General features: G+C 36.0%; 2 protein-coding genes and 3 pseudogenes across 2 annotated transcripts; all 5 read left to right on the top strand.

Moving 5' to 3' along the window:
* The first annotated feature begins 5,341 nt into the window (after positions 1-5,341).
* On the top strand, positions 5,342-6,286 carry Or8g20 (olfactory receptor family 8 subfamily G member 20). The gene has a single exon (NM_001000463.1). The coding sequence runs from the start codon at positions 5,342-5,344 to the stop codon at positions 6,284-6,286; it is 945 nt and encodes a 314-aa protein (NP_001000463.1).
* Positions 6,287-30,724: 24,438 nt separating this feature from the next.
* Or8g35 (olfactory receptor family 8 subfamily G member 35) lies at positions 30,725-31,669 on the top strand. Its single transcript, NM_001000462.1, has one exon. The coding sequence runs from the start codon at positions 30,725-30,727 to the stop codon at positions 31,667-31,669; it is 945 nt and encodes a 314-aa protein (NP_001000462.1).
* On the top strand, positions 40,662-41,504 carry Or8ak2-ps1 (olfactory receptor family 8 subfamily AK member 2, pseudogene 1; annotated as a pseudogene).
* On the top strand, positions 54,372-55,377 carry Or8g28c-ps1 (olfactory receptor family 8 subfamily G member 28C, pseudogene 1; annotated as a pseudogene).
* On the top strand, positions 65,247-65,546 carry Olr1298-ps (olfactory receptor pseudogene 1298; annotated as a pseudogene).

Here is a 72,089-nt window from a genome sequence, read left to right as displayed (position 1 = left end):
TCTTGATATGTGGATCCATTTCTTTGGTTCTTTTTATCATCTATACCTGATACGATAGTAAATTTGAAGGCAGGTTGGTCATAAGAAGCATACCTTACTATGGCTGATATCCAACTTAATTTTGATTCAGAAAGGAAAAGTGTGCATAATATTACACTCCTTACAACCCCTTTTCTGCAGTTTCTATTATGAAAAGTTTACTGCAAGTAATTAATAACAGTTATAAAATTAGACCTTCTCTTCTATGCTACAGATTTTTTTTTCTTTTTTCTTTTTTTTTTTTTTTATTATTAACTTGAGTATTTCTTATATACATTTCGAGTGTTACTCCCTTTCCCAATTTCCGGGCAAACATCCCCCTCCCCCCTCCCCTTTCTTATCGGTGTTCCCCTCCCGACCCTCCCCCCATTGTCCCCCTCCCCCCAACAGTCTAGTTCACTGGGGGTTCAGTCTTAGCAGGACGCAGGGCTTCCCCTTCCACTGGTGCTCTTACTAGGATATTCATTGCTACCTATGAGGTCAGAGTCCAGGGTCAGTCCATGTATAGTCTTTAGGTAGTGGCTTAGTCCCTGGAAGCTCTGGTTGCTTGGTATTGTTGTGCATATGGGGTCTCGAGCCCCTTCAAGCTCTTCCAGTTCTTTCTCTGATTCCTTCAACGGGGGTCCTATTCTCAGTTCAGTGGTTTGCTGCTGGTATTCGCCTCTGTATTTGCTGTATTCTGGCTGTGTCTCTCAGGAGCGATCTACATCCGGCTCCTGTCGGTCTGCACTTCTTTGCTTCATCCATCTTGTCTAATTGGATGGCTGTATATGCATGGGCCACATGTGGGGCAGACTCTGAATGGGTGTTCCTTCAGTCTCTGTTTTAATCTTTGCCTCTCTCTTCCCTGCCAAGGGTATTCTTGTTCCCCTTTTAAAGAAGGAGTGAACCATTCACATTTTGATCATCTGTCTTGAGTTTCATTTGTTCTAGGCATTTAGGGTAATTCAAGCATTTGGGCTAATAGCCACTTATCAGTGAGTGCATACCATGTATGTCTTTCTGTGTTTGGGTTAGCTCACTCAGGATGATATTTTCCAGTTCCAGCCATTTGCCTACGAATTTCATAAAGTCGTTGTTTTTGATAGCTGAGTAATATTCCATTGTGTAGATGTACCACATTTTCTGTATCCATTCCTCTGTTGAAGGGCATCTGGGTTCTTTCCAGCTTCTGGCTATTATAAATAAGGCTGCGATGAACATAGTGGAGCACGTGCCTCTTTTATATGTTGGGGCATCTTTTGGGTATATGCCCAAGAGAGGTATAGCTGGATCCTCAGGCAGTTCAATGTCCAATTTTCTGAGGATCCTCCAGACTGATTTCCAGAATGGTTGTACCAGTTTGCAATCCCACCAACAATGGAGGAGTGTTCCTCTTTCTCCACATCCTCGCCAGCATCTGTTGTCCCCTGAGTTTTTGATCTTTATGCTACAGATTTTATAGCCCCAATAAAGTAGCTTTGGTTAGGGATCTAATTTGACAACAGCTATGCTTTAGAATAACATATTTGGTATTTTTAGTTTATCCTGATAATCATTGGGGTATCATAAGGTGTTTTTCAAGCAAAACGAAATTTCAGAGAGCCTACTATATTAAATCTATATACATAGGAATATGTTACTAGTAAAAATATCTTTATGAATAATAAAATATAAAATAATTAATATTACATTTTTGTGTTGAATACAGCTAATGCCATTCAATTTTTTTGGGTTGTGATTTTCCTCAAATTTTTCTCATTGCATATTATTACTGTAGTTATTGGTATATTTATGTACTTAATGAAAACCCATCGACATGTGATAATATTAAATTCAATTATGTTTTATTGCTTTATCCTCCCAGCTTTATTTTGTCAGTAAATTTTATCACATATTTAGAGCCTACTTTTAAATACTATATACAAATATGGTAGATTTAGGTTGTGAGATTTTTAAAGCAGAATGAATATCACTTTACAGTTTACTGTTGCAGTGTCTAAGGTCTTTATCATTACCTTAATATTTCAGCAATATTTTAAGAGATGGGGGAGGGTAAGGGAGGCAGAAGAAGAAGAAGAAGAAGAAGAAGAAGAAGAAGAAGAAGAAGAAGAAGAAGAAGAAGAAAGAGAGAGAGAGAGAGAGAGAGAGAGAGAGGAGAGCGAATTGGAAGAAAAAGGAGGGGAGGAGGGGAGGAGGAGGAGGAGGAGGAGGAGGAGGAGGAGGAGGAGAAGAAGAAGAAGAAGAAGAAGAAGAAGAAGAAGAAGAAGAAGAAGAAGAAGAAGAAGAAGAAGAAGAAGAAGAAAAAGAAGAAGAAGAGGAAGAAGAGGAAGAGGAAGAGGAAGAGGAAGAAGAAGAGGAAGAAGAAGAAGAAGAAGAAGAAGAAGAAGAAGAAGAAGAAGAAGAAGAAGAAGAAGAAGAAGAAGAAGAAGAAGAAGAAGAAGAAGGGAATCGCATTAGACTGATTTTACTTAATCTTAACCTAATGGCTCCCAAATGCACAATTATTTTGATGTTTTATATTTGTACAGTATTGTTCTAAGTATTGTAGTAATTTTAGTTCTCTACATGCTACTGAAATTATTTCTTTTCATGAGGTTTGACACAGGTTAGAAGCCCTATATTAAATATATTTTGAGAGATGAGGAGTCTATACAATAAAACATAACTTCCAAGTATAATGTGTGAGGATGTAATGGCACTGGTTTAACATAGCAGAGTACAGAATGTGGAAAGGAGATATACTATTAAAAGTCAGCGAGCCTAAAAATAGAATAGAAGCAAATTATTTACAGCTTTGCAGTTGGTTTTGAGAAAACCCGGAAATTAAACTGGAGCTGTTCTGTGGAGATTCAGTTCTCTCATGGTGATAATGCCAAGAATGTAAATAGAAACTATAGTAATTTCTGCTTTACTTCATCAACGTTTACATGCTTGCATTGGTAAACTGTTATTTATGTTGTAGTCATCTTAGGGACTTTCATGAATAACAGTGGTGGAAATACATAAATTAATACACATTTCATGTTCATATGTGTTTTAGATCTGATTGAGTAGTAACCATATGCATTCCTCTTTTAGCAACTAAGGCACTAACTGGGCAGAGAAGATGACTCAGATGCTAAATGCACCTCCTGCACAATCCTCATAACCTGAGTTCTATACTCAAAAAATTACATGGTAGAAGGATAAAATAAGCTCTCCAAGATATTCTCTGGCTTTCACATGTGTGCTACAGCATATAACTGTGCACGCCCACACACACATCATAAAAACAAATAATTATAATAAAATTACTGTATTTTAAAAAGACGCTAAAGCACCCACCAATAGTGTATGTACATGGTTAATATATAGGTACTCAGGGAGAAAGCTTTGTTTTAAGCATGATATAGATTTTCCAGGTTCCATTATTTGTAACCTTTAAGATATATATTTTTTAACATTAGATTATGTTTATTTTTTGTTGTAGATTCTGAAATGAGCCAAAGCAGACAAAAGTTGCTTTAATTTTTCAATGCTATGCCTTGATGTCTAAAATATTATGACTTTATATGTGAAATTTACTAACTGGATTATTATAAAAACTATCCATAAGTCTGTGGGATTTGATTTCTTTAACAAAACATGACATTGTTGGAACAGCCATAAACTAATTTTTTATGTCCAGTATCCCATAATACACTCCCTCCTCTTTACATGTCTCTATCCCAAATTTATGACTTTTTCCTTTTTTATCCATTTATTTTAAATAGGTTATCTGTATGACTATATATTTAAACTATCTTTTGGAATATGGAGTTTTATTAGTAAGTATACAATTCAAGACAATATCTGTTTCATTCTAGAAACTATTAACAGTCCATATCTCACAGTGGGGAAAGGAAGTGTTAGATCCTCTGTACATATCAAATCTATAATTATGTTCATGCCAGTTTTTTATGGGTCATTGCTCCTCCACCGCTGCTGCGAATCATGATTTCATTGAGTACGTCTTTCTAAGAAGAGAATTGTTCACAAATATTCTGATTTTTGACTCTTAGATTATTTCTGGCCTGTCTTGTTTTATAATTAGAATCATTGTATATTTTGCCTCTTTAAAAAATTTGTGTGTGAGATTTTAAGACATTTTCAGTATTTTCAAATGTCAATAATTTATTCCATGTCATATTCAAGAATTTCTATCTTGCTCTATCTACTTAAATCTGTGAGCTTTCTTAAGATTTAAGTTGTTATCTATGAAAGACGTAAATGTTTCCATTTTATAAACTTTTTGAATGTTTGACCGTTTAATGACTAAGCTGTAATCCAGTTTGGAATTTACTGTGTGTACACAGTGATAAATTTGTTTACAGTTCAGTAAGATAGGAGATAATTATATTTTTCCTTCAATTTAGGTGTTTTTGCATTGCATCCTTCTTAGGTCCCAACATATAAATGGGAAAAGTAATAACTGATCTGAGTCTGTTTCTCTATTTGCAATGCATAGAAATAGCCAATTTTTCATTTGACTGGATGTCAATATGAACTAACTACACAAAAATCATATTGCAGCAATTGGATGCCAGTAATGCTTATTTACTTACATAGCAAGTAACAAAAGGTATCTTACACTATTCAGGGGTGTTATTAGTAAGCGATAGTACTGAATATGAACACTTTGTCTTCTTGTCCTCACTCACCATTTAACCACTAATGATCCTGTTTGTATTAAGAACTGGTTCTCAAACCAAAACCACGTCCTCGTAGCACCACGTGTCTAGTACTCAATTCTAGTAGCACCACGTGTTTAGAATCAAATGCAATGGTGACTCTAGATTCAATTAATTTTCACATTTGGAAATTTCAAGAATTAATGTTTTTTTTAAGAATTAGAAAAAATGAAACTGAAAAAAGAGCTTTGTAGAACCACTGGAAAATTATATTTTTGGATAGTCATTCACTGTTTTTATGGAGAGCTTGCTTCCTCAAGGCTGCATGCCACTTATCCTCACTGATATCCACTCTAAGTGTCACCTTAGAGACATTGCTTTGAACATACAAATTTTTAAGAACCTGAACTTACTGATAGTATTTTATATTAAATGCATTCTTTAATTTTTAAGGATATGTTTAAAATTAATATTAAAAATTAGTTATCCACTTAAAATAATTACAGAAAGAACAAAGGTGTTCTAAGGAGAGAAATAATTTATTTGGGGACCTTGTGTACATGGAAAAGAAAACTAAAGTCACTTTAACAGCCTTATGTTTTTTGTTTTGTTTTTGTTTGTTTTGTTGCTGTCATCGTTGTTGCTGTTGTTTTTACTCCTTCAGGTTCTGAATGGAGGATATGGCAGCAGGAAACCATTGCACAGTTACTGAGTTCTTCTTGGCTGGGCTCTCAGAAAAGCCAGGACTCCAGCTGCCCCTCTTTCTCCTCTTCATTGGAATCTATCTGATCACTGTAGCAGGGAACCTGGGCATGATCTTACTGATTGGACTCAGTTCGCACCTGCACACACCCATGTACTATTTCCTCAGCAGTCTGTCCTTCATTGACTTCTGTCAGTCCACAGTTGTTACCCCTAAAATGCTGGTGAACTTTGTGACAGAGAAGAACATCATCTCCTACCCTGGATGCATGACTCAGCTCTACTTCTTCCTCATTTTTGCAATTGCAGAATGTTACATTTTAGCTGCAATGGCATATGACCGCTATGTTGCCATCTGTAACCCCTTGCTTTACAATGTAACCATGTCCTATCAAATTTACATCTCCCTAATTTCAGGAGTGTACATTATTGGTGTGATCTGTGCATCAGCTCACACAGGTTTAATGGTTAGAATTCGATTCTGCAAATTAGATGTGATCAACCACTATTTCTGCGATCTTCTTCCCCTCTTGAAGCTTGCATGTTCTAGTACTTATATCAATGAAATGCTTATTCTATTTTTTGGGACACTGAACATCTTTGTACCAATTTTAACCATTATTACTTCCTATATCTTCATCATAGCCAGCATCCTCCGCATTCGCTCCACTGAGGGCAGATCCAAAGCCTTCAGCACTTGCAGTTCCCACATCTTGGCTGTTGCTGTCTTCTTTGGCTCTTTAGCATTCATGTACCTTCAGCCCTCATCAGTCAGCTCCATGGACCAAGGGAAAGTGTCTTCTGTGTTTTATACCATTGTTGTACCCATGCTGAACCCCTTGATCTATAGCCTGAGGAATAAGGATGTCAGTATTGCATTGAAGAAAATACTTGAAAGAAAAACATTTATGTAGTTAGAATTAATGTGAGGACTATTTGTTAGAGCAAGATTCCCCATAAACACTTAGTTTGAATTGATATTATTCATTTTAATCTAATTGTCAATTTTTTACACATGTTCTAGGACACTTTCACAATTTTTATTATTATAAATTTCAAATTTAATTTTCTATACGCATATTATCCCATATTGTTTCACAGTCAACAATGTTAACAAATAGTAAAGATGACATGTTTCTATATACCCATGTTCAATAACCCATCATATTGTGTACATGTATTTATATATTTTCATATTGTATAAACATTCATTTAAAAATAAATTTAACTGCAAAAAATGATACTTTTTGAATTATTTTATTTCATTTTTTGAGGATCTCATATTGAAGTTCCATAATTACACAATTCGTTCCATCTCTCTTCAACTATTTTCATGTTCCCTCTGCTTTTTTTCTCAAATTAACTCCATCTCTGTCACTCTGTCTTGGTCTGTCTGTCTGTCTGTCTGTCTTTCTCTCCCTTACTCTACAGAGTAGGGGACCTATCCATATCAGATCTGTTCTTACCAATATTTAATTGCTTAGAGCTTTTTATCTAAGAGTGGGATCCCCTGAAATTTCCCCAGTCCACATTGGTATGCAAACAATTATCTATCATTTTTGGTTCTTCTTTTTGGAACTACATTTTTGACATTTCATGATGCTACTTTCCTGGCATTCATAGATGACACAATATCACTGCTGACTTCCTTGCTCTAAGAACATTCTTTTTTTTTTTTAAGATTTATTTATTTATATGAGTACACTGTAGCTTTCATCAGACACACCAGAAGAGGGCATCAGATCTCATTACAGATGGTTGTGAGCCACCATGTGGTTGCTGGGAATTGAACTCAGGACCTCTGGGAGAGCAGTCAGTTCTCTTAACCACTGAGCCATTTCTCCAGCCCCTCTAAGAACATTCTTATATCTTCATCCAAAACATTCCCTGAGCCTGAGGTGCACTGGTTGTATTGTAGATGGAAAAAGTGTGGGTCTTCATCCCACCATCGGTTGTATCAGTTGTTGTTGTTGTTGTTGTTGTTGTGTGTGTGTGTGTGTGTGTGTGTGTGTGTATGTGTGCACGCGCACGAGTGTGATTTTAGGTAAACATAAAATAATACGCTTCCCTATGTTTTTTTTCAAATGTACTTACTCATATGAATTCCCCCTCTGTACTGTACATCTCTTTCCTCACAGATATCCTTCCCTTGTCTCCAATGAAAGCACCTCCAGTTTTCCTATTTCCCCCTTCATCACACCTGCTATCCCGCTCTATAAAGTTGATGCTCAACTCCATCATCAATTTTTATTGTTCTGATTTCTGGAGTAACTGTAGATTATATTTACACCCAAAGATTTGGATTTAGGTATCTCTAGTTAGGGAGTAGCTGTGGTATTTTTCTTCCTGGCTCTTAGTTGCCTGAGCAAATATTGGCAAATTTCATTTATTTACAGGAATATGTCAAGATTTTATTTTTCCTTTCATCTAAATAAAATACAAGGTGTACTAGAAAGATGTTGTCACTCTTAGTTAATCAGCTGAGGATCATTTAGGTCATTTCCACTTATTAGTTACTGTGAATATTGTGCAATGAACACGGGTGAAAAAGAATATGCAGTACAGAATGTCAAGACCTTTTTAGGTATAGGCTAAGAAGTAGTATTGCAGGGTCATATGGGAGATAATTTATTTATTTAAAATTCATCATCCTACTTTTAAAGAGGCTGCACCAATTTGCAATCCCATCAGCAGTGGACTGGGTCACATTGCTCAGGATGATATTATCTAGTTCCATCCCTTTGCCTCAGAATTTCATAAAGTCATTGTTTTTGATAGCTCAGTAGTATTCCTTTGTGTAGATGTACCACATTTTCTGTATCCATTCCTCCATTTAATGACATTTGGGTTCTTTCCAGCTTCTGGCTTTTATAAATAAGGCTGATATGAACATAGTGGAGCATGTGTCCTTGCTATATGTTGGGGCATCTTTTGGGTATAAGCTGGGTCCTCAGGTAGTTCAATGTCCAATTTTCTGAGGAACCTCCAGACTGATTTCTCGAATGGTTGTACCAGTCTGCAATCCCAACAACAATGGAAGAGTGATCCTCTTTCTCCACATCCTCTCTAACATCTGCTGTCACCTGAGTTTTTTGTCTTAGCCATTTTGACTGGTGTGAGGCAGAATCTCAGGGTCGTTTTTATTTGTATTTCCTTGAAGACTAGGGATGTTGAAGGTTTCTTTAAGTGTTTCTTGGTCATGCAAGATTCCTCAGTTGAGAATTCGTTATTTAACTCTGTACCTGATATTTTAATAGGATTATTTAGTTTTCTGGAGTCTAACTTCTTGTGTTCCTGGTATATATTAGATATTAGCTCTCTATTGGATGTTGGATTGGTAAAAAATCTTTTTCCAATCTGTTAGTTGCTGTTAGTCCTATTGACAATGTCCTTTGCCTTACAGAAGCTGTGCAAGTTTTTTTTTTTTTTTGTTTTTTTTTTTTTTTTGTGTGTGTGTGTGTGTGTGAAAAAGCATGCTTTTATTTTGGGTCCAACATAAACAGTTCATAGTCAGATTTTAATTGTTTTCATACAAGTTAGTATATTAAGCTATTTTCTTTTTTTCTTCATCTTTACGAATTTGGGTATTTCTTATTTACATTGTTATTCCCTTTCCCGGTTTCTGGGTCAACAACCCCCTAACCCCTCCCCCTCCCCCTGTCTCTTGGTGTTCTCCTCCCGATCCTCCCCCAATTACTGCCCTCCCCCCAACAATCACGTTCACTGGGGGTTCAGTCTTGGCAGGACCAAGGGCTTCCCCTTCCACTGGTGCCCTTACTAGACTATTGATTGCTACCTATGAGGTTGGAGCCCTGGGTCAGTCCATGTATCTTCTTTGGGTAGTGGCTTAGTCCCTGGAAGCTCTGGTTGGTTGGCATTGTTGTTCATATGGGGACTCAAGCCCCTTCAAGCTCTTTCAGTCCTTTCTAAGATTCCATCAACGGGGTCCCATTCTCAGTTCAGTGCTTTAACGGTGGCCTTCGCCTATGTATTTGCTGTATTCTGGCTGTGTCTCTCAGGTTTCTGTCGGCCTGCACTACTTTGCTTCATCCATCTTATCTAGTTTGGTGGCTGTATATATATGGGCCACATGTGGGGCAGGCTCTGAATGGGTGTTCCTTCAGTCTCTATTCTAAACTTTGCCTCCCTATTCCCTCCCAATGGTTAAGTTGTTCCTCTTTTAAGATGGAGTGAAGCATTCTCATTTTGGTCATCCTTCTTGAGTTTCATGTGTTCTGTGCATCTAGGGTAATTCGAGCATTTGGGCTAATTCCACTTATCAATGAGTGCATACCATGTGTGTTTTTCTGTGATTGGGTTACCTCACTCAGGATGATATTTTCCAGTTCCAACCATTTGCCTATGAATTTCATAAAGTCATTGTCTTTGATAGCTGAGTAATATTCCATTGTGTAGATGTACCACATTTTCTGTATCCATTCCTCTGTTGAAGGGCATCTGGCTTATTTTCAGCTTCTGGCTATTATAAATAAGGCTGCTATGAACATAGTGGAGCATGTGTCTTTGTTATATGTTGGGGCATCTTGTGGGTATATGCCCAAGAGAGGTATAGCTGGGTGTTCAGGTAGTTCAATGTCCAATTTTCTGAGGAACCTCCAGACTGATTTCCAGAATGGGTGTACTAGTCTGCAATCCCACCAGCAATGGAGGAGTCTTCCTCTTTCTCCACATCCTCACCAGCATGTGCTGTCACCTGAGTTTTTGAACTTAGCCATTCTCACTGGTGTGAGGTGAAATCTCAGGGTTGTTTTGATTTGCATTTCCCTTATGACTAAAGATGTTGAACATTTCTTTAGGTGTTTCTCAGCCATTTGCATTTCTCAGCTGTGAATTCTTGTTTAGCTCTGAACCCCATTTTTAATAGGGTTATTTGTCTCCCTGTGGTCTAACTTCTGGAGTTCTTTATATATTTTGGATGTAAGCCCTCTATCAGTTGTAGGATTGGTAAAGATCTTTTCCCAATCTGTTGGTTGCTGTTTTGTCCTAACCACAGTGTCCTTTGCCTTACAGAAGCTTTGCAGTTTTATGAGATCCCATTTGTTGATTCTTGATCTTAGAGCATAAGCCATTGGTGTTTTGTTCAGGAAATTTTCTCCAGTGTCCATGTGTTTGAGATGCTTCCCCAGTTTTTCTTTTATTAGTTTCAGTGTATCTGGTTTGATGTGGAGGTCCTTGATCCACTTGGACTTAAGCTTTGTACAGGGTGATAAGCATGGATCTGTCTGCATTCTTCTACATGCTGACCTCCAATTAGACCAGCACCATTGACTGAAAATGCTATCTTTTTTCCATTGGATGGTTTTGGCTCCAATGGAAAAGGAGGCCTTTCTTCAGAGGCTTGAACTTCTCGTCATACAGATCTTTCATTTGCTTGGTTAAAGTCACACCGAGGTATTTTAAATTATTTAGGACTATTATGAAGTGTGTTGTTTCCCTAATTTCTTTCTCGACTTCTTTCTCTTTTGTGTAGAGGGTTTCATTTCTTTAATTTCTTTCCCATCCTGTTTATCCTTTGAGTAGAGGAAGGCTACTGATTTATTTGAGTTAATTTTATACCCAGCCACTTTGCTGAAGGTGTTTATCAGGTTTAGTAGTTCTCTGGTGGAACTTTTGGGGCCACTTAAATATACTATCATATCATCTGCAAACAGTGATATTTTGACTTCTTCTTTTCCAATCTGTATCCATTTCATCTCCTTCTGTTGTCTGATTGTTCTGGCTAGAACTTCAAGAACTCTATTGAATAAGTAGGGAGAGAGTGGGCAGCCTTGTCTAGTCCCTGATTTTAGTGGGATTGCTTCAAGTTTCTCTCCATTTAGTTTAATGTTAGCTACTGGTTTTCCATATATGGCTTTTACAATGTTAAGATACGGGCCTTGAATTCCCATTCTTTCCAGGACTTTTATCATGAAGGGGTGTTGAATTTTGTCAAATGCTTTCTCAGCATCTAATGAAATGATCATGTGTTTTTTATCTTTCAGTTTGTTTATATAGTAGATTACGTTGATGGTTTTCCATATATTAAACCATCCCTTCATCCCAGGAATGAAGCCTACTTAATCATGTTGGATGATTGTTCTGATGTGCTCTTGGATTCGGTTTGCAAGAATTTTATTGAGTATATTTGCGTCAATATGCATAAGGAAAATTGATCTGAGGTACTCTTTCTTTGTTGGGTCTTTGTGTGCTTTAGGTATAAGAGTAATGGTGGCTTCATAGAAGGAATTAGGTAGCACTCCATATGTTTCAATTTTGTGGAATCGTTTGGATAGTATTGGTATGAGGTCTTCTATGAAGATCTGATAGAATTCTGCACTGAACCCATCTGGACCTGGGCTCATTTTGGTTGGGAGACCTTTAATGACTGCCTCTATTTCGTTAGGAGTCATGGAGTTGTTTAAATGGTTTATCTATTCCTGATTTAACTTCAGTACCTGGTATCTGTCTAGGAAATGGTCCATTTCCTCCAGATTTCAAGTTTTGTTGAATATAGGCTTTTGTAGTAGGATCTAATGATTTTTTGAACTTCCTCTGATTTTGTAGTTATGTCTCCCTTTTCATTTCTGATTTTGCTAATTTGGACACACTTTCTGTGTCCTCTTGTTAGTCTGGCTAAGGGTTTATCTATTTTGTTTATCTAACTCACTTTTGGTTCTGTTGATTCTTTGTATAGTTGTTTTTGTTTCAACTTGGTTGATTTCAGCTCTGAGTTTGATTATTTCCTGCCTTCTACTCCTCCTTGGTGTATTTGCTTCTTTTTGTCCTAGAGGTTTTAGGTGTGCTGTCAAGCTGCTGATATATGCTCTCTCCTGTTTCTTTCTGCAGGCACTCAGAGCTATGAGTTTTCGTCTTAGAAGCTGTGCAATTTTAAGAAGTATCATTTGTCAATTCTTGATCTTAGAGCATAAGCCATTCATATTCTGTTCAGGAAAATTTCCCCAGTGCTCATGTGTTTGAGGCTCTTCCCCACTTATTCTTCTATTAATTTGAGTATATCTGGTATTATTTGGAGGTCCTTGAGCCGCTTCGACTTTAGCTTTGTACAAGGAGATAAGAATGGTTCAATTTGCATTCTTCTACATGCTGACCGACAGTTGCATAAGTACCATTTGTTGAAAATGTTGTTTTTTCCCACTGGAGGCTTTAGCTTCTTTGTGAATGATCAAGTCACTATAGATGTGTGGGTTCCTTTCTGGGTCTTCAATTCTATTCCATTGATATTTCTGCCTTCCTCTGTACAAATACTATGCAGTTTTTAAGCACGATTGCTCATAATACAACTTAAGGTCAGGGATGGTGATCTCCCTCAGAAGTTCTTTTATTGTTGATCATATTTTTCACTATTATGGATCTTTTGTTAATCTAAATGTTATTCCAACTTGTAGATTGCTTTTTCTAACTCTATGAAGAATTGAATTGGAATTTTGATGGGAATCACATTGAATCTGTAGATAGCTTTTGGCAAAATGCCTATTTTTACTGTATTCATACTGCCAATCCATGAGCATGGAAAATCTTTCCATCTTTCAAGATCTTCTTCAATTTCTTTCCTCAGAGACTTGAAGTTCTTGTCATAAAGACCTTTCACTTAATTGGTTAGAGTCACAGCACGGTATTTTATGTTATTTGTGACTATTGTGAAGGGTTTCATTTCTTTAATTTCTTTCTCATCCTGTTTATCCTTTGAGTAGAGGAAGGCTACTGATTTATTTGAGTTAATGTTATATCCAGCCACTTTGCTGAAGTTGTTTATCTGGTTTAGGAATTTTCTGATTGAATTTTTAATATACTTAAATATATTATCATATCATCTTCAAAGAGTGATATTTTAACTTCTTCCTTTCCAATTTGCATCCCGTTGACCTCCCTTTGTTATCTAATTGCTCTGGTTAAGACTTGAAATACTATATTGAACAGGTAGAGAGAGAATGGGCAGTTTTGTCTTGTCCCTGATTTTAGTGGAATTGCTTCAGGTTTCTCTCCATTTAGTTTGATGTTTACTACTGGTTTGCTGTATATTGCTTGTATTATGTTTAATTATGGGTGATCTTTCCAAGACTTTTATCATGAAGGGGTGTTGAATTTTGTCAAATTTGTTCTCAGCATCTAATGAGAAGATCATGTGGTTATTTTTCCTTGTGTTTGTTTCTATACTGGATTATGTTGATGGATTTCCTTATATTGAACTATTCTAGTATCCCTGGGATGAAGCCTACTTGATTGTGGTGAATGTTTTTTTTTGATGTGTCCTTGGATTCAGTTTGAAAGAATTTTATTGAGTGATTTTTGCATTCATATCCATAACGGAAATTGATCCAAAGTTCTCTTTCTTTGTTGGGTCTTTGTGTGGTTTCGGTATAAGTATAAGTTTGGCTTCATAGAAGGAATTGGGTCGTGTTCCTTTAGTTTTTATTTTGTGGAATAGTTTCGAGAGTATTGGGATTAGGTCTTCTATAAAGTTCTGAAAGAATTCTGTATTAAACCCATCGGGTCCTGGGCTTTTTTTGGTTGGGAGACTTTTAATGACTGCTTCTATATCTTTAGGAGTAATGGGACTCTTTAGATTGTTTATCTGATCCTGATTTAACTTTGGTACTTGGTTTCTGTCTAGAGAATTGTCCATTTCATTTACATTTTCCAGTTTTGTTGAGTATAGTAGGGTCTCATGACTTTTTTTTTGAATTTGCTCAGTTTCTGTTGTTATGTCTCCCTTTTCCCTCCTGGTTTTGTTAATTTGGATTCTGTCTCTGTGCCCCCTGGTGAGTCTAGCAAAGCATTTTTCTAAGTTGTTAAGTTTTTCAAAGAACCCGCTCCTTTGTCTATCTCTCTTTGTTTCTACTTCATTTATTTCAGCCTTGAGTTTGAATTATTTCCTGTTTTCTACTCTTCTTGGTTGCATTTGCTTCCCCCCACCTAGTACTTCCACATGTTCTGTCAAGCTGCTAGTGTAGGCTTTCTCCAGTTAATTTTGGAAGCACTCAGAGGTATGCGTTATCCTCTTAGCACTGCTTTCATTGTGCCCCATTAACTTTGGGTATGTTGTGCCTTCATTCTCAATAAATTCTAAAAAGTCTTTAATTTTTTCTCTACTTCTTCCTTGACCAAGTTATCACTGAGTAGAGTGTTGTTCAACTTTCATGGGTATGGTGGTTTTCTGTCGTTATTTTTATTGAAGACCAGGATTAGTTCATGGTGATCAGATAGGATGCATGGGATTATTTCAATTTTCTGGTATCTGTTGAGGCCTGTTTTGTGGCAGATTATATGGTCAGTTTTGGAGAAGGTACCATGAAGGGCTGAGAAGAAATTATATTATTTTGTTTTAAGATAAAATGTTCTAAAGGTATCTGTTAAGACCATTTGGCTAATAACTTCTGTTAGTTTCACTGTGTCTCTGTTTAGTTTCTGTTTCCATGATGACAGTGATGTGTTGAAGTCTTCCCTATTATTGTGTGAGGTTCAATATATGCTTTGAGCTTTAGGAAAGCTTGTTTAATGAATGTAGTTGCTCTTGCATTTGGAGCACAGATGTTCAGAATTGAGAGTTCATCTTGTTAGATTTTCCCTTTGATGACTATGAAGTGTCCTTCCTTACCTTTTGTGATAACTTTTGGTTTAAAATCAATTTTGTTGGACATCAGAATTGCTATTCCAACTTGTTTCTTGGGACCATTTACTTGGAAACATTTTTTCCCAGTCTTTTACTCTGAGGTAGTATCTATCTTTGTCACTGATGTATGTTTCCTGTACACAGAAAAATATTGCATCCCATTGAGGTAATCAGGCTGTTAGTCTATGTGTTTTTATTGGGGGAAATCAGAGTATTGGTTTTAAGAGATATTAACGAAAAGTGAATGTTGCTTACTTTTTTTTGTTAGATGTGGAATTATGTTTGTGCGGCTATCTTCATATGCATGTGCTGAAATTCGATTATTTTCTTGTTTTTTTGTTTCCCTTCCTTTGTTGGAGTTTTCCATTAATTATCCTTTGTAGGGGTGGATTTGTAGAAAGATGTTGTATAAATTTGGGTTTGTAATGGAATGTCTTGGTTTCTCCATCTATGGTAATTGAGAGTTTTGATTGATATAGTAGCCTGGGCTGACATTTGTGTTCTTTTAGAGTCTAAATGAAATCAGCCCAAGAGCTTCTGGCTTTAGAGTGAGAAGTCTGGTGTCATTTTGATAGGACTGCTTTTATATATTACTTGACCTTTTCTCCTTACTACTTTAAATATTCTTTCCTTGTTTCGTGCATTTGGTGATTATTATTTGACAGGAGGAATTTCTTTTCTGGTCCAGTATATCTGGAGTTCTGTAGGCTTCTTGTATGTTAATGGGCATCTCTTTCTTGAGGTTAGGGAAGGTCTCTTCTATAACTTTGCTTAAGATATTTACTGGGCCTTTAATTTGGGAATCCTTGCTCTGTATTATACCTACGATCTTTAGGTTTGATCTTCTCATTTTGTTCTGAAGTTCCTAGATGTTTTGGGTTAACAGCTTTTTTGCATTTTGTATTTTATTTTCTGTTGTGTCAAAGTTTTCAATGCTATCTTCCGTACCTGAAATTCTCTCTCAAATCTCAGCAGATTTGTTGATGATGCTCGCATCTATGACTCCTGACGTCTTTCCTAGATTTTCTACCTCCAGGGCTTCTATCCCCTTTGTGATTTCTTTATTATTTCTATTTTCATTATGGTTTTGTTCAATTTCTTCACCTTTTTTTGCTTTTGTTTTTTGTTTGTTTGTTTTTATAACTCTTTAAAGAGTTTTGGTGTTTCCTTTTTAAGGGTTTCTAGCTGTTCACCTGTATTGTCCTATATTTCTTTAAGGGAGTTATTTGTAGGTTGATGTCTATATGTAGGTGAGGGCTGGCACAAGTTAAGGTGAGGCCTATGCTTGGACAGTGAAAAAGTGGGGTGGGCACAGAGTTTTGGTAAGGGGAGAGAGAGGAGAAAGGAAGGAGAACAAAGATGCAAGCAGAGAAGGATGACCCTGATTTATGTAGCCTTAAATGGCCACAGATAGTTATGAATATTTCTTAAGGGATGGATTTTATAGGTCAATTTAGCTCATCTAGATGGGCAGTTTATATCATTATCAATTGACTCTGAGTTTGTGTGGACATTTTGTGGAATGTAAATTTACTGAGATAAATTATTTAGATAAATTTGATTGTTAAGTTACAAGCTTCTGGAGTTTTGATTTTGTCAGGCTGGTGTGGGTTGTGACAGTGACCACAGGGGGTGGTTTCAGGGAACTTCTGGGACCTCTGGAGTTTTGATTTTAATGGGTTGCAGGGAATGGGAGCAGAATCCCCAGTAAGAGAGCCAGGCATAGGCAGTCTCTGTATGAAACTGGTGTGGCACCAACCCATTTTGGCAACTAGATGAATGGAGAGGTGGCTGCTGGTCTCAGACAGTAACTGAGGGCTGCATGGGATAGAGATTGGGAGCTTAGTGGGTAAGATGCCCTGCTGACTGAGATGAAAATACTCTGCTAATGCCATATGGCTTGAGGATGCCAAGGGTTTGAGGCTATTTTTAATATTTACCATAGCAGGTGGCAAACCAATGTGTAAGGCAAGGATCCACTAAAAATGTAGGATTACCAACCTGAGAGTTAGAGTTGAGTTTTATTTTTTAAGTGAGAGAGCCATTATTAGTCATATAGTGGCTCAAATGTGGGAACCTTAAACAAAGGAAACACAGGCAGGAGTCTTGCAGGCTTTGTCTCTGCTCCCAGGATCTAGGTCCCTGCCTGTGAAAAGTGCAGGCTGCTCCTAGCAACAGAGAGCTAAGAAATGGAACATGCCTGCTTCATTAACAGATGTTGATTAGCATATGATTTATTTAAAAGGCTGGTTTATTTGCTTTTAGAATAGATTTATATACAGAGTATGTCTGAATCAAGTGAGGAATATAAGCTATGATTTAGAACTAAGGTAGAAAAAAAATAAAAGTCTGTAGCACCAGACAGAGTATATACAGATATATTATAGAAGTTGTTAATAAATAAAAGTCTGATGCTCCAGGTAGAGAGCTTAAGAGATAGATGGTATATTTTGGTCGACAGAATACTTTGATTCTCTCTAACAGGAATTTTGAGTTACTATCCTGGTTTGACAAACTGCCTACTTCTTATTGACAGGTAATAATAAAAGTGTGATTAAATTGTTTTTATGAATATACCTCAGTAATGCCATATGGTTCAATGATGTCAGCTAGCGAGGGTTTGTGGTTATTTTGGGTTGATTTCCTGGCATGGCACATTAGAGAAGCCTAAACAGGCTCATACAATATTGTTTAGTTTACTTAATTTATTTCAATTTTCAAAATGAGTGTTAATTCAATTTTTGTGATAGTATTATTTCTTTGGGAGAGAATACAAGATACAAGCTTTTCTGGTCGCCGACTAAAGGACATGATATTTTGGAAGAAAAGTTTTGTCTTTGTGTTTTTTAAAGGGGTGATTAGGCTCTGGATACATCCCAGAGTTACATGGATCAAATTTGATAAAGAGAGACCTCCTGAAGAATTAGATTCAAGAGAATATAACAAAAAAAAGAGTTCATCCTAACCAGTCTGTACACCCTACACAGTCTGATACAATTTATACAGATATTTGATGATACTAAAATTTTGTTTCAAGAGTTATATATTACAGAATGTACAGCTTTGGTGAGGCTCATCATCAGAATGCTGAACTGTCCTGCTTGGATTCCTGATCAGGAACTTTCAGCCAGGATCCTGTCAAGACAGGCAGCAAAGACTACAATAATCATTGGTGTGACCTTAAGAACAAACAACTCCCCCATTTTCCCTACCCCACAAAGATATCTCAACGCCCATGTACAGCTTGAAGAAGTTATTGAAGAGTCATTGCCCTGGTTGCCTAAACTTTGGGAGGCTGAAAGTGGTTATTCTAAGATTGTCTTTCTAGAGAATTAAAAAATGGTCATAATTTAACAAAAAGTAGTTAGCTCAAATTGATTATACAGCCGCAATCTCATTTGGTAGAAAACCTTATATTTATTACTAAGCTGAAGTTATATTTTTTTACATTATTACAGAAATTACTTGATGCAACTTTAAGAGTTTTATTAGTATAAATTTCTTATTGTTTTAAAATTGAGAATAATATTGCTACTTACATATAAGCATTGTGCCTATACAACACATGTAAGAATTCAAGAATACCCAGTCCTTTAACTGCTATTAAAAAACTATTCTGAAATGATTAAACATAGAAATGAAAGTCCACATAGCAAATTCATGGCTCTGAGTTTTCTGTTATTGTGTTTTCAGGATAATTTATTAAGAGTAGTTATCAGACACAATAGTCAAGATTATTTACATAGTTATATGGTTTTCAAAAACGTCAGAAATCCACAAAATGTGACATTTAATGCTCTTTATTCTTCTGTAGTTGAAACATATCTGCTCCTTTCAGGTCCTCTTTTGTGGATTCAAAGAAGAAATTTAGGGTCTCTTCCTCCAGGTGAGGTAACACATTGTGGCTAGTTAGCCACTGGGCAGAAATTACAGAATAGTCAACTGATAACCTCTCCCAAGTCAGACAAAATTCTTCAAATTTCTGTATTACAAGCGTCTGTCAGACGATACTGGGCCAGAAGGTTGAAGACTGATACTCTTATTTGTTACTGATGGGGGACTGTACCTGTAGACAGTTTTTTCTTCAACTTACCTCCATTTGGGAAGCCATGTTAGCCTTCCTATATTGGTCATTCTCAGATTTCTGATGGGCTTTAAGACTAGTTATAGTCTCATAGCCCACCCAGGCTATTTAACATTGAGAAAACATATTTAAGTAGATAGTTATCAGATAGTATACAAGCTAGCCAAGACATACTATATAGATTTTTAAGTCTTTCTTAAGTTAGGATAGATAGCAAGATATTATATTTTATTGAAAAAAGTGATGGACTTGGAGGTAGGTATATTTAATACTATATAAATTACAAAATAGTTGTGCACAGCTTACATTTGAGGAAAAATAGTTCTTTTTTTTTAAATTTGGACAGAAAGGGTGAAGTGTAAGTTAATGTCTATATACAGGTGAGGGCTGGTACAAGTTAAGGCAAGGCCTATGATTGGACAGTGAAAAAGCAGGGTGGGCACAGAGTTTTGGTAAAAGAAGAGTGAAGGAAAAGGAAGGAGAACCAAGATGGAGGCAGAGAAGGATGATCTCAATCCATGTAGCCTTAAATGGCCACAGGGAGTAATGAATATTTCTGAAGGGATGGGGTTTTATAGATCAATTTATCTTATCTAGGTAGTTGATTGATATCATTATCAGTTGGCTCTGAGTTTATTGTGTGGATATTTTGTGCAATGTAAATTTACTGAGATTAATTATTTAGATAAATCTGGTTATTAAGTTAAAAGCTTCTCAGGTTTTGATTTTGTTGGGTTGGTATGGGTGGTAACAGTGACCACAGTAGGTGGTTGCAGGGAGTGTGCCAGAGTTCATGATGGGGAGCTCCTGGGACCTCTAGCGTCTTGATTTTACTGGGTTGCAGGAAATATAAGTACAGTCCACAGCAAAAGAACTGCGAGTTAGGAGGTCTTTGTATGAAACTGGCATGGCAGCAACCTGCCTTGGGAATTAGATGTTTGGAGAGTTTGCTGCTGGGCTCAGATAGTAGCTGATGGCAGTCTGAGATATGGATTTGGAGCTTTGAGGTGAGAAGGTTTGGTGACTGTGATGAAAATACACTGCTAACGCCGTATGGCTCAACGATGCTAGCAAGCGAGCCTCTGAGGTTTTTTTTTTTTAATATTTATTACAACAGTTATTTATGTCCCTCTTAAAGTTCTCTCTCATTACCATGAGATGTGATTTTTAAATCTGATTCCTGCTTTTCCAGTGTGTTGTGGTATCCAGGACATGCTGTGGTGAGAGAACTGGGTTCTGATGATGCCAAGTAGCCTTGATTCTGTTGAGTATGTTCTTGTGCTTGCCTCTTGCCATTTGGTTATCTCTGGTGATAGTTGATCTTGATGACTCTGACTGGAGCTTGTCTGTGACTGTGAATCTGTGATCTTAGATGTATCAGCACTCCTGGGAAACCAGCTCTCTCGGGGAGGGATTTGGGTGTGGAGAGCTGTGATACACAAAGGTGTCAGGATACCCATGGCGATCTCTACCCTCTCAGAGGAGAAGGGGCAGTAATTGGGGAGAAGGACTCTGTAAGGGGTAGACTAGTGAGGGAGACAGCAAGTGGGATTTAAAGTGAATAAATAAATTAATTAATGGAAAAACTAAAATATGTACTGAGATTGTCTCTGAGTTCTTGTAAATGTGATATAGAGATCTAGTAGTTACTTATAACATTCAACTATGCAATGCAATAAATTATTTATTAAAATTAGATTACACTAGCTATTCTATTCTTTTATTTTGTTAGATAATTAAATATTGAATGGTACAAAAATGCTGTATGTACATTATGATTGCTAAAAGTTTTCATTTTTTTAAAACTTTAACTTGAATAAAGGAATCATACTCACTGAAAAAGTCCTTTAAAGTGTCTACTTTTTACCTATAAATAAAGATATTTTATTTGTAAAGATTATGTTTTCCTGTTATGTATTATGAAGAGAAAGTTGATGTAATAAAAGGAAAGGTTCACTCAAAGTAGCATAGTTTTTGCTTGTTTCTTGCAGAAAACCATTATATTTTGAGAAATTACTTAGAAATACCATAATATTTTGTCCATATACAGAGTCACACAGTAGGCATAAAGTCTGAGAAAGGCCATTGAAGAGTGTAAGTGTAATAAATTGTGATATATCTTTTGTCTTCCTTTTTGTAGTTTCAATTTTAAAACACACACACATATGCAGTTGTAACTGATATATTAAATGTTCTATTTTCTCAAATTTATTAATTTTTAGTGTACCTACAATATTCACCTGTCATCTGTTATTCTAGTTCTAGAAAATATTCGTCACCATCTCAAGAGAAGCTCTCAACCCCTTACCAGCAGTACACTAGAATTTTAATTTCCTTAACAACTTCTGGGTATGACTCATTAATGAAACCTACAGTGTTTGTCCACCTCTGTGTAATTGATTTTCTTTGGCATGCACAATGTCCTTTTAGGCAATAGCATGAGTCTGGCTTTCCTTACTCACTGTAGCATAAATTCCATTCCAGGGATATCTGAAATAGAGTTTTGTATGGACAGCTAGTAGTTTGTTTGTTTATTTGTTTGAATTTTTTGTAACTATTTCAAGTATTTGTGCTTTTATCATTCTTTACAAGGGGTGTGTGTGTGTGTGTGTGTGTGTGTGTGTGTGTGTGTGTGTGTTGTATGCATTCCAATATACCTTTTATTTTTGTGAACATGTACCTAGCATTGAATGCTTTATGGTGTATGATAAATCTCTTTCATATTGCACAGGATTGTCATGACACTTTACTCAGAATTACACTGATGTGAGGTGTCCTGCCATACCTGAACATCCACAACACTCATGGCTCAGAGAAAATTGAGAAAGAAGAGAAACAAAGATTGTAAGAGCCAGAGGACTAAGATATTGTTTATAAAATAATCTTTTCTATATTCAACAGGAAAAAAATCAGTGAATATTTAGAGAAATACATATACATCATAATTTTTGTACCATGTGCTATTTACTATTAACTAATATAACGTATGATTGAGATAGGTAAAGTAACCAGTTTTTAATAGTTCATTTGTTACATGATATATTTGCAGATTATGGATGAAAACAGAGAATAGCATCTTATAGTCATATGAATTAAAAAATTATCGAATTTTCATATGTAAGTTTTTAATGTTATTTTTAGTTCTGTATTGTAATTTTGTCTTCAGAATAATATTGTCTCAATAATTTGGGCAATACCAAATAAGAAATTGGTATGACATTTATTAGAAATACTGTTTTTAAATTCTGATAATGATTTACAAAGATATTGTTAGGCTGTCAAGATGGATCAATATTAAAGTGAATTTAATGTGTTAAACATATGGCTTCTATTGGTCTTCAGGAAAGAAAAATAAGGAATATATATAATCTCCTCTTCAGAATTCTATAGTATAGAAGGCATAGTAGACAAACAGTGTTGGTATTCATTAATATCCTGAAGACCACAGCTACAATGATGCTCTTCCTGACTGAGGGAATGGTATAATCAAGGTACTTGTAAGGTACTTCAGAGGATCACAAGAAAGAAAACTTTTTTTCTTTTGTGTCCCTCTTTGGCTCCTCTTTATTTCCTGGCAAGTCTACATTCTTTTTATCAAATAGATAGTTTCCTGAATGTCTTTTTCTTGTCATTCCTAATTAACTTCTTACTGTTGTTCTTGAAAGCAGGATGGAGAGATCACATCTTACTCCTCTTGGGATGGAATCCATTTCCTTAGTAAGACTCTGTAACTATTGATGGCATCTGCCTTAACTGGCATCCACCTTTCTTCCTAGTTTTTCCTTATTAGTCTTACTTGCCACTCTTTATGTTTTGTTTAAATTATCTAAGTAATTATAACTTCAGCAGGGAGAAAGCTGCTTTTATTCAATTCTTGGGTGGAGTTTACCTAGTAAAATCATTTTGCAATCTCATACTATCTAAGTTCATTTGATACATGTCAATGAGAGTTACAAAGTTCAAATCTTTAAGGTGTTTTACACTGATTTTTAAATTTTTTGAAGAAAATATTTTTAGAAAATTCCTTTTGTGTATATCCTTTAGGCTTCAGGAATATTATAGTGCTTCTAATGTACATTTATGATATTTTCAGTTTAAAAAGAACTATGAATCCTGCGACCAGAGTACCTTACACACTTGAGAACCACTGGGGAATATATACTAATTCTGATTGTTGTTTTCTCCAGAGATAATCCCTTGAGGGATAAGAGTCTATTGAGAAATAACTCCCACTATTCTTTTTTTTTTTTATAACCAATCTCTTTATTCTGTGCCCAGCATATAACACGTTTATATTAACCAACTGTAAAGAATAGCAAATGGTTTTGAGAACCAACTTTAAGGAATAGTGGCACAACAGATAATTCAGTGTAATCTGCCCCTCACATGTTCAAGGTCATTTTCTCTTCTAGATTAAAGGTGAAGCAACCAACATTGAGCTGTCTGTGAAGGAGAGGTATGTTCAGATACAAGTGCTTAGATCATAAAATCTTAGACTCTCCTACTTCTTTCTACCTTCCCTTGTTAATACAGTTAATACTTGTCTCAACTTAAAATTGTTTTGAGGAATTTCATACATGAATACTCTGTATTTACACCATTATAAACATTTCATCTCTCCTTCTCTATAACTTCCCTAAATCTCTCTCTCAATTTCTCTCAAATTATTGACTTCTTTTCTTAAATTATTGTTACATGAAAAGACAAGCATAATATATGTTACATATATATTATATTTGTGTGTTTACGTATATACTTAATATATGTATGTATCATGTATATTTATACACCCACAACAACATCATATGTTCATTCAGTGTTGCTCATATGTATATTTGTTTAGGAATAACCAGTTGGGTTTGGATAGCTGTCATTATTTGAATGAGAGTGGCCCCCATAGACTCATATATGAGAATACTTGGATACCAGTTGGCACACTATTTAGTAAGGATTGGAAGTTGTGACTTTTTGGGAAGAGGTGTGGCCTTGTTGGTGGAGATGTGTCAGTGGGGATGGACATAGGTCTTAGCTACTGCCCCCATGACATGCTAGCTTGGTTGTTAATCTGCCTGCCTGCTGCCACATTCCCTATCACAATGGAAATGGACTAAGCCTCTGTAACTGCACTCAAGCAGCCAACTAAATGCTTGCTCCCATAACTTGAATTGGCCATATGTTTCTTACAGCAATATGTCAGAAAATTGCCTGTCTCTCTTCTTCTGTGTGTGTAGTATTGCCATTTCCCCTATTGCTTTGTTGTCACGCCAATTGATTTCAGAAAGGAACTAGACTGACTATTTGATTTCCACAGCTACTCTAAGCATGCTCCCAGTTCTTACTATATAAAAATCACAAGAAACGCTTCTGTAAATACTAATTTAAATTCAGGGAGCATGAACGTTTTTCAGTCATTTTGTTTGTTAACTTAGGTTGTTGAATAATTTTTAATCCATATATTTAAGGCACGTTGTTAATTACTAAAATGTTACTTAATGTGGAACAAATAATATATAATTAAGAAATTGCTGACTCTACATATAGGAAATACAAAATGAACACAAAATATACCAGCTCCTCTTTGTATATATTATGACTTTTAGTTTAGTGTTTTTATAAGATTCCTAAGTGTGGTCCTGATTCTGGCTACTTCTCTTAGTTTTTTTTTGTCTATGCTGTTTTGTCTTGTCCAACATCAATGTTGTAGTTTTATCTTCTCTGTTTTATTTTGTTGTATTTCAAAACTGAATGAATGAAACCTAGTCAGTATACAGTATAATAAAGTTTAACTGAAATGTCTTTTTTTTTTTTTTGGATAGGAGCAGGAAAATAAGTTTTCTCAAATAGAGTGATGCGGAGTATATACATTATTCCAGGACAGGCCTCATGATCAGGAGTAATTGACCAACATATATTAACTTTACCAATTTTTGTGGCTTTGCTTTTATTTGGTTATAGTATTATAGTTTTATTGAAAGGTACGCTTTTCTTATCTTTTCTTGGGTTTGGGAAGACTTTGTAGTTGTATTGATTTTGTTGTTGTTGTTGTTGTTGTTGTTGTTATTCTTTGTCTATTCAGAAAGAACTTAAGTTGGATGGGTAAGGAGGAAGAGAGAATCTCAAAAGATTTGGGGGAGGAGAGCAATATACTCAAATATTTTAAAATATAAAATTGTTCAAAACAATATGGTGCTTGAGTTTTTAAATGGTACTTATTTGTAAGACTGCTTTTTACTGTATTGCTTTTTAGATTTTACAAAAATTATAATTCATTTTAAAAATTATTGAATAAAACACAAATCTTACTCTTACGAACAACAAAGGTTATGTTTAAGAAGATAAGGAGATGAGTAAAATTTAAAGAAAATTACAACTTATAATTGGGATACTTAATGTACTTTCCTGAGGTAGTCAGGTGATTATATACTTGGACCAAAAATAAATGACATTTTATTTCTTATGATCCTCTAAAACACCTTTGTTTATACCATCCCCTCAGTCAGGAAGAACATCAGAATGGCTGTGGTCTTCAGGAAATTTGTAAATACTGAACTTCTTTGCCTACCTATGACCTTCTAGACTGTAGAATTCTGAAGAGCAGATTATATGTATTCCTTATGTTTCTACATGCTTGAACTTTAAATTTATTTTAATATTGGCCCATTATGAATCATTATTAGAAATTAAAATACTATTTCTTATAAATGTCATACCAATTTCTTTCTTAGTATTATGCAAATTATTGATATAATGCTACTCTGAAGACAAAATTTTATGATACAGAACTAAAAAGTAACACATTAATAATTTACATGTGAAAATTAGATAACTTTTGAATTCATATAACTATGAGATGCTGTTCTCTATTTTCACCTATAATTTGTAACTATATTATAACAGATGCTTTATTAAAAACTGGCTACTTTAGCTATCTCTTTCATATTTTAGATTAGTTAATAGTAAATAGTATATGAACAAAATTATAAATGTATATTAGATTGTTCAGAATCTTCACTGATTTTTCCCCCTAAAATGGAGACTGCACTGATTGAAAAACCTAAAGGACACTTTACTGCGATAAATAAGACATAAAAGGAAAAAGACTGTACAGATCCACTTATATGAATTATCTGTAGAAATAAAAACTCAATGAGCTGCAAAATACAGTATTGGTTGTGAGACATTCAGAGAAAATATATAATACACATATTCAATGAATTTATACTTTCCAGTATTTCCAGTGAATCAGTTCTTCATCTTTATATCTTCATGAAAATATTCCAGGAAATATCATGCTTAAGTTTAAAATATAGGATTATGTAACTCAAACTATTTGGTGGTATATATTACATTAACTATTTGTACCAAAAAATCAGATAAGAGACACAAATCCCTATAAGCAAATTTTGGGAGGTGATCAATATTTTGGTTATATTTCTACTGGTGCTGAACATTTTCAAGGTCGAAAGAAATAAAAGTATATGTTAAATAAATGTGGATTTTAAATCTGAATTTTTTGGTAAGAAAAAAACAATTCCTTGTCAGTAAATATTTTTGTTATTTTGCTTATGATTCATTTCCTAATGACCAGCCTTGACTTGGAAAAGGGTACTGTGGAAGGAGTGCCTGAGAACAGGGAAATGAATGACTTGGAGTCAAACCATGGGTACAAGCTGATGACCTATGTTTAGCTAGAGGCAGTTTTCCAGATTGCTTTCTCTGTTTTGCTATTTTTGGAGCTCTCCAGACAGCGCTCTCTCTCTCTCTCTCTCTCTCTCTCTCTCTCTCTCTCTCTCTCTCTCTCTCTCTCTCTCTTTTCCTCTTTCTCTTTGTATTCCCCCCACCCCCCGCCCCTCTGTTTCCAGCTACAGACAAAATTCTCCAGTTCTTTCTTGCTATTCTAAAAACCCTTTCTGGATAGCTCATCCCTTGCAAATCAACAACCCAGTTGTTTTTATTTACATAATAATCCAGTCACTTACTTCCCATAAATCAATGACTTCCAGTCCTTGATCTTCCCATGAATCAACAACTCATTACTCCAACCTATTGATTCTTAGGAGATAGGAGGCACACACATTTTTTCCTTTTGTTTTTAATAAACATTTAAATATTTTTATTAAAACAAATGTACAATTATTCTTTAAATTAATGAGAATATTCCGTGTGTACATCACTCTATTAAAACAAATTATGGTTAAAGCAATGATTGATTATCTAAAAATCAAAGGTTTTGGTCAATAGAAAAATATAAAAATTGAAATTTAATTATATGTTTTAAATGTCCATTTAGTATAAGTATATTAGAAACAAATTAAGTTAAGGAAATAATATTGTAGAAAATCAAGAATATTATATTAACCTTTAAAAAATATATCCTTTCTATTACTTTTAACTTTCCTACAACCATACTACCTTTTTTCAAGAAAATTATATAGATATGTATATATATATATATACGCACACAAAATATGCAGATACTCTTTTTTAAAATTTCACTCTTCATATTTTTTCTCCATCTTTATCATTGCAAAAGAACTCACAGATCTGCCTGCCTTTGTTAACCACAGACTAAAAACTATCTGGGTGGCAACCTACACTGATATTACCACTTCTACAATGCCTGGGCTTGTACCTAAATTCTCTCAGTTACAGGATGACCTTGACCTTAGAATCTGTCTGCCTTTTTAAGCATAAACAAAAACTTATCTGTGTAGGATCTCTTGTGATCACCACTTCCTAAATCTCTTCATCTTTTTCTTAGTATCACTCAGACAAGTTGGATTAGAGTTCAACTGCTTTTCTTCTTTTAGATTTGTGAAGTCCTTCATATGGTTTATATTGTATTCTTATATTTTATGTAGTTGAGAAAATTATGTATTTTTGAACTCACGTTTTTAGAGTACTTCTCTACATCTTTAAGAGATGTCCTGAAATTCTCAGCATTTAACATTTTACCAAGACTTTAGCCACATCTTCACCCCTCATATTTGTGCTGTCTCTAATCATTAACACTAACCAGAATGACATTCCTTTAAGGAGGAACTTGAAAATATGTACATTATTATACAAACAAACATAATACCTATAGCAACCACTGACACTCATGGAGGGCCATGTCTTGTTAGCCCTGTATTAGGGGCAGGAACCATGTCATTCTGACCCAACCAAGGCCGTGCCTGACTCAGGATTCATTAATATTTAAGGGGTGACTGACAAAGGGAGCCTAAGAGAAATAATGCAAAGAAATTTTGAGGAGTGCTCCACCAAGAACAAAGGCATACAAACATTCAGATGACTCAAGGAGAGCTGAACAGTATAAAGATTGCTAGAAGTGGGATGCAGAGATAGTTAATGGCATGAAATTGGTTCACAAGTGTTCATGTACCATAATTGAGAAACAGAGAATACAGCTTCTTTTTAACTTTTTATTGGATATTTTATATATTTACATTTCAAATGTTATCCTCTTTTCCACTTTCCCATCTGGAAGCACCCTATCCCATCTCCCCTTCCCTTGCTTCTATGAGGGTGCTTCCCCTCCCACTCCCACCTCATCACCCTGTCATTCCCCTACACTGGGACCAAGGGTCTCTTCTCCCATTGATGCCAAATGATGCCATCCAATGCTACATATGTGACTGGAGCCATAGGTCTCGGCATGTGTACTCTGGTTGGTTTAGTCTCTGGGAGTTCTGGGACGTCTGGCTGGTTGATACTGTTGTTCTTCCCATGGGGTTGCAAACTCCTTGAGCTCCATCAGTCCTTTTTCTAACTTCTCCATTGGGGTCCCCCACATTCAGCCCAATGGTTGGCTGTGAGCATCTACCTTTGCATTTCTCAGGCTCTGGCAGAGACTCTCAGGAGACAGCTATAACAGGCTCCTGTCAGCAAGCACTTTTTGGTATCTGCAATAGTGTCTGGGTTTGGTATCTATATATATGATGGATTCCCAGGTGGGACAGTCTCTGGATAGCCTTTCCTTCAGTTTCTGATTCAAACTTTGTCTTCATATTTCCTTTAGACAGGAACAATACTGGGTTGAAAATTTGGAGATGAGTGGGTTGCACGATCCCTCAAATGAGGACCTTGCCTAACCTCTGGATATTGTCTTGGCCTTGCTGGGGGTTACCCCCAGTTCCCCATTCCTCATTGCTACACACCTCTTTTCAAATTCCTGACCCTATATATGTCATCGTAGTCTCCTCCCATTTCTGCTTTCAACCTCCCTCTCCTTTCTTCTTGCACCAAGTCTCTTACCCCCTCTACCTCCTGTGAGTTTTTTGTTTCTCCTTTTAAGAAGAACTGAAACACCCATACCATGGTCTTCCTTATTCTTGAACTACATGTGGTCTGTGAATTGTAACTTGGGTATTTTGAGCTTTTGGGATAATATCCACTGATCAGTGAGTGCATGCCATGTGCGTTCTTTTGTCATTGGTTTACCTCACTCAGGATGATATTTTCTACTTCCATCCATTTGCCTGAGTGTTTCCTGAAGTCATTGCTTTTAATAAAGCAATACTTTTAATAAAAATAGTACTCCATTATGTAAATGTACCACATTTTCTGTGTCCATTCCTCCCTTTAATGACACCTGGGTTCTTTCCAGCTTCTGGCTATAATAAATGAGACTGATATGAACATAGTGGAGCATGTGTCCTTGTTATATGTTGGAGCACCTTTTGGATCTATGTCCAGAAGTGGTATAGTTGGATCCTCAGGTATTACTATGTCCAATTTTCTGAGAAACTGCCTGACTGACTTCCAGAGAGGTTGTACCAGCTTGCAATCCCACCAACAACGGAGGAGTGTTCCTCTTAGTCCACATTGTTGCTAGCATCTGCTGTCATCTTAGTGTTTGATCTTAGCTATTCTGATGAGTGTGAAATTGAATCTCAGGGTTGTTTTGATTTACATTTCCCGATGACTAAGTATCTTGAACATTTCTGTAGGTGCTTCTCAGCCACTCCATATTTCTCAGTTGAGAATGCTTTGTTTAGTTCTGTCCCCCAATTGACTAGCATTACTTGATTCTCTTGAGTCTAACTTCTTGAGTTTTTTGTATGTATTGGATATTAGCCCTCCATCAAATGGAGGATTGGGAAAGATCTTTTCCCAATCTGGGGTTGGGGATTTAGCTCAGTGGTAGAGCGCTTACCTAACAAGCACAAGGCCCTGAGTTTGGTCCCCAGCTCCAAAAACAAGAATAAAAACAAAAAAAACAAACAAACAAATAAACAAAAAAACAAAACAAAACAAAAAAAGAAAGTCTACTAAGATCTTTTCCCAATCTTTTGGTTGTATTGATGTTCTTTGTCTTACAGAAACTTTGCGATTTAATGAGGTCCCGTTTGCTAGAATGGTTTGAAATGAACTGAAACATGGTAAGAAATGGGTACCAATAAAAATCACAAGTATGTAACATAGTTATGATTGTATTTGCATGTCTCCTTTCTCCAGGACTGCAAAATCTCTGATTTCTCAAATTGCAAAGAGGATGGCAGATGATTGCAGGCATCTGAAAATATTTGAATTATGTTTCAAACTTCATTGAGTGATAGAAGAATGGATACTCAAAATTTGTCTTCTCTCTCTCTATATATATATATTTTTTTTACATATACTTTCCAGAACACCATGGAAGAAGTAAATCAGACCTCAGTGGCTGAGTTCATTCTCGCTGGTTTAACAGAGAATCCAGAGCTCCAATTGCCTCTATTCCTTATCTTCTTAGCAGTCTATTTGATTACAGTTGTTGGAAATCTGGGTATGATCATCTTGATTCTGTTTAGTTCTCAGCTGCATACACCTATGTATTATTTTCTCAGCAGTCTGTCTTTTATTGACTATTGTCAATCCACTGTCATTATTCCCAAAATGCTGCTGAACTTTGTGACAGAGAAGAATTTCATCTCATACCCAGAATGCATAGCTCAGTTCTATTTCTTCTGTGTTTTTGTTGTTGCAGAATGTCACATGTTGGGTGCAATGGCATATGACCGCTTTGTGGCTATTTCTAACCCTTTGCTTTACAATGTATCCATGTCCTTTCAAGTCTGTTTGTTGATGGTAGCTATGGTGTATGGTGTTGGCTTACTCAGTGCTACAACTCACACAGTCTTCCTGCTAAGAGTGTTTTTCTGTAAGACTGATAAAATAAACCACTATTTTTGTGATCTTTTCCCATTACTTGAGCTATCTTGTTCTAGTGCTTTTATCAACGAAGTACTAGGACACTCCATCAGTGCATTTAATATTATTGTGCCAGTCATGACCATCATTAGCTCTTACATCTTCATCATTGTCAGTATCCTGCACATTAAATCCTCTGGGGGAAGAGTTAAGGCCTTTAGCACCTGCAGCTCCCACATCTTGGCTGTTGCTCTTTTCTTTGGTTCTACAACATTCATGTATCTACAGCCATCTTCAATCAGCTCCATGGACCAAGGGAAGGTGTCATCTGTATTTTATACCATTGTTGTGCCGATGTTGAATCCCATGATCTATAGCCTGAGAAATAAAGAAGTCAAAATTGCCCTCAAAAGGTTACTACGAAAGATGTTTCCTCAAAACAAAGAATAGATTTTCTTGGCAATTAATGCTGGAAGATATACTCTATATGCAGAATTTGATAACCCTAAATAGGTGATTCTTATTTGTACATTTTTATTTGGAAAAATGTACCAATGTATAAGAGGATTCTCAGATTCATATCCATGGAGAAATGTTACTCTCTGGTAAAAACTGTGTCCATTCACAGTTAGTCACTTAATCCTCTCCTGAAGATATTTTAAATTCCTTTGTCTGGTTGGTTATACTTACATATATTAATTCTTCTCTATTAGGCAAGCCTATTAAGTTGGGATTAAAATTTCTTTTCTATCCTTTGGTTATCTCAACAATTGTAGATGTCTTTTTTTTCGTTAATTCACACATTATTTTAAAATACTTTGTTTTCTTGTGTAAGTTAAGCAATCAAAAACGCATAATTCTGATTTTCATAACATTATGTAGAACTACAAATAGTGTCACTATAAGCAAAGGACAGAATCTGTTAGAGTCCTACACACAAGGTGATTACACTAACTTAACATACAAGGCAACGATAAAGAGGAATGGGTGTACTTTGTACCACTGTGGTTATCTGTTCAACATTCTTATTGATACTGCTTGACTCCTACTCACTTCCCTACGATCTATAATCATGTGTTGTCCTCATGTAGAGGTACCCTACTTTTTTGCCTACCTTTCTGAGTTTCAGACTCAGAAGTTTATTTTTTTCACTATAACTTTTATCTGTATCAGCTATTCACATGGAAAAAATAAAATTATAAAATTGTTTTACAACTAGTGATATGTGCCACTCTGAAAGTTATTATCTGGAGGAGAAGAAGCATCAGAAAAAGAAACCTTCAACATGTTTCCATGAAACAGCAAGATAGTTTAAATAACCTAGGATTTCACTTTCTTAGTTTCTATTTTAGGAAAGTTTACTAAAAAGAAAGAACTAGACTTTCCTGGCATGGTTCTCAAATATAAGTCATCGTCAAGTTTCTTGCAAAGGAGGATTCACCTCCCTGTATGTGGTACGTTCCTGTAAATGGAAGAAGAAATGCTCTCACTTGTTAGAAGGCATGTTTTTGACAGTTTTAGACAGGCTAGCCTGAGCTAGTACTGTATACTACTAAGTTTAATGCTTATAATGATAAGACACAGAAAGCATTGTCTTATCAATCAGAATCTAATAACCAGGTGTATTTTAAAAGACAACTGACATCCAGCATGAGTGCTAGATTTCAAAGAGAATGTGAAACTCCCAGTTAGACTAAACTTCTAAAGATTATGTTAGAGTAATATAAACATAGCTAATTAACTAAGAATAAGTTAATTACTTATTAATTACTTACTAATTAATTACTTAGTAATTAAATGAATTAATTACTAAGAGTGCCTCGTAGGTATTAGTTCATTAATTTTTATAGGGGCAGCCTACAAGACCTGAATCCTACACAAAGAACTACAAGGAAAGAAACTCCTATTTTGCTGTTAGAACTAATGAGCAGGAATTCAAATCACTTGTCTTAGGAAGTCACCAGCTTGTTTGAAAGTTTTAATTTGTAACCCCATAGGAAGAACAATAATATCAACCAAACAGAAACTCCAGAGCTCCTAGGAACTAAACCACCAACCAAAGAGTGCATATGGATTGACCCATGGATTCAGCGATATATGTAGCAGAGAGTAGCCTTGTTGGGAGGAGAGGCCCTTGGTCCTGTGAAGGTTCCATGCCCCAGTGTAGGGAAATGCCAGGGCTGGGGGAGGAAGTAGGTGGGTTGGTGGGGGAGCACCCTCATAGAAGCAGGGAGAAGGGTGATGGTATAGGGGAATTTCCTGAGGGGAAACCAGGAAAGGGGATAACATTTGAAATGCAGATAAAGAAAATATTTTTAAAAAGCAAAGAATTGTATAGAATCATAAAAAAAGAAAAAGTTTTAGTGGCTCTTTGTGACCTTCACCTTCAGTGGTACCTGATTTCCCAAATCTCCTGCTGAGAAAAATAACAAAGTGTTTTGTGTGATTTCTCCATCCAATAGTTTCTGTGATTACTGGATGCCAAATATTTATATTTTAATTTAGGTGTTAATGATGACTCTTTTGACATCATTATTCTTCAAGTCTGTCCAAAAAGTATTGTTCAGAATATAAAGGAAGTCATTTCCTAATAACATGCTCTTCCCTCACTCTTTTTTCTTTTTTATTGGATGTATTTTTTTATTTACATTTCAAATGTTATTCCCTTTCCCTGGTTCCCAGACATAGCCCCTATCCCATCCCTCTCCCTTTCTTCTATTAGGGCATTCCCCTCCCCATCCACACCCCATTCCCACCCCCTGACATTCCCTTACACTGGGGGTCCAACTTTGGCAGGACCAAGGACTTCTTCCATTGGTGCTCAACAAGGCCATCCTCTGCTACAAATGCACTTGGAGCCATGGGTCAGTCCATGGATGGTCTTTGGGTAGTGGTTTAGTCCCTGGAAGCTCTGGTTGGTTGGCACTGTTGCTCTTATGGGGTTGCAAGGACCTTCTGCTCTTTCAATCCTTTCTCTAACTCCTCTAATGGAGATCCCATTCTCAGTTCAATGGTTGGCTGTGAGCAATCGCCTCTGTATTTGACATGCTCTAGCTGTGTCTCTCAGGAGACATCTATAGCCGGTTCCTGTCATCATCAACTTCTTAGTTTCATCAATCTTATCTAGTATTGGTGGCTGTATATATATGGGGCATATATGGGACAGGCTCTGAATGGTCATTCCTTCAGACTCTGCTCCAAACTTTGGTTCCATAGCGCCTACTATGAATATTTTTGCTCCCTCTTTTAAGAAGGAATGAAGCATCTGCAATTTGATCATACTTTTTGAGCTTCATGTGGTCAGTGGACTGTATCCTGGATGATTCGAAATTTTGTGCTAATATACACTTAGCAGTGAGGGCTTACTATATGCCTTTTTCTGAGATTGGGTTACCTCCCTCAGGATGATATTTTCTAGTTACATACATTCGCCTAAGAATCAGGTAGTCATTGTTTTTAATAGGTGTGTAGTACTCCATTGTGTAAATATGCCACATTTTCTGTATCCCTCTGTTGAAGGATATTTGGGTTCTTTCCAGCTTTTGGCTATTACAAATAAGACTGCTATGTCATAGTGGAGCACGTGTCTTTGTTGTATATTGGAGCATCTTTTCGGTGTATGCCCAGAAGTGGTATAGCTGGGTCCTCAGATAGTAATATGTCCAATTTTCTGCAGAACCACTGGATAGATTTCCAGAGTAGTTGTACCAGCTTGCAATCTCACCAACAAACGAGGAGTGTTCCTTTTTCATTTACTGGCACCTGGGGTTTTCACTTTAGCCATCCTGACTGGTATGAGGTGGAATCTCAGGGTTATTTGATTTGCATTTTTCTGATGACTAAAGATGTTGAACATTTCTTTAGATGCTGTTTAGCCATTCAGTATTCCTCAGTTGACAATTCTTTATTTAGTTATGTACCCCATTTTTTAAATTGGATTATTTGATTTTTCTGGAGACAAACTTCTTGAGCTCCTTGTATGTATTAGATATTAGTCCTCTTCCAGATGTAGGAGGATTGGTAAAGACCTTTCCCAATCTGTTGGTTGCAGTTTTGTCCTATTGACAGTTCCCTTTGCCTTACATAAGCTTTGCAATTTTATGAAGTCCCATTTGTCAATTCTTTATCTTACAGCATAAGCCATTGGCATTCTGTTCAGGAATTTTTTCCTCTGTGTCTATGTGTTTGAGGCTCTTCCCCATTTTTCCTTCTATTTGTTTCAGTTTATCTGGTTTTATGTGTAGGTCTACTTGATCATCATGAATGATCATTTTGATATGTTCTTGGATTTGGTTTGTGAGAATTTTTGAATTGATATTCATGAGGGGAATTGGTCTGAAATTCTGTTGGGTCTTTGTGTGGTTTAGGTATAAGTGCAATTATGGCTTCATAGAATGAATTGGGCAGAGTTCCTTCTATTTCCATTTTGTGTAATGTTTTGAAGAGTATTGGTATTAGGTTGTTTTTGAAGATCTGATAGAATTCTGCACTAAACCCATTTGGTCCTGGGCTTTTTTTGGTTGGGAGACTTTTAATGACTCCGTCTATGCCTTTAGGGGTTATAGGACTATTAAGGTGGTTTATCTGTTCCTGATTTTACTTTGGTTCCTGTTATCTGTCTAGAAAATTATCCATTTCATCCATATTTTTTAGGTTTTTTTTTTTTTGAGCTCAGGACCAAACCCAAGGCCTTGCACTTGCTAGGCAAGCGCTCTACCACTGAGCTAAATCCCAACCCCTATTTTTTAGTTTTTTGAGTAGAGCCTTTTCTTGTAGGATTTGATAATTTTTTGAATTTCCTCAGTTTCTGTGGTTATGTTTCCATTTTTATTTCTGATTTATTGATTTGGATACTGTCTCTCTGCCCTCTGGTTACTCTAGGTAAGGGTTTATGTATCTTATTGATTCTGCAGAGAACCAGCTCCTGGTTTTGTTGATTCTTTGTATACTTCTTTTTGCTTCTACTTGGTTGATTTGTTTCTTCTGTGTTTGATTATTTTCTACCATCTACTCCTCTTCCCATGCATCCTATCAAATGACCATGGACTATGGCACATCTTCAATAACGATAAAATCAACAGGAAGTCCACACACACAGGGAAGCTGAACAACACTCTAATCAATAGCAACTTGGTCATTGAAGAAATAAAGAAAAAATTAAAGACTTTTTAGAATTTAATTAAATTGAAGGCACAATAATCCCAAACTTATAAAATGCAATGAAAGCAGAGCTAAGAGGAAAACTCATAACTCTGAATGTCTGCAAACAGAAACTGGAGAAAGCATACATACACTAACAGCTCGACAGCACCCCTGAAAACTCCAGAACAGAAAGAAACAAATTCACCCAAGAGGAGTACCCCATTTTTAATAGGTTTATTTGCTTCTCTGGAGTCTATCTTCTTGAGTTCTTTGGATATATTGGATATTAGTCCTGTATAAGATGTAGAATTGAGAAAGATGTTTTTCTAAACTGTTGGTTGCCATTTTGTCCTATTGGCAGTGTCCTTTGCCTTTGAAATTTTTGAAGAAGCTTTGAAATTTTATGACGGCCCATTTGTCGACTGTTGAATTTAGAGCATAAGTCCCTAGTTTTGTGTTCAGGAAATTTTCCCTTGTGAAATGTGTTCAATGCTCTCTCCCCACTTTCTCTTCTATTAGTTTCATTGTATCTAGTTTTATATGAAGATTCTTGATCCACTTGGACTTGAGTTTTGTACAGGGAGATAAGAATGGATCAATTTGCATTCTTCCACATGCTGACCTCCAGTTCAACCAGCACCATTTATTGACAGTGCTGCCCCCCCCACTGGATGGTTTTAGCTCCTTTGTCAAAGATCTAGTGATCATAAGTGTGTGGGTTCATTTCTGGGTCTTCCATTGATCTATCTGCCTGTCTCTGCACCAACATCATGCAGTTTTTATCACTATTGCTCTGTAATACAATTTCCAGTTACGGGTAATGTTGAGAATAGTTTTTGTTATCCTGTTTCTTTGTTTTGTTTTTTTTTTGTTATTTCAAATGAATTTGCGAATTGCTTTTTCTAACTGTGTGTGATCTTCATATCAAATTCTCAATTTTAAACAACTGTGAGAAAATGTAACAGATAGACTCCAATAGTTTTAGTTTGTGCTTATGATTATTGAGGACCAATTTTGCTTTGCACAGATAATTTTCAAAGTTCTATAATAATTCTGTGAAGTTTAATGAAAACAAAGAACAATTTTCCAAATAATAAAATTAAAATACATTCAAAATGTTTGCAATTTCATTTAGACAGATATTCAAAATTTCATGCTGCTAAGATTTTAGTGTTTTTAGTTCATTATAAAGCAGTCTTATACATGTTTGTACACTTTCTGTAATCACTTATTTAATTTTCAAGTTTATTTTTATTGATCTTTTGTTTCACACATGTATGTATACTATGTTCTTTCCTGGTCAGAAGCCAGAATATGGTATCTGATTACCCATAGAGAAATTATCTTGTGTGTATACTGATGTGCTACCTGTCAATAACAAAACTGATAGCCTCAACCTAAGGAAGGAAATGAGAGATGGAACATTCTATAGACAGAAAGAATTTTGAGAGAGTGCTGTTCAGGACATTTGCCCAGGAAAATGTGACCAGGCAGATGTGTGGTACCTGAGCACAGGTGTCACTATTAAATGACTGGATGTGGGTAGGAATATAATGACATTGACATTGTGTGTCACTATTTAACCACAACTGATTCTGCTATTTTCACGAATTGGTCCAGAAGCAATTAATGGCTCAAATTTAGATTATACTATTCAGTTGATTGTATGCTAGGTGTTATACATGCTGTTAAATTTAAATAATATTAAATATCAAATAACATTTCTGGGACATGTTACTATTGTTTTCTGGAACCCAGAATAACTCTGGTTGTTTGCACTGGTCTTACACAAGAATGGCTTAGCCAATTAGTTCTGGGCAGGGGAGCTGCTGCTGTTGAAGTTCTACATACCTCTGTGTGAGCTAATGGCTACTGAAAGTATTTGAGAGAGTAGTAGTTATTCTCATGAAGTGTGAACTCATTGATACTCTTCAATGGATAGCTCAAAAGTATAGCAATATAAATTTTTTGGCTACACTTAGTGGATAGCTAAACAAAATCCAATAAACAAACAAAAAATGCAAGAACGTTAGTAATTTTGCAGACAACAGGGGTCATTGCCAAACACCGAAGTTGAGAATAATTAGAGCATATTTTTTGCATGTATGAAAGTGAAACTGAAGAGGTTTAATTAATAAAAATATTTGATAACTTTATTGGCACATTTTAAAAAATATATGAATAGGAAATTTCTGTAAAGAAGAGCTTTGTTCATTTCTTAGAGAATTTTGGAAAGGTTGAGGTATTGGTTTCAGGAAGGGTATGATATTTGGTCATTTTCACTGACTTTAAGAATTCAATCTTGCAAGCCCCAAAATAGCTTTTAATTTAATTTACTATTCTTATAATTTTATATATAAGCACTCTATTTTTATCATTTCCACTCAATTCACTCCCATGCAACTTCTTTTCTGCTCCCAGGTTACTCTCAAATTCATCACCTACACAGAAACACACACACATATCACAAGTATATATATGTAAATATATGCATATGTGTATGTATATGAATATATACGCACATACATACATACATACATATTCAGGCATACATATATCTTCATACATATCCTGTTGAGACCATTTAGTGTTACTTGCATGTATTTATGTCTGAACACTGGGACTGGAGACCTATCAAAGAGCTCAACCCTGGAGAATATTGATCCCCCTCCTCTCATCAGCTATTATTTGCCTGTAATCCTTGATGTAGGAATAACAACTTATGGGATTTTCCCAATCCATTTGGCACGTCTACTTGTTTTGTCATTGTGCTAGCCTTATTTAGGCAAACACAAGTTGATATTTTATAGGTGTACCCTCCCTGTTGTTAGACAAGATCCTATCTCCCAGGAGATTTTCTTGTCCTCTGTTTCTTATAATAGTTACAATCCTATGTTTATGTTCCTTGAGCTGTAGATGTAAAAATCATTTGGATATGTATAGATCTCTGCTGGGAAACTCACAATTAATTATCTGGACACAATTTGCCCAGTTGTGCCTTTTCATAATGGCCTCCATCTGTTAGAAAAAGAAGCTTCTGTGATGAGAGTAGAGAGTTAATTCTACCCAAAGATGCAACAATAAGTATTTCAAATACATTTAAAATTATAGCTGTTGAAGAAATTGACTGAAGTAGGTTCTCTGCTACAGTTTCTGACTTCAAGAGGCATGAGTTATAGGTTAGGTTTACACTATCAGACTTAGTTTGTAGCATGTCTTAAGTCTAATCATATAGCATGTGGTTACTATCATAATCGCATTGCCACTGCTGCACACTTAAGGGCACCTTGCCATCCTTGTAATTGTGCTGGGATGTAGGCTTTGTAGATGGTTTGAACTATTGATTACTTTTCTCCCTTGGCAGGTTCTATAGCATCTTTATATTAGTTGTAGTTTTTGTTGTGGTAATTTTAAAAATGATTTCTTTTACCTCGTACTAGCACCAGCACCATAGGGCCACATGGCATCTGTGGGATATTTTCGCCTCAGTCAACAAAGAGTCTCACCCCCTAAACTCCATCCCATATCACACTGCCAATGGCTACTCTCTGAGCCTGGCAACAATCTCTCTACCCATCTAGTTCCCAAGGCATGTTGCCACCATGCCAGACATACACATCCCAATATCATGGAGGGCTCAGTGTCTTGCCACCACACTCTTTTGAACTCAAATAAATTGCCACATGAAAGAACAGACAACACAACAATCTCTGATACAATTGATAAGATATAATCATTGACCTAAGTAAGATTTATTTTGTTCATCTAGGCACACAAAATCCTGTACAAATCCATCCCTTAAGAATATTCCTAACATCCTGTTGATGCGCAGAGAAAAATTTTAACATCCATTGCTATGTTCTCTTTTCTGTTCCCTCTTGTTCCAGTCTCCTCCTCCTCTAAAACGTCTCCTGCCCATCCGTCCTTCTCATCCATTGACAGGCCTCATTCTATCTGGTACGTGCCTTCACCTGCATAATGACATCAACGTACAGTTCTAATAGATGTAATATGTTTCAAGTAAACACATTGCCTAGGAGCCACTGAAATGCTCAAGATATTCATGGACTGTATTTCACATTGCATACATTCTGAATTTTTTTAAAATAATGCCAGTTAAATATTAAATTAAGAAATTTTGTTAACATACATTTCTTTATGTTTAATAAACATAAATAGGTTATAATTTTACATAGCTAAAGGTTACAGGCATGAAAATTTTCATTCTAAATTTAAGACATTAAGAAAATCACTATAATATAAATACATTTCTTTCTTCCTCACAATTTTAACACAGGATATGGCAGCAGGAAAATAGTGCAGGGTTCATGAGTTTATACTAACTGAATTCTCTAAAAAGACAGAATTTCAGCTGCCCCTCTTTCTCCACTTCATAAGAAACTATATAGTCACTGTGGTCAGGAATCTGGGTGAGATCAGTTCCCACCTGCACACATCCATGTAATATTTCCTTAGTAGTCTGTCCTTAATTGTGACAGAATACAACCACATCTATTACCCTCAATATATGGATCATTTCTCTTTCTTCCTCATTTTGGTCATCACAGAGTGTCACATGTTATCTGCAATTGTATATGACTCATAGGTTGCCATATATCTCCTTGTTTTACAATGTGACCATGATCTATTAGATTTCTATTATCCTGGTATTAGCTGAATATATTATTGGTTCCATTTGTACATCAGCTCATACATGCTTCATGATCAGAGAACAGTTCTGTTACTTATATGTGATCAACCACCATTTCTATGATCTTCCCCACAAAATACTTTCCCACTCCAGAAAAAGTTCTTGTGTTAAAGAATGTTTGATTCTATGTTTTGGTACACTTCACATTGTTGTCCCAAACTTGGATATTCTCACTTTTTACATATTCATCATTGCCACTATCCTCAGCATTCAGTCTACTTATAAAACCTTCAGTACCTACTGCTCCCCCACCTATACCATTGCTGTGTTCTTTGGGTATGCTGCATTCATGTACTTACAGACATCATTAGGCATCTTCATAGGCCAAGGAAAAGTGCCCTCTATGCTTTATATCATTGTCATGCTCATGTACAACACCTTGATCTACATTCAAGGAATAAGGATGTCAGTACTGCCCTGAATGAAATATAAATATCATTCTAAACTGAATGATATTTACTTATTAGAATAGACTTACTAAGTGAAACATTGTTTCAAGTGTTATTATTCATTTCAATCCACTTGTCAATATTTAATCCTTTATTCAGATATCTTTGGTAAATATAATTTCTATAATTGTCCAGTACTATTTCCTTTATGAAAGTGATCACATATCCATCATAAGGACAAAAGTAAATGCAATGCTAGAGAGAGAATCCATCTAGCTACTTTATAACATCAACCCCATCAACTTCATATCTCTTTGATTTTCAGTTGGTTTAAAAAAATCTCACAATCATCACAATGAACATATGTCTAAAATTTTGACAATTTGGTCAATTTATGTGATGCTGATTTCTAGTTTGACGACTAACCTGAAAATCGACTTTCTGGTCTCTTCTTTATTGGATCTTACTTTCCTTTCTTCTTTAATATATTATTGTGGACACTTTACTGTCATTTGAAGTCTATGTCATCAACACTTCAAAGTATTGAGCCTATGTCTCATTCCCATTCTCATGCTATATGTATTGATTCTTTAGTATGTACCTGCTCATTTTATCCAAAATATTTATGACTGGGATATATAAGCAGAACCATTCAAACAATAACTTGGCAACTGGGGAATTAGTACAGATAATTGCTTACTTTCATCATCTGCATATTTGCATACTAATGAACATCCTTAGGGAATGTTTACTTTCTGACATAGATTAACTGAAGAAGGTAACCTCAGGACAGGGCTTCACAACTGCTCAAGAGACTGCTGGTGTGAAATCAAAACTGCAGAGACACAAACTAGGTGAGACCTAGAAGAAGATGACTTTAGGTGCAAAGTACGCTCTAAGGTACTATTGCCATTGGGCACTAGGCCTTGTATTCTGAATATTGTCTGTGGAACACTGAGTGCTTCCTTCTGCTAATTCATGATTAGTGTCATATACAAACAGCAAATATATGTAGGTATTGAGGATTCAGGAGAAGTATGGTAGTGTTCAGATAGAAGTATGGTATGTGTTGTCTCTTATTTTCAGAGTTATCACTTGGGACTACAAGGCTTGGAATAATCACTTTCAAAAGTCAGTCAGAAGTAGCTGAATTTCCCCATTCATTCTTCTAATTATTTCCTTATTACTAAAAGCAACATAAAATGTATAATGTGGGCTGCATGTATTATTGAGGAGACTGGCTAAGAAGTTCAACTGTTCATCTGGCTATTAGTGTAGTTTTAACCAAGGAAGTATGGTGTTCAGAAATTAGAATATAATGAGTATGTTTTAGATAGGATGAATCCATTATAAGGTTTTGGAAAATCAAAATATGCCAGCCATAGATTTTGACAGAATATAAAAGGAAGTACTTATTTACCAGATAACAAAGAAAAAAGTCTTAGCAATACTTTTTCAAGGAAAATGAATAGTATTCTAAACTGTAGACAAGAAATAACTGTAATAAAATCTAGGAACTCTAAGTAACTATATGTGCCCATCACATATGAAGAATTCAGATGAATCAAGGTAGGTGGACAATTGTGAATTTACAAATAAAGTTAAGAAAATTGCTTCTATAGATTTATAAAAGTCAAAAAAGTCAATTGTCATTAGATTTAGTGTGCAATATAGTCTATGAGCATGGATAAATAAGGTTTTCCCTTTTTAAAATATCAAACTGATATATAATTCCCATATGATTATTAAAGTATGTATCTTTTATGCTTTTAATCATTACAAAATGTTTTAAAACCTGCAAGCTGTGTACTAATTAAATCACCTTTAAATATATTTCACACATCTGTCAACTTTTGTATTTTATCTCGTCAATGACCCTTCCTTAGCTACAACATCCACAGTAAATGTCATGGCTTGAAATATAGCATGATAGCAAATAGGTTTATATTAGTGTTTGCTAACTTCATGGAACACAGAAGAAATGGGATCCTTAACAAGGCCTTGGGAGAGGTGCGGCTATGATAAAAGATGATAATTAAGAGGCGAATCACTAATGGTCCAAACCTCAGGCATCATTATGATCTCTTGACTTAACAGCCTTTCTAATTCAACAGTTCCTAAGCTGAGAAGCCACATGAGAAATATTTCAGAAATCACTGTGTAATAACATATTAGGATAAATTATAATAGTATAGTATAATTTGCTCCATTCTAAGATTTGTTTTTCATGAAAAGTTACGCATCTCCCTTCAATTGCTCTTAGTCTATTAATTCTGTTGTTTCATTTATTTAACAGTATATTTATTATATATGAATTGGACTGAATATGTTTATGTTGAATATCAATAATCACTTAAAACCAATTTAAGGGTTATTAAATTTGTCCTTGTTAATTTATTTCCACTGTTTTAATATATAAAACCATTAAAACTGATTTCATATTTTATGTTTATTTTTAATATGTAGTAAGCTCAACTCATTTTGAGGTTGTAGTAACTTTTAAGGGATGCTGGCCACATGTTATACCCCTTACCATGAGAAATGAGTGATGTCCCTTTCAAATTTAAGTCAAAAAGGAAAACTTTTCATATTGTTGGACTGTATAAAAATCCTCTTAATCTGTAATTCCTACCGTGATGCCTGTAATTCAAGTAATTAATTTCAGTTATAAAATTAAATATTATTTCTATATTATAGAATTTATAACCCACTAAAGTAAGCTTTTGTTAGGTATGTAATTTGTAACAATTATGCTTAAGCATAACATATTTTGAATTTTTATTTTGTTCTGATAATCATTGAGAAACATAAGTTATAATGACAGCAAAATGAAGTTTCAGAGAACCATATTGATTCTTTAGACATTGGAATAAGTGGATAGCAAAACCCTTTTTCATGAATGACAAATATAGGAATTTATATAAATATGTAAATAACATATAATGTGTATATAAACATATTTATAAGTGATAAATAAGTTTATATAATATATAAAACAATGCATATATTACATGTAAATTTATAAAATTCATAAAAATATAAGTGTAAATCTTGGAATATTGATGGTACTCAAATTTTTCTGGTTGTGAATTTACTCAAATTTAGTTTATTATACAACATTAGTGTGAATATTGGTACATTTCCATATATAATATTAGCCAGTGAGCATACAATAATAACCAATTCAATTATGACTTTTTTGCCTCTTCCTCCTACTTTTATTTTCTCTATATTTTTTCACATATTTAGATCCCATTCTTATTAATACATGATATTCAGACAGGTTTAGGTTGTAAATTCTTTAAAGTAGAATCAATGTCACTTTACTCACTACTACTGAAGTGAAATAATTAGAGAGAGATGAAGAGGTAGAAGTTATGAGAGAGGTAGAAGGAAGGAAATGTGGGCATGGGGAGAAAGATGGCAGAAAGATATTAGAATGATTTCACTCAACCTAGTAGATTTCAAGTGCACAACTATTTTTATATTTTTATGATTTTACCTTTTTATTTTTATTTTTTAGGTGGTTCAGATATGTCATGAAATTTCTATTCAAAAAATGGACATAGAGTTAAGAGCTCTATATTAAATAAATTTCAGGCATGAATAAATAATTTTAAGAATGTTTTAAGCGTTTTATCAGCTACCAGTCTATCTACATTAAAACATAACTTCCAAATATAATAATGACCAAGGGGGTAATGGCACTGGCTTAAGTAACTGAGGATAGAATGTGGACAGTTGATATAATATTAAAAGCCTAGAAATAGAATAGGAACCACTTACTTACAGCTGTAATAATGTAGAGCTGATCTTGAGAAGAGCAAAACATTAAAGAGGAAGTCTTCATCAGATTCAGTTTTCTTTTGGATATAAGGCTAAGAAAAATGCAATAGCGTTTGTTTTCTTCTTAAACAGGTTTATATTTTTGCATTGGAAATTTTTATTAGTGTTGTAATCATCATATATGACTTCTCAGAATTTTAACACTAGAAAATACATTAATGCATACTTCATATCATATTATCTTAGTGAAGAGCATCTAAGTACATTATTCTCTGAGAAATTATGGCACTAACAGGGCAGACAAGATGACTCAGAGGATAATGATCTTGCCATGCAATCCTGATGACATAAATTCAATCCTCAGAACCTGCATGATAGAAAGAGAAAGTATCCTGTCCAGAGATGTTCTCTAGTTTTCTAATGTGCACATACTTTGTATAAACAAGCACATAAAACTGATGAACAAATATTTTTAAAAGAAATTAATGCCCCTGCCAGTAGTGTACATGCATATCAAAATGAAGAGATTCAGTAAGGAAGCTTAGTATTGTGTACTATGTACATCTTGAGTTTTCAGATTCTGTTACTTTTATTCTTTTAAGATGTATGATTTTATAAGACTACACTGATTTTTTTACTGTAAGGTCTAAAATGACTCAGTAGGAAAATGTATTGGAGTCTTAAATGCTATGACTTTATTTGTGAACTCCTCTAATTGTATTGTGACAAACCTATCCATAAGTGAGACTTAATTTCTTTACGTTATTAAATATTAATAACATTTCTATGATAAATTCTTATGTCCTTAAATTTTTCTTGAAATTCTCACAGGCCAACTTGAAATATCCAAAATATGAGAATTATATGTATTTTATTATATTGACTTCTTGATATTTGCTGCTAACTTGTTCATATTTTGTGCTATTTTACTTCTTTTTTTTTTTTTTTTTGGTTCTTTTTTTTCGGAGCTGGGGACCGAACCCAGGGCCTTGCGCGTCCTAGGTAAGCGCTCTACCACTGAGCTAAATCCCCAGCCCCTCTATTTTACTTCTTAATTTGAAGAATTCAACTGAAATATGATTTAATATGGGGACATAATATTAAAATAGGAATGCAGAATTCATGTTTGACATACAAAAATAGCAAAAATAAAGATTGTAGTGAAGAATTTATACAAGCAAAGCAGGCTTAAACGTATGGAACAGCAAATAGAAAATATCCCATTGTCTAGTGAGAAAAGGTACAACTCAAAAAGTAAGAAAAAGATAATCATAATTTTTAGTGCAGGTATTACTGTGATTTGCTTAATAGGTATTAGAATAGCATCCATGAATCCATTGCACGTAGAAACAAATATGCTAAAAAAACTAAGAAAACAACCAACCAAAATATATACATGTAATGCTTCAATTATTCAGTGTCAATTTAGGAACAGTATAAACTTCAACATTCATGGATAATAGTTTTTAAAACTTTAGAGAATTTTAGGTCCTTTGTCTGACAAAAGTCCTTTGTCAGGTATATGTTTCATCTTGTAGAAGAAAATGGCTCAATATCCCCATGGTGTTCATGATACCATTGTACCAATGAAAATGTCTTCCAAATGTCAATGTAGCTCACAGGCTTCACAGCTGTATAAGATTGTTGAGCGGGTCTTCTCTCCAGTAGTGTCCATAGTAGTGCTCAGCATCCAGCATCATGAAAGCTATCCACTGGTGATAAAAAACTTTCAGGCCAAGCCAGATATATCAATGGTCTGTGACCGAACTAGACGGTGCCTTTAGCAACAAGTTCATACCATTGGGCAGTGGAATACAACCAATAGATTTGAGAAGAGCCTGGGATTTTTGAAGGGGCTGATGGGTCCTCACTGGCCAACAACTCTTCCCAAGTCTATTCTCCTTCCCTTTCCATGTAGCTTTGTTTCCTGTTGTTATTCCTTTCCCATCATGGTCAATTTGCCCCTTCCATATATTCTTGTGTATATGGTTGCTATTTGTCATATAAACAGTTGTCTGGTAGTACACTTTAACAATAGATTAATATGTCCTCTCTCAGAAGTTATAGACTGCCAGTATATCCTTAGCTGGGGTGAACTCTGTCCAAACTCTCCATATCAGCATGACATCTGGCTTTCACTTACAAATATCCTGGGCATGCTGCCAAAATCAGAGTGACTCAAGAGCGACAGCTCTGCTGTGCCCAGATAAATTGCTTTCCTGTAGTCATCAACCACCTTAACACCACAGGCTTCTTAATCCCATTCAAAGCGATTTTTGAGCCACTGTAAGAGAACTGTAGTTAATTTAGATGAAATACTAATTAATTTTTAACTTTTATTAAAGTTTTGGACAACTTTTTACATGTATATACATACATACATACATACATACATACATACATACATACATACAAACGGACATACACAGAAACAGACACAGACAAAGGGACACACACATTCTACTGAGTACTGCCCTCATCATTCTCTGTTTAATATTCCTCATTATAAACCCTCTTCTCTAAAAGTCTGTTAAACACATTCATGACTTTGTCTTTCTTTTACACATTCATTTTAACTACATCTTCTGAGTGACCTTAAGTTTAGAACTATACATAGAATTATCGAGATCCTATTAGGAAGAATGCAATTAAATACAATGTCTGCCCCATTTCAGAATATTTAGTAGTGCGTAGCTCAGTGGGGAGAGAAATCCCCCTCACACCAAATCGTGGTGAATTGTCCAATGTGGGTTATTGAGGCAGTGGCTCTTTCTATGAAATCAGGATGACATTGGCTAGGTCAGGTTAAGTACAGAGGTTTTCACAGAACTTCTCATTGTTTTATTGCTCCTACAGTTCTTTTGGTCCCTCTTATTTTATGATAGGAATCTTTGTATGCTTAGAGTTTTCTTTATTTTTGTCAGTTTCTAAAACATCCTGAAGCTGGATTCTTCCAAAGCTGCCAATAATTTTCTCAACGTCATCTTCAAGACCATCTATCATTCCTGTCTACTTTCTTCTTCTCTTTTTCTTTTCTTATTGATTATTTTATTTATTTACATTTCAAATGATGTCCCCCTTCTCAGTTTCCCCTCTGCAAACCCCCTATGCCACTCCCTCTGCCCTACTTCTTTGAGGATACTCCTGGACCCACTCACCAAATTCTCTCATTGCATTAGCATTTCCCTACACTGGGGCATCGGTCTTACACAGGACAAAGGAACTCCTATTTCAATGATCCTTCATTCTCTCTACTTAAATCTGTTAGCCTTTTGAGATTTAAGATGTTATCTATGCAAGACATAAATGTTCATATCTTAAAAGCATTTCAATTATTTTACTTTTTAATGACTAAATTCTAATTTGGTTAGGAAATGTGCACAAAATAACTATTTGTTTCAGGATAAAATAGGATAGAGAATAATAATTATATTTATCCTAATTAATGTGTCTCTACATTGCATTTCTTCTAAGTTCACAATGTATGAATGGAAAGAGAAAAACTGAACTGAGCCTGTTTTTCTTATTTTATTATGTAGAAATACCCTATTTTTCATTGAGAGAAGGTCAATATGAGCTAAGAACACACACACACACACACACATATACACACACACACATGCACTCACACATGCACGCATGCAAATGCTCATGCATGCATGTGCACGCACAGACAAATATATATACAAACATACTGAAGGTTTCCTGAGTGAGAGATATTTTCTTAAAAAATAAAATTACATTGTATTAGTGAACAGTGCCATTGGAAAGTGATGTGGCTGAATATATGAAATTTTTCTAAAAGTCCTCACTCTGTAATCACTGTTGATTGATTCTGTTTCTGTGAAGAATGTTTCCCAAATACGAATTCCATTCTTCAAAGACCTCTAATGAGATGATTATATGGCTTTTTTCCCTTGAGTTTGTTTGTATAGTGCATTATGTTGATGGATTTCCATATATTGAACCATCCCTGCGTCTCTGGGATGAAGCTTGTTTTGTCATGGTTAATGGTGGTTTTAATATGTTCTTGGGTTCAGTTTGTGAAAAGTTTATTGAGTATTTTTTTTCTTTTTTCTTTTTGTTTTTTTTTTTTTTTTTTTTTTGGAGCTGGGGACCTAACCCAGGGCCTTGCGCTTGCTAGGCAAGCGCTCTACCACTGAGCTAAATCCCCAACCCCTTATTGAGTATTTTTGCATCAATATTCATTGAAAGACCCCCAGAGAGGACCTTTCCCTCAGGAGGAGTCCCAAGCGCCCAATGACCGAGCCGAGTCCACTCAGATGCAATCAGCAAGAGGGTTTATTGGAAAACACAGGTACCTGGGGGCACACAGTCTCTTCGGAGGACTTGCGCGCCCAGCAGCTCCAGCATGGGGCTTTTATAGGGATTGGGGAAGCAGAAGTGGGCGTACAGAAGCAGATGCATAGTTACGGGGATTGGTGGATTCAAACGAGGCACATAGACATGTTCACATATGATTGGCTATTTCACATGATGAGGTAATAAGGTATAGCTACACACATTGGCAGGTTTGGGGCATCCTGGATGTCGGGGGGCTGGGGGCTTATCTCTTCCTGCCAGGTGGCCTGTGAGTCAGATCTGGTACTCCTGGTCTGTTCTGCATTCCTTTTCTTATCTTTATGGCTTGCCAGTCCTGCCTAGACAGTGTTTCCTGTGCTCCTTTATCTTTATGGCCTGCTAGTCCTGGCTGTAGGGCTTAGCCCTCGGTCTGTGGCCTTTTGGGGTTTATTCTTTTAATTTTGTATCTGTGGCCTTTTGGGGTTTATTCTTTTAATTTTGTATCTCCAAACCTAGAATTCGTATAATTCTCCTTTCATTCATAAAGGAAATTGTTTATTTGTTGGGTCTTTGTGTGGGTTACATAGCAGAGTAACTGTGGCTTCATAGAATGAGTTAGTGTCCCTTCTGTTTCTATTCCATGGGAGTGTTGATATTACCTCTTCTTTGAATGTCTGGTAGAATTCTGAACTAAAACTATCTGTCCCCGGGTTTGTTTTTTTTTGTTTGTTTGTTTGTTTGTTTTTTGTTTTTTGTTGTTTTTTTGTTTTTCTTGTTTTTGTTTTTTTCTGTTTTCTTTTTGGTTTGGAGGTTGTTGATGACTATTTCCATTTCTTTAGGGGTTATGGGACTGTTAGTTTACCTGATATTGATTTAACTTTGGAATGTGGTATCTGTCTAGATAATCATCCATTTCCTTTAAATTTTCCAGTTTTGTAGAATATAGTTTTTGTAGTTGATTCTGATGATTCTTTGAATTTCCTCAGTTTCTCTTATTTTATATTACTTTTAATTTTTGAATTTGTTAATTTGGATACTCACCCTGTGCCCTTTTGTTAATTTGGCTAAGGGTTTATCTATCTTGATGATTTCCTCAAAGAACAAACTGTTAGTTTTGTTTATTTTTGTATGGCTCTCTTTGGTCCTCACTAGTTGATTTCAGTCCTGAGGTTGACTATTATTGACTATTATTGGCCTCTACTTCATGTTAAAATCTTGGAGAGATCAGGAATTCATGGTACATACCTAAATGTAATAAAAACAATATATAACAAAACAACAGCCAATGAAAAGAGACTAGAAGCAATCCCACCAAAATCTGAGAAAGTACAAGGCTGCCCATTCTCTCTTGGTCTATTCAATATAGTACTCAAAGTTCTAGCAAGATCAATTAGACAACCAAAGGAGATAAATGGGATATGATTAGAAAGGAAGAATTCAAAATATTACTATTTCCAGATGATAAGATTTAATATATAAGTGACACCCAAAATTGTACCAGAGAACTCCTACAACTGATAAACAACTTCAGCAAAATGGCATAATATAGAAATAGCTCAAACAAACCAGTAGCCTTCCTTACAAATGATAAACAGTCTGAGAAAGAAATTGGGAAAAAATTCTCCATAATGGCCACAAATAGTATAAAATATCTTGTTTTAACTCATACCAAGCAAGTGAAAGATCTCTATGACACAAATTTTAATTCCCTGAAAAAGAAATTAAAATGTTCTCAGAAGATTGAATGATATTGCATGCTCATGGCTTGGTATGATTAACATAGTTTTAATGGCTATTTAACCAAAAGCAATCTACACATTCCATGTAATTCCCACCAAAATTCCTACACAATTCTTTGCAGAGTTGGAAAGTACAATTCTCAACTTCATAAGGAAAGACACAAAATGCAGGATAGCCAACCCAATTCTCAACAGTAACAGAACTCCTGAGGAAATAAACACCCATGATGTCGTGCTATACTACAAAGTAATAGTGATAAATACCTCATAATATTGCTCCAGAAACAAGTAGGTCATCATTGGAATAGAACTGAAAACAAAGTAAACTCACACATATATGGACACTTGACAATTGACAAAAAAAAAAAAAAACATACAGTGGGGAAAAAGCATTCAATAATTGGTGCAGGTCTAACTGGTGGTCTATATGCAGGAAAAGGAAAACAGATCCATATTTATCACATTGCACAAAATTCAAGTCCAAATGGACCTCAACATAAAACCAGATACAATGAATCTAATAGAAGAAAAAGTGGGAAAGAGCCTCAAACTCATTGGCATGGGGGCAGGGAGCAGGGGGTGTATTTTCTGAACAGAATAGTCTTAGGCTCAAAGATCAAGAATTTATAAATGGGAATTCATGAAATTGAAAGCTTTTGTATGGTAAAAGATACAGTCAATATTACAAATCAGCAGCCTACAGATTTGGGAAAAAAACTTCATTAATCCTACATCCAACAGGGAGCTAATTTCCAAAATATATAAAAACTGAAGTAAGTAACCTCCTAAAAAAACCAAATAACCCAAATAAAAAGGGGCTACCGAACTAACCATAGAATTCACAACAGAGGAATCTTACATGGATGAGAATCATGTAAAGAAATGTTCAACATCCTTAGTCATCAGAGAAAAGCAAATAAAAATGCCCCTGAGATTCCACCTCATACCTGAATGGTTAAGATCATAAGCTCAACTGAAAGCACATGCTGATGAGGCCTTTCTGCTTGTTATACATCTTAGTGTCTGTGGGTTGTATTCTAGGTATTTTGTATTTTTGGCTACTATCCACTAATCCGTGAGTATATACTATGTATGTCCTTTTTGGTCTGGGTTACCTTCTAGTTCCACCTTCTAGTGTGGAGAAAGAGAAACACTCCTCCATTGCCGGTGTGATTGTAAACTGGTACAACCACTCTGGAAACCAATCTGGTAGTTCTTGAGAAAACTGGAGATAGTTCTACTTGAAGACTGAGCTATACCACTCTTGGGCATAAACCTAAAAGATGCCCCACCATACCACAGGGGCACATGCTCAATCATGTTCCTAACAGCCTTAATAGTAATAGTCTTAAGCTGAAAACAAACCAGATGTTCTTCAACCAAAGAATGGATGCAGAAAATTTGGTTCATTTATACAATCAAATACTTTTCAGCTATTAAAAGTGAGGGCATTATGAATTTTGCAAGCAAATGGATAGAATTAGAAGGTAAACCAGACCAAAAAGGACATACATTGTATCTACTCACTGATAAGTGGATATTAGGCAAAAATATAGAATACCTAGAATACAACCCACAGACTGTAAGATGTATAACAAGCAGAAAGACCCATGAGAGGATCCTGAAATCCCCCTTAGATGGGGAAAAATGATCATGGCAGAGGGAGGGTCCTGCATGTGAGAAGAAAGGGTGAGCTGAAAAGAGGAACCTGATCAGGCATGGGGAGGGGGAAGATAGGAAAGAAGCCCAGGGGGCCAAGAGAATGAATGAAGTTAAGCAGAATCAGGGTGTGAGAAGTGGGCAGACCCTCTAGAATACCAGAGACCCAGGAAGTGACAGACTCTAATGATTCAAAGAGGGTGACCTCAGCCAAAATGCCCAACAGTGGGGAGAGGAACTTGAAGAGTCCACCTCCAGGAGATAGACAGGACTTCAAGCAAAGGGTTAGTATTACTTACCCACAGTCAAAATTTCTGATCAAGGACTGTTGCTGTTTAAAAGAACTGCAGGGAATAAGAGAAGACACTGAAGAAAATATGGTCCAACGGCCGGTGCAACTTGGGATCAATCTCATGGGGAGGAAGCCACAAGGACTGACACTAATAGTGATGCTGTGATATATTTTTAAGAGCCTGGCATGACTATCTTCTAAGTGTTGCTACCAGCAGCTGACTGAGACAGAAGTAAATACTTATACTCAACCATTGAACTGAAGTCGGGGACCCATATGGTTGAATTAGATGGAGCATTGAAGAAACTGAAGGGGAGGAACACCATAGGAAGGTCATCATTCTCAACTAACTCAGACTCCAGGGAGCTCCCAGAGATTGAGCCACTAACCACAGCATACATGGGCCTACCCAAAGACCCTGGCACAAATATAGCAAAGGTCTACCTGGTTAGGCCTCCGTGGGAGATGTGCTTTAATCTTCCAGAGACTTGAAACACCAAGAAAGAGGGAGACTTGGTGGGAAGGGAGCACCCTCTTGGATGCAAGGGAACAAGGAATGGGATTAGCAACTGTGGGAAGGGACTGGAATGAAAATAAGTAAATGAGTAGTAGTAGTAATAGTAGTAGTAGTAGTAGTAGTAGTAGTAGTAGTAGTAGTAGCAGCAGCAGTAGCAGCAGTAGTAGCAGTAGTAGCAGTAGCAGTAGCAGTAGTAGTAATAGTAGTAGCAGTAGTAGTAGTAGTCGTAATTGTAGTCTTATTCGTAGTCTTAGTCATAGTAGCGATGGTAGTGGTGGTGGTGGTGGTGGTGGTAGTGGTGGTGGTGGTGGTGGTGCTGGTGGTGGTAGTGCTAATAGTAGGAAAGGATCCCCTTCTTCATATCATGATGTGTCCAATATTAAATTCTGATAGCACCATGTGTCCAGTAGTTAATTCAATGGCTTCTTCAGATATCACTTAATTTCCACATTTAAAGATTTTCTGTATCTGAAGAATTAGACAAATGGGAATGCCTAAAAACAAAAGGTATAGAGATCAGAAATTACATTTTGGATCACATTACATTTAGGAAAACACATTTACAGAAAGCTTGCTTTCTTAACACAGCTGGGCAATTTTCAACATGGATACCCACTTTAAATCTCAGTTTAGGTATTGCTTTGAACTCATAAAAACTAAGAAAACTTGTACTCAATAATAGTATTTTGTGTAAACTGTGGGAGGAAACCTGGGCATGATTACATTGGTTGGGCTCAGTTCCAATCTGCACACCCCCATTTACTATTTCCTCAGCAGTCTGTCCTTCATTGACTTATGTCAGTCCACAGTTGTTACCCCTAAAATGCTGGTGAGCTTTCTGAAAGAAAAGAACCTCATCTCTTTTGCTGGGTGCATGATTCAGCTCTACTTCTTCATCATTTTTGGGGCTGCAGAGTGCTACATGCTAGCTGCAATGGCATATGACAGATATGTTGCCATTTGTAACCCATTGCTTTACAATGCAACCATGTCTTACCAGATTTACAGTTCCTTAATTTCAGGGTATATATTTTTGCTGTGTTCTGTGCATCAGTTTACATGGGCTTCTTTACTAGGATTCAGTTTTGCAAATTAGATGTGATCAATCACTATTTCTGTGATATTCTTCCCCTCTTGAAGCTTGCATGCTCTAGTACCTATATCGATGAAATGTTGATTCTATTTTTTGGTACACTGAATATTTTTGTTCCAATGCTGACTATTATTATTTCCTATAATTTCATCATTGCCAGCATTGTCCACATTTGCTCCACAGAAGGCAAGTACAAAGCCTTCAGTACTTGTAGTTCCCACATCTCTACTGTTGCTATCTTCTATGGTTCTGCTGCATTCATGTACTTACAGCCATCATCAGTGAGTTCAATGGAACAAGGGAAAGTGTCATCTGTGTTTTATACTACTGTTGTCCCCATGCTGAATCCTTTGATCTATAGCCTAAGGAATAAGGATGTCACCCTTGCATTGAAGAAAATACTTGAAAAAATAAAAATCATGTAAGTTGAAATCATGTGACCATTATTTGTTAGAGCAAAATCAACCATATATATATATATATATATATATATATATATATATATATATATATTCGGTACGATTTATTTTACCCTACCTGACATTATTATTATTCACTTACTGAGATCCTTTCATAAGTTTTACTTTTACAAATTTAAACTTTAGATTTCAGACTCCCAAAATCTCATATGTTTCTCAGAATCAACAATGTGAGCAAATGGTGAATATGACATGGATCTGTATGCCTATGTTTATTTCTTTGTATTTAAAAAACAATTTAGAAATGATAAAATTCATTCAATGATAAACCATATTGTTGAAATGTACAGTGCCAATTTCCTGCCATGCATAGAAATAAGAATCTTACCATCATCTTCCTTGTACTCTGGTTATTAGAATAGTCTTCTCTTCAAAAAGGTTTCTTGAGCTGTAAGCAGAGAGATTGTTCTATAACTGGATGAATTGGGACACTTCATCTTTCCACCAGTTCCTCCTTCTATTTAGACAGTTGTGGAGTTCTTTGTCTTCATCTGCTGTATAGTTACATTTACGTATGGCTCAACAGTAGTCAGTATGCACTGAGAGATTATGCTTGTTTGTGTAGTTGTCACTATTAGATTCTCTTCTAGTTTCCATAATCTCATGAATTTCTCCTATTGAGTGGGCATTAAGAGCTATTTAGTAGCTATTGTTTACTGTCATGATGTAATTGGAACTATTATACGTTTAGGGATAACTTGCCTTCTGGTTATTGTGAGTCAAGAGTGTCAAGGCTAAATACAACTATTCATTGTCCTACACCCTTGGCATCTTGGATTGTATTATTCCATGTTACAGAACCTAGTCTCTGGGGAGTACACTTCTAGGTCAAATCCAGGTTTGTCCATCCAAGTTCAGTGGTAGAATCCTGTGATGTCTTCAGTAATAGAGTTTTACGTTCAGTCTCTCAGGAGCAAGTAAGGGCAATAGCAGTAGGATATAATGTTTTGGGAGTAGTCTGTATGTCTATGTGTGTATGTGTGTGAGCATGTGTGTGTGTTTATGTAAACAGAATTATATGATTATATGATTTCAGATGGCATTTTCAAATATCATTAATGGTTTTTATCCCTCTGCCCTCTTCCCTACTCTTCTTTCTACATTGATTTCCCACCCCTGTTCCCAATCATAGGGCCCCTAATATTTTTATTTCGCTCTTTAATGCACATCTACCTGCTAACTTTCTCTCTACAGTAGATGCTCACCACTATCATTTCGTTTAATCATGTGGTTTATGCAGTAAGGAGATTATATATTGTTTGTCTCTCTGGCTCTGAGTTTCCTCAATCAATATCTGTCTCATTCTATCTATTTAAACAAAAATTTCAAGATTTTGATTTTTTCCACAGAAAAACAGAATTCTACTGTGTTTCCATTATTAATCCATCAATCATAGGCCATTTAAGTCATTTCCATTCCTTGGCTATTGTGAACAGATGTGAAATGGACATGGCTTAACATTTAGCTGTTGCCAGAGGCCAAATTGAGCCATATAGTAGATTATTTATTTATTTATATGTTTACTTAGACATTTATGTATTTACTCACTCACTTATTTAATTTCTTGGTCACATACTTAATAAACTATAATGGGTTCAAAAGTAGTTGCACTAGTTTGCAATTATATCAACACTGAATAAGGGTTAGGTAAGATTTCCCTAAATCCTCTTGAGTATGTTGTCTGTTCTATTCTTGATTATCCTTGCTGGGATAAGTTGAAATTTGAAAGTTGCAAATTTTATTTATTTATTTGCTTTTTTAACTATTTGTCTAATTTGATGGCTTGACCAAGTTCAATATTCCTATTCACTTTCAGGAGATTGGGATTCTTACTCCTCAGTAAAGCCTTTCAAAACACATGCTAATATAAAATTAACTTTTATTTTCCTGAAGTAATTGTTGGATTTGAGGTTCACTGATTTCATCTTCTAACCTAGGCCTAGTTCTGAAAGATTCTAGCCTCTGTACAAACTTAGAATGTTTTCCACTTCTGAGACTTACTGCTGAATAATCTCACCATTTCTAGCTTTTTCTGAACCCTGGTTAGTTAGTTTAATTCAGCTCTCTGTCTCAAAACTCTTCCCCTAGCTGACTAATTCAAATTGGTTCCCCTCACGTTTGACTGAATTGCTCCTGTTGACCACAAACTAACTCCAGAAATGTGTTCTAATCTTCTGTACTCTTCTCATTTTCTGCTTGTTTTGTCTTCATTTGTGGCTAGTTTGTCCTTTCTTCAATCTGTATCTGTAAAATAACTTCCAGTAAAAACACCACCTCTTTCTCTTCTCTCCTCTCCTCTCCTCTCCTCTCCTCTCCTCTCCTCTCCTCTCCTCTTCTCTTCTCTCTCTTTCCCTCTCTGTCTCCCCTCCGTGTGTGTGTGTGTGTGTGTGTGTGTGTGTGTGTTTGTGTGTCTGCTCTCTAAGTCACGTCTTCTCACAGTTCTCTTTAGAGAATATCCCATTCTGACATATCTTTCTCTGATTCTTCACTATGTCTGCAACTCTAAATTTGACATCACTTTCAAACATGGGCACTTCCTTCTACCAACTACCTGTACCTTCACTGTTTGGTATTAAAGGTGTATACTAAAGGTGTGTCTGTATTCTTTCCGAAGTAACCATGTTGCTGGATTAAACTACACTGATACACACACTTCAAAAGGTAAATTTCCATTTTGATTCTGAATATAGTAGCAGACAATAAATATTACCCATCACAAAGATGGTGACAAATGAGATGTATTCTTAGTTTTCAGTACTGCAATTCAATTGTAGCTCGTGCATCTGTGAGTATCCTGGAAAGATTTTGCACTGGGTAATTTTATCTTATTGAATTTTCACAGACTTTTATTTTTCTTTTATGGCTCACTATGAAGCATCAGAGTTTTAGTAGTTATTCACAATGATAACAAAATGAATAACCCTCATTCCCTTTGCCAGGTCTATAAGCTCTAACCAAATAGACAATATGTTAGGAATGAGATCAGGTACAAGTGGGGGATTTTCTTAAACAGTTTCACCATTTCACATTCAAATCCTTCTTTGCCTGTGACATCCTACTGTTTCTTTTTTCATATTTTACCACCATTCTATAATTTATAAATTAATAATGTCTTTTGTCTACCTTTGGATCCTCACTGTTTTTCTCACCAAGACTTCTCTTCCCTGCATCTTGCAAAGACAGTTTCTAGCTGGAAGCAGTCCATCCAAATTCTTTATATTTAGTCTCTTACACATTATAAGAACAGGAAAACGTCCACCAAAGTCATGAGAATATAAAATTAATACCTTGAAGTTCAATCAATGGGATTCTCACACTCATCTGAAAATACAGCATAGTGCTTACTCTCTTTTCTTTCATTGGCATTTTGGTATTATGAGCACATACAATAATTGCCCATCAAAATCTTCAAATAACATTGATGTCTGCACTCATCCACATATTTACCCCTCTAATTCTTACCACAAACTAGTTTCAGAAGCCCGAGAATTGCCTGTTACTGTAGTCACAGTAATCACAGCTGAAAACCTGAACTTATTATATTGTCAGTCACAATTTATCAATCGTGACTATGTTACTCATAGATACAGGAAAGAGAGGATTTTCTTCCATTTTTGAATACAATGTTATAGACTTCATTATATAAAACCTGCTCCATTTACAGTTAGATACCATAGTGGCTGATTTTAGAGGAAAGACTGGTACTTGTAAAATGCTATTTATAGCTGGGTCCAAATTCATACAATTTCTGACAGCTCCAAAATGATAATAGAATGTCAGAACCAAGAATTGATCATTTGATTTTGTAGCAGACATATTATAGTCAACGTAGTGGTCTATATACAGCAAATACTTTTTGTGTGCTTATTAATTTGAAGACATCTTGCTTGACAAGGCAAAAGAGGCTTGTGTAGATATAATTTTAATCGTATTACTTAATAATATCAAGTAAAATTTTATCACAGTCATGGGTAGTCACAGAAAATATTCTTCATGGAATTGTAATATTTTGATGAATGGATAAAAACTATTGAAAAGTATTTGGAAGAGAAGAGAAATCCCACTGTTTTCAGTGATTATGATAACAAGAGAAAGATATTATTAAAATATTAATATAATTATCAGACTGATTCTGAAGTAGTGTGATGTGACAATGAAAAATTCTTTTTGACTCCAAGGAAAGAGCTGCATTATAATTAAGACACAGAATCATATATAGTAGTTATATGAAATTAGAGCATACACTAGCAGCTTAACAGCACATCTGAAAAGCAAAGAAGCAATACCTTTAAGAGGAGTAGATAGCAGGAAATTATCAATCTTTTGGTAAAAAACAACCAAGTAGAACAAAAGTGAACTATTCAAAGAACCAACAAAATCATGAGCCGGTCCCTTGAGAAAACCATCAACATAAATATATCCTTAGTCGGACTGACTAGACAGCACAGAGACAGTCTCCAAATTTTAATTTGTTGACATTGTTTAGTTAAATAAGTGAGAGGAGATTCTATCAGCAAGTCATTAACCTTGTTATTTCTAATCAGAAACTTATTATCTCAACACTGTATTTAAAATCTTCATAGACACCAAATTTAGGAAAGTAACAAATGGCTTTGAGTACCATCTTTACTAAGAATAAAGTTTAGTGTATAGGCAGGATTAACATAGCGAGAATGGGCATCTTACCAAATGCAGTCTACACATTCAATGCAATCCCCATCAAAATTCCAACACTATTTTTTTTACAAATCTGAAAGAACAATTCCCAAATTCATATGGATAAACAAAAACCCTAGATAGCCAAAACAATCCTGAATAATTAAAAAAAAAAAACCTGGAGGAATCGCCTTCCCAGATTTCACGCAGTACTATAGAGCAATAGTGATTAAAACTGCAAGTTATTGGTATAGAAACAGATAGATCAAGACACTTTAATTAAGGGAATCAAATCGAAGGGTCAGAAATGAACTAACATAACTATTGAGAGGGCAAGGCAGATTCCATAACAGGCTTCAAATTGCCAAACTGGCAGTGTAGTAGACTGGGCCTAAACTGAGGCAATTCAGTTACTAAAACAAACAAACAAACAAACAAACAAAACCAACAAAAACAAAAACAAAAACAAAGCATCCCAGGCTTCAGGCAACTAGTCAGAAACTGCCCTTCTACCACCACCTGGCTTAAGGTCAAGGACTATGGGTCAGCAGCAGTTTCCAGGCTTCTTCAGCTACTTGCTCATCAACAATTCCCAGACCTCTGCAGCAACATTCCAGCCCTCCTACCACAGGGATAGAATGTCCTTAGAAATGAACCCAAAAGATTAACATTAGAGGTCACCTACCTCTGAAATCCCTAATGTGCTTTAAATCAGACCTGCAAGTTCAGTTCAGTGTCTTTCTATCTTGGCAACAGGGGGACACCAGCATGACAAACTTCTGCAGTATAAAAATCAGGCCTGCGAGCTCACTTGGTTTTCTCTGTATCTTCATAATGGGGAGACCCTAGCATGCTGGACTTCTTCAGAATAAAAGACTCTTTGCATTTACCTACTATTTGAGGCCATGGTGTCCTTATTTGGTGAATCATGCAGCCTTATGCTATAGACTCTTGATTTTTGAAAAAGAAGCTGAAACTATACAGTACAAAATGAAAGCATTTTCATTTTTTTTTTTTGGACCTGAGGACTGAACCCAGGGCCTTGTACTTGCTAGTCAAGCACTCTACCACTGAGCTAAATCCCCAACCCCAAAAGAAAGCATTTTCAATGAATGGTGCTGGTCTCCTTGATTGCCTGAATGTAGGAGAATGCAAATCAATCCATATTGATCACCCTGAACAAAGCTCTAGTTCAAATGAATCAATGACCTCGACATAAAATCAGATACACTGAATCTAGTAGGAAACAAAGTAGGAAATACTCCTGAATGCATTGTCACAGGAAAGAATCTCCTGAACAGAACAACAATGGCTCAGGCCTTAAGATCAACAATTGATAAATGGGACCTCAGGAAACTTAAATGCTTCTTTAAGGAAAAGGAAACTGTCAGCAGAACAAAAAGCAGCCGACAGGTTTGGAAAAGACCTTTACTTACCCTACACCAGAGGCTAATAATAAAAATTATAAGAACTCAAGAGGTTAGACATCAACAAACCACATAAGTCAATTAAAAATGTGGTATAGAAATAAACAGAATTCTCAATAGAGGATTGTTAAATAGCCAAGAAGCACTTAAAGAAATGTTCAACATCCTTTGTCATCAGGCTCTATCTCTTGTGTCAACCAGAGGCTCCAAGGAAATGTACAGAATTTCAAACCCAACCTCAACCAGCAAGGAAGACACAACCACAGGGGATCTTCTTCAAGCAGTTCTACTCAGGAACCTTGATACAACCTTCTGACTCTCTTTCTCTTCTGGCTCTCTCTCCCCGGGGAACGCCCTGCACCACATTTAAATAGCTAGCACTGGCCAGTCCTAGCAAGCCACGTGGGTCATGTAGATAGGCTGTCACTATGCAGAAGCTAGCGGGCCAGGCAGACATAGCCAAATAAGGACTTGTTTACTGCAAGGAGCGCTCACCGTTGGGAGGGTGGAAGGCAGAAACCAGCGCCATCTTTGAGGCGTGGCATGTCGCAGCTCTCTACACCCATCCATGACTGTTTACTAATAGTAAGCATTAAAACACAATTGTTCAATGATTCGTGTACTCAAAATTTTTATTAGGAGTTGGAAGTTTAGAAATAAGAAGAAATCATTTGAAGACTAACTTCATGATTAGAGAATTAGCACTGATAATTGCTCATTTTTCTTATGAGCATATTTCTAGAATAAGGAATGTCCTAGGGAATATTTATCTCTTGACATAGAGTACCTGAAGTAATTAACCTCAGGACAGAGCTTCACAACTGCTCACATGACTGTGGGTGTGAAGAGTGTCCTAGAAGAAGAGGACTTAAGATGCAGACCTGACTCAAAGGTACTGTTGTCATTGAGGACTAAGCTTTGCTTTCTAAATACTAAATATAGAATTCTGGGTGCCTGCTTCACACAATTCCAGGATTAGTACATTGGCAAGCAGCAAATAAAACTTGGTGTTGATTATTTCAGGAGAATTAAGGTAATGTTTTTGTCTCACATACAGTTGTCATTGAGGACTATAATGCCTGGAGCAGTCATGGTTAGAAGTCAGGAAGAAGTAGTTGTATATACTCATTCATTCATCTAATTCTCTTGTTCTTAAAATTGCCATAAAACCCTGTAATTTGGCAGTCAAGGAACTGAGGAGACTGGCAAATAAATGCTACTTCTCATCTGGATAGTGATGTAGCTTATTTCCCAAGGAAGTATGAGGTTCAGAAATTAAACATCCTGAGCACATTGTAGCACTAATAAGAATATTGGTTTAACCATCAGGCATCATTGTGACTCTTGGCTGTATTCCAGTTCAACATCCCCTGAGCTCAGAAGACACATTGGCGATCTTTTAGAAATCACTGTGTAATAACGAATTAGGATAACGTGAAATAATATAGTACAATTTGCTATATTCTAAGATTTGTTTTTCATGAAAAGCTCTGCATTTCCATTCATTTTCCTTAGTCTATGAATTTTATTGTTTCTTGAATAAAAAGTTTATCTGTAGTTTTGCATATGAATAGGAATATCTATATTGTCCTTTAAAAACCAATTTAGGAGTTGTTACATTTGTTGCTTAACTTATTTCCACTGTTTTACCTATAACAAATCATTATAACTTATGCAATATTCTAATTTTATTTTAATATTTAATAAATTCAAATTATTTTTTTAAAGATTTATTTATTTATTATATATAAGTACACTGTAGCTGTCTTCAGATACACCAGAAGAGGACATCAGATCTCTTTACAGATGGTTGTGAGCCACCATGTGGTTGCTGGGAATTGAACTCATGACCTCTGGAAGAGCAGTCGGGTGCTCTTAACCGCTGAGCCATCTCTCCAGCCCTCAAATTATTTCTTATCTTATATGATTATGTTGTAGTAACTTTGAAGGCATGCTGGCCACAAGATATACTCCTTACCAGGAGAAATGTGTGATTTTCTGTTTAAGTCAAAAAGAAAATCTTTTATGCTGTTAGACTCTATAAAACTCCCTTCATCTATGATTCCTACTTTGATGACTGTAATTCAATTACTAAATTACATGATTAGATCTACTCTTCTATATTACAAAATTAATAGCTCACTTAACTAGGTTTTAGTAACATCCATAATTTGAAAGAATTATGTTAAAGTATCACTTAGTTCATATTTTTATTTTACACTGATAATCTTTGGGGACCAAAATTAATTTTTCAGACAAAATATTAAATCTATGAACATTGGAAAAATGAATAACAAAAACATTGTTATACATGATAAAACATAAACATATCAGCACCAAACCTTTGAATGGTGAACACAATGTATTGATGACACTCAAAATTTTATGATTGTGAATTTACTCACATTTTTACTTATTATGCAACAATAATGTGAATATTGGTACAATTCTGTATTTAGCATTATCCCACGAGTATGAGCTAATCAATCCAACCACCACTTTTATTTCCTTTTCCTCCTAATTTTATTTTGTCTGTAAATTTTAATCCCATAATTACATCCCTTGCTAATTAATATAAGCCAATAAGGCAGATTCAGATGGTGAAATCTTTGAAGCTGAAAAATGTCACTTTAGCTTGTACTGCTTCAATGACCTAAGGCTATATTTATTCCTTTGCAATTCAGCAATATTTAGGAAAAACATGCAGAGTATGAGACACAGAGAGTGCTAGAATTAAGAAAATGGGGGCAGAAGTAGAAAATTTCCAGAAACTGTCTTTGAAACATGGTATTAGCATGATTTTATTCTACCTCATGACTCCCAAGTGTACAACTCTTTTAGTATTTCTATAGTTTTACATAATTATTCTTAATTTCCTAGGTGGTTCAGATCTCTACATGCGACAAGAAGAGATTTCTATTGATGAAGTTTGACATCGCGTCAAGAGCTCAATACTAAATAAATTTTAAGAGATGAATAAATATTTTTAAGAATACTTTAATGATTTTATAAGGTACCAGCCTATTACAATGAAAAAATAACTTCCAAATACAATAATGTGCAAAGAAATAACAGCACTGACCATGTGACAGAGTATAGAATGTGAACAGTTGGCAAAATATTAAACCTCAGTGCCTAGAAATAGAAGAGGAACTACTTATTTACAGGTATGGAGGTGATCTTGAGGTGAGTTGGAGATTATAGGAGTTATTCTTCAGAGATTCAGTTCTCTCTTGGTGATAAGGCTAAGACTAAAACCAGAAAATGCTGCAAATTTTGGTTTTCTTCATAGACATGTTTACATTTTTGCACTGGGAAATTATTATTGCTGCAATCATTTTATGTGAATTGTAATAATAACAATTTCACTAAATGAATTAGTACACAGTTCATATTAATATGAGTTTTACATCTGAGAGAAAAGGAACTACATACATTACTCTCTTAGAAATTAAGGCACTAAGTGGATAAGCAATCAGACTCAAAAGATAAATGCATTTTTTAAAGAATTCTGATGACCTGAGTTCTATCCTCCAATCCTGCATTGTGGAAGGATTAATCACGCCATCTAAATTTATAGTCTTGCTTTCTAGTATTCACTACAACATATCAAACACCCATTGATAAGACAATGTAAAGGTATTAATAATGATAATAATAATGAATGCAGTAAATTAAAAAGTAAATTAAAGCACTTGACAATAGTGTATGTTCATGTTAAATATAGTAAGATTCCAGAAGAAAGTTTTGAATTGAAACTTATATACATCTAGAGCTTCCTAATTCCATAATTTTAATCTTTAAGATGCATATTTTTAAATATTGGCTATATTAATTTTCTGTAAGTTCTGATATTAACTTACAGAAATTAATAGATAAAGGTTGCTCCAGCGAGGGCAAGTTAAAAGCCTTCAGCACTTGCAGTTCCCATATCTCTGCTGTTGTTCTTTTGTATGGATCTACAGCATTCACATACTTACAGCCATCATCAGTGAGTTCGGTGAACCAAGGGAAAGTGTCCTCTGTGTTTTATACTACTGTTGTACCCATGCTGAACCCCTTGATCTATAGCTTAAGGAATAAGGAGGTCACTCTTGCATTAAAGAGAATTCTTGAAAGAAAAAACATTATGTAAGCAGAAGTTATGTGAAGAACTGTTCAAAAACATATAGATTGAATTCATATTATTTGTTTTACCCTGACTATCTTTACTATTACTCATATGCTAACGCCCTTTGATAATTTTTACTATTAAAAATGTGAACATTAAATTTCATGCACCTAATATCTCCTATGTTTCTTAGAATCAACAATGTTAGCAAATGGTTAGGGTGCCATGGGTCCTAATGTCCATAGCTGATAGCCAATCATGTCTTATATTTCTCATATTTGATAAACAACCACTAACATGATAAATATAATAATTATTTTTATTATTATTATATTTATTATTATTAAATATAATAATAATAATATTATTATTATTGTTTATGGCTCTGTCATTATTACCCTCTGGGTCTACCCTCTGACTATTGCTCATCCCATTCTTCATCCCCTGTCTTCATTAATTATAACACAAATGATAATTTTTATTCATTTTAATTATTTTTTGAGAACTTGATATGTTATTATAAGTACATCATTTCCCTCATCTCTTATCAACAACTCTTACATCTCCCTGCTATCTCTCACATAATAGCCTCTTTTATTCTCAGATATAGATACAGATATAATATAGATATCGATATCGATATCGATATAGATATAGATATAGATATAGATATAGATATAGATATAGATATAGATATAGATATAGATACATATACATTGAAAGGTGGACTCAGGTTCCAGCAACCATTAGTTTCCCAGTAATGGGTGTATTGAGATTACCCTCTTCTTCATTATTATATCATATAGCCTCATTTTTGTTTCTTGTTTAAGAAATGATATTATTTAGATGTACAGTGCCACTTCCCTGTCATACACAGAAGTCACAATATCACCATAGACTCACCTGAACTCTAGTTACTAGAATATTCTTTTCTCTTCTTCTCAAATGTTACCTGAGCTTTAAAGAAAGAGGTTGTATTGCCCATGGATGAGTGTGGCTCTTCACCCGCCATCAATTGTTCCATCTGTTTAGACAAGTTATGGAGTTTTGAAATTGTCTCCATCTGTTGTAAAATGAGTTACATTTATCTATAAGTGACTCAGTAAGTACTAAATATACAGTTGAAGGAATCAGAGAAAGAACTGGAAGAGCTTGAAGGGGCTCGAGACCCCATATGTACAACAATGCCAAGCAACCAGAGCTTCCAGGGACTAAGCCACTACCTAAAGACTACACATGGACTGACCCTGGACTCTGACCTCATAGGTAGCAATGAATATCCTAGTAAGAGCACCAGTGGAATGGAAGCCCTGGGTCCTGCTAAGACTGAACCCCCAGTGAACTAGATTGTTGGGGGGAGGGTGGCAATGGGTGGACGATGGGGAGGGGAACACCCATAAAGAATGGGAGGGGGAGGGATTAGGGGGATGTTTGCCCGGAAACCGGGAAAGGGAATAACACTCGAAATGTATATAAGAAATACTCAAGTTAATAAAAAAATCTATATCTATATCTATATCTATCTATCTATATATACAGTTCTATACTATAATAGTTTTTGTAGAGAATGGCACATATAGATAAAAGATGGCGCTGACATCTGGTGGTCGTTTGTGGTTAACACCCACAAAGCGCATGTCCTGGCATTTCTCTGGCAGTTATCAGAGTGGAGTGATATTCATGCTAATGAGGTATTTCATGCTCCAACAATCCCTAGAGGACAAGTATATAGCCATAGCCTGTTTTGTATATAAGGCTGGTGCCTTTGTTTCTTGGGGTCCCCGTATCAAGAATGAGGTGTTCCTGCAATAAAGGCTGTTGAGACGAATCCAACGGTGTTGCGTCTTCCTTGCTGGACGAGGTGGGTGTTGTAACTGGTGGCCATGTACGGGGACCCGAGGACATCCTTGTGGATTCAGAACTCTTCAGTCTCAGAACGGCGACATTGGTAAGTTCCTGGATAGGACAATAAAGCTCCTGGATAAGGGACAATAAAGCTCCTGGATAAGGGACAATAAAACTCCTGGATAAGGGACAATAAAGCTCCTGGGTGAGGGACTATAAAGCTCCCAGACGAGGGACTATAAAGCTCCTGGGTAAAGGGACTATAAAGTTCCCAAGTAGGGATAATAAAGTTCTCTGGAGTAAGCAGAGACGATGAAAACCTTGGTTTAGTGGCAAAAAGGTTTGTGGAACACAGCAGTGTTGTTTTCCCCAATTGATCCTCTGTGAGTTGGACTAGCACTTTTGCCTTTTACCCTTTTTGTGTGGTGTTGTTGTTACTGTTTGAATTGCCACCGTCCCAGGCATGAGTGCTTTTGCTGGGAAGAGCCCACTAATAATGAGCTAGAAGATTGTGTGTAAATAAACATGTCAGCTTGCCCTGCTCGTAAATCTATCGTAAATAAGCTCGTAGAGCATGGGAAACTCACACTCCACCCCGCTCCTGTCAGCTCTTCAGGAGCTTCATGGTCAGCGTAAGCTTAAAATCAAAAGGAAATTTAAATTTATGGACCCCGCTCTAGTGGCGGTGTGTTGGTTGATAGCCAACGTTATTTTTGAAGCATAGTGTTTTATCTGTGCTTGTGCTTGCAGTCCACACAGTAGGGGGGAGCGAAACTAGCCTCGGAGCCCCTGCAGTGAGCATGGGGACCTCTCAGTCTCACCCAATTTTTCTGGTTCTTCAAGAGCTGTTTGAAAGAAAAAGGCTTAGGATGAAAATAAGCACTATAGAGAGATTTCTTAGTGAGTGAGATGCCATTGCACCTTGGTTCGCTGTCTCTAGGAATCTCACGGTGGACAGCTGATATAAGCTGGGGAAGGATTTAGATTTTGCTTGGGAGCAAAGAATCTTAAAGGCGGAGGTTCAGCAGGTATGGCACTTAGTGCGTAGCTGCCTAGAAGATCAGAAATGCTGTCAGCAGGCTATAAAAAAGGGACAGGCTGCATTAGAAATGCTACAGGAGGAATGATCTGAAAAGTCTGAGAGTGAGGCGGAGGAGGACTCTAAGGAAAACAAGAACAAGCAAGGAATTTATCCATCCCTCAAAGAACAAGGTCAGAAAAAAAAATCCAGTTGCTGCCTTTAGTGGCCTGACCATCAACATTTGCTCACAGAAGGAGAGCGTTTATTAAGAGAAGTTCTTTAAGGGAGCCTACCTTATCTGTTGGCCTTCTTCCAAGAGAGGAGTTGATCTCCAACATTGTTACATGGAGAGTGCCTTTGATCCTATCCCCTCAGCAGCCAGTTCCAGCCCCTATGGTCAAAATGCCTCAGGTTTGGGGACAGGGGAGCCCCTGAACTAGTTTCACAAAAAGTCTGCAGCAGACTGTGAGTAACTTTTTTTGCCAGATAGAAAAGGCTTTACTCTAAGATGATAAGAGGAGAAAGTCTTGGCACCGGCTCTTCAACTTACTCCAAGTGGAGGCTGTGGCCAAGGTCAAGATTAATGTTTTCTTTTCCATGGGCCTTTAGCCCACTGAGACAGATTGATAAAGGGCTGCTAATGAGATCCTGATAGGGGATTCTCAGCTTACTTCACCCCGTGCTTTAACCAAGGAAGCACGATAATCCTTAAGGAAAGTAGAAGAAAGACTGGAAAAGGCAATGCTAAGAAGGTACAAGGAAAAGGAAGATCTCCTTTTGTGTATACTGAGAACCTTTCATCAGCCTACAGGAGTGCTATGGCAGCAAGGACCGCTTCTTTGGATTTATCCCCATATTTCTCCTAATAAGACCCTTGAATATTACCCTTCTGCCACTGCACAGCTTGCTATGTTAGGTGTAAAATCTTGCATTCAGCATTTTGGTATTGTACCCAAGAAAATTATTATACCTTATACTACAGTTCAGATGGAAACATTGTGTGCCCTGATAGATGATTAGGCCATATTGTGCTGTAGTTTTGATGGAGAGTTTGACGATCATTATCCTAAGGATCCTTTGTTACAATTTTTTACTGAACATCCAGTGATTTTTCCTAAGGTCACTGCCTCAGAGCCTTTGTCTGGAGTGTTAGATATTTATACAGATGGCTCCAAAACAGGTGTAGGTGCCTATATGGTTGATTCTCAAGAACCAGTATTAATTCAATACAGTCCAGGCACCCCCCAAATTACAGAATGCAAAATTGTATTGGAAGTTTTTAAAAGATTTCATGATTCTTTTAATTAAATTTCTGATTCTGCTTATGTAGTTGCTGTGCGCTCACTTGAAATTGCAGGGCCAATTAGGTCTACTAGTACTGTATGTCAAATTCTTTTAGAATTACAAAAATTAATTTGGGCCAGAAAAAATAAATTTTTCATACAACATATTCGAGCTCATACTAATTTGCCTGGTCCCATAGCCAGCAATAATGCCCTGGTGGATGCTAGTACTCGTAGAGAGTTTATTTTTCATGCAGCTCTGGTTGATCTCGCTAGAGAATTTCATCAAAAGTTTCATGTTCCTGCTCTCACTCTTCAACAAAAATTTAAAATCTCTAGAGCTATAGCTTGTGATGTGGTATTACGTTGCCAGAATTGTTTTCAATTTCACCACCCTCCTCAGGTGGGAATTAACCCTCGTGGTCTGATTCCGCTAAAAATTTGGCAGATGGATGTTCCACACATATCTCAATTTGGAAATTTAAAATATACTCTTGTTTCTGTTGATACCTGTTCCGGTATTATACATGCCACTCTGATGACTGGGGAAAAAGCTCGTAATGCCATTAGTCATTGCTTAGAGGCGTGGGCAGTCTGGGGAAAGCCTGATAGTCTCAAGACAGACAACGGGCCTGCCTACACAACAAAGTCCTTTCAAGCATTTTGCCAGACAATGCATGTCAAGCATACTACTGGATTACTGTACAATCCCCAGGGTCGAGGAATTGTGGAAAGAGCACACCGTACCTTACAAGAGCTTATACAAAAACAAAAAGGGGTATTGCCTGTGACAGAACACCAAGAGAACAGATGTCATTAGCGCTTTTTACTTTGAACCCTTATGACTAATGCAGAAGTAAAGTGGAAGGATGTCTTAACTGGTGAATGGTGTGGCCCAGATCCCGTGATTTCGAGATCTAGGGGAGCTGTTTGTGTTTTTCCACAGAATCAAGACAATCCAATTTGGGAGCCTGAGTGTTTGACTCGCAAACTGCCTCCTGCTACTCCTGACAATGGAACTACGCACTCTATTATTGCTGGGAATGGTAATCCAGGTTGATTCACTCACTCTGTGGACTATTGCCAGATCCTGGCCAGTACTTATGCCAGTTCATAGCAATTCTACTGTTTTGCCAACCTTTTTCTCCACCTCCTTTTTGCGTGATGTTCTCTGTATAGTGCCTAATGGAGAATTGCTCCAACGGTATACTGCCACTAATCTTTCTTTGTTGCATACATTATGTTTTACTCTTAAAAATTCCTCCCAGCCTTGTATATGGCTGCGAAGGACAACATTGGCTAATTGGTTGGATCCTATGAGCAATAGTGCTATGGGCACTGGAACCATCCTGGCTGCTTTGAGTCAAGTTACCCAAGGAGCCTCTACAGGCAGTGGAGACACATCAATCAATTATTCTGCTGAGTTGAACATCACAACTTTGATTATGATGCATAATTTTAGTTTTCCATCATGCCCGGTGCAAGGCAATCACACACTGGATAACTCTACCTGTCATAGAGTCTTACCTACTTGCCCCCCCCCCCCCATATCAAGCGTTTCCACCTAATTTTACCCCATGTCAGAGTCCATTCCATAGAGCTAAACAATTCCTACCGGGATTTGAATTTTCCCCTCCTCTTGGCAATGTACAGTATGATCAGAGGAAAAATAAGACTGGCAAGTGTAATTTTTGGCCTTGGTATCAATGGGTATTATCAAATGAGCAGGGAGCATGCACATCTCTAATTCCTTTTGCCCGATTATTAGGTGAAGACTTTACATTGTATAATATTTCAGCCACTAGAACAAATAACAAAACCAGTTTAGTAAATGTAAAGATTAATGGCCTTTTAGCAAATGATACTGCCGTTGGAGCTTCAATATGTGTTAGACCACCATTCTTCTTTCTGATAAGCACTATTGTAAGCGATGATGCTTTAAATTGTAACAACTCTGATGTAGTCTGCTATTTAGCTGATGCTGGAATGGCACCAATGATACCGCAGTGATGGTCAAGATTCCCTCCTTTGCACCAATCCCAGTAGAGTCCAACCCAGACAGCTTTCCTATACTTCATTTACTAAGATCCAAAATGGATTTTGGTATTACGGCAGCTATAATTTCAGCCATTGTACTATCAGCTGCTGCAGCAACAACAGCCGCAATTGCTATGACTAATCAAGTACAGATGGCTGAGACTATCAATCAGATTGTGGAAAGAACTGCAGTGGCATTAGAGATACAAGTAGAATTTAATGCCCACTTGGCATCTGGCTTTCTGTTAGCTAATCAACAAATGGATTTAATTCAAGAACAAATTGAAGCACTATATCATATGACACAGCTGTCCTGCGTTTCCTCCCTTAGAGGTTTATGCATTACTCTTTTGCAAGCTAATTTTTCTCAGTATTCTCAAC

This window comes from Rattus norvegicus, chromosome 8, assembly GCF_021556685.1.
Source record: "Rattus norvegicus strain SHRSP/BbbUtx chromosome 8, alternate assembly SHRSP_T2T, whole genome shotgun sequence".
Taxonomy (NCBI): Eukaryota; Metazoa; Chordata; class Mammalia; order Rodentia; family Muridae; genus Rattus; species Rattus norvegicus.
Note: the sequence above shows the minus strand (reverse complement) of the source record. Positions and strands in the feature narration are given on the sequence as shown.

Coding starts and splice junctions, on each gene's coding strand:
- Or8g20 (NM_001000463.1), top strand. CDS start 5,342: ATGGAGGATATGGCAGCAGGAAACCATTGCACAGTTACTGAGTTCTTC.
- Or8g35 (NM_001000462.1), top strand. CDS start 30,725: ATGGAAGAAGTAAATCAGACCTCAGTGGCTGAGTTCATTCTCGCTGGT.